Source organism: Cupressus sempervirens, chromosome 6 (assembly GCF_028749045.1).
Source record: "Cupressus sempervirens isolate cs-2001-9-10 chromosome 6, ASM2874904v1, whole genome shotgun sequence".
NCBI classification, from domain to species: Eukaryota; Viridiplantae; Streptophyta; class Pinopsida; order Cupressales; family Cupressaceae; genus Cupressus; species Cupressus sempervirens.
In genome coordinates this window covers 521,020,641-521,092,729 of record NC_143123.1, presented here as the reverse complement: position 1 = coordinate 521,092,729, position 72,089 = coordinate 521,020,641, and the positions used below count along the sequence as shown (strand labels likewise).

The 72,089-nt window shown below is 35.7% G+C and overlaps 1 protein-coding gene across 1 annotated transcript; it reads right to left on the bottom strand.

The window, feature by feature from the left end:
- Positions 1-21,414: 21,414 nt before the first annotated feature.
- On the bottom strand, positions 21,415-65,947 carry LOC149553313 (uncharacterized). The gene is made up of 13 exons (XM_089788776.1): positions 65,761-65,947; positions 37,587-37,648; positions 30,581-30,658; positions 29,850-29,925; positions 25,998-26,068; positions 25,524-25,625; positions 25,325-25,414; positions 25,106-25,180; positions 24,976-25,008; positions 23,449-23,529; positions 22,730-22,795; positions 22,120-22,280; positions 21,415-22,011 (listed from the first exon to the last, which is right to left on the bottom strand). Exons 1-13 carry the CDS (start codon positions 65,813-65,815, stop codon positions 21,996-21,998), a joined length of 966 nt encoding a protein of 321 aa, XP_089644902.1. The 5' UTR covers positions 65,816-65,947; the 3' UTR covers positions 21,415-21,995.
- Between the last annotated feature and the right edge of the window lie 6,142 nt (positions 65,948-72,089).

Here is a 72,089-nt window from a genome sequence, read left to right as displayed (position 1 = left end):
CCATTGTTACTACTACAAACATTTGTTGTATGACCTATCTTACCACAACTATGACAAGTAGGTTTGTAGTTCTTACCTTTGTTGCTTCTTTGTTCACCTCTTTTAGATGATTCTCCTTCTTCAGTGTTGGTGTAACCCAATCCAGTAGTTTAACTATTGGATCTAGGAGATCTCATCAATTGCTCAAAATACTTGATGACTTCACTAGGTTTTTTGAAACTTTCAGCAAATTCTTTTTCTCTTTTCAGGTCATTTCTCAGTTGTTCATTCTACAATTTCAGAGTTGTTATTTCAATATCCTTTCCAGTTAATTCATGATTGGCAATCATCATTTGATTCATTGTTCCCAATTGCATGTGAGCAATCCTATTCACCTCTGATGTCTTCTCTTCCAGTCCATTGGTTAGTATCCTTTTGTCATCTTCAATCATGACTTTTTCTTTTTATGCTCAATCACCTCATATAGAAATACCGATTGGACTTCTTGTTCTATCTTAAGATTTCTGACCTCTTCAATTAGGGCACCATTATTTTCCATCAGATCTGCAACTGCTACATCAAATTTACTTGTATTTCCATCTACAAATAATTTGGTAATGTCTTCCTCTTGGTATTGTGTGTCCTTCTCTTCAACACCATCTTTCTCCTTCTTTTTAATGAGCACTTCAACTCATCTCTTGCTTCATTCAGCTGATGTAGTGAAAGTTGGATTTCAATCTTCTGATTTTCAATAGTCTTTCCCAACTTGTAGACTTCCTTCTTCAAAATATTTCCTCAAAGCTGCAAACCTTTCCTTTCCAGAGAACAAGGCTTTGATACCAATTGTTGGAAATATAATAGGGAAAGCAAACTTTGAGAGGGGGGTGAATTAGTCCTTCAAAACCTTAACCATAAAATCATTCACCACACATCCATCACACAATTTGCATGTAAACTGAACTAGCTAGCTAAACATATTCATCCATAGCATGAAATCAAATGACATTCAACACATATATGACACAAGATATTTGATTAGCCAAAAACCCTCCAATGAGAAGGTAAAACTAGGGTGGGGATGACACCCACAAATCTTCACTACTACAATTGTAAAGTGTATCCAATGAAGGTTACAATGTTTGATCGTAAACTATGATCTACTCTGTGAAAGGTATGCCCTGTTAAAGGCTTACAAGATTGTTAGATCTTACCTTGTTAAAGGATTTTAACACCTTGTTAGAAGTGTGCATGATCAAAGGACTTAAACTTACAATGAAGTAAGCACCATGTTAAAGGATTTACAATAGCCTATTAGGACTACTTTATTAAGAGATTTATTCGATTCACCTATTAGAATGTCTCAGCAATGGTCCTGCGGTTAGCACTTTGCTACTAGATAACAAATCACCTCTTTGCATGTATCCTTTATCCTCTTTGATCAGATGCGTCACTTCTTTCCTCTGTTCTCCTTTAACTGATTCTACAATGTATCTCAATTCACAACTCCTTAGCTATTACAAACAACTATGTCCAAAATTGTTTTACTCAGCACTTGAAGTCTCTAATGCTCAGCATCCACTTATCTTCAATGTTGTAACTCGGCCTCTGAATGACTCGGCATCCATTGATCACTCGACATCTAAATCACTCAGTATCAACTGTCTGCTTGGTACTTGAAAATAATAGACACCTTAGTTGTCTATCACTAGATATTGGAGGACATATGCCCCCTAATTTCAATGTTTGGTGGATAAGACCTTGGAATCAATCGCAAGATGTGTTTTTTCTCACATGCACACTTTTCTAAGCAATTCTTACAAACCATATTTTTTTAAGGTTGCTTGCTTACTACCTATGGTTTATAATTGTGAGTGGCTCTTGTGACACCACTTGTTGTAGATTATATCATATTTCTTAATAATAATGTTGTTCCTATTGTTCCAAAAGCCTAGAAAGCCAAATTGATTGTAAGTTCATTTTGCAAGAGTTCATAATTTATTTCTATACATTCTATTAAGCATATATTTACCTATTGCATTGGATCTTATTATATATAATAACCCAAATCAAGGATGTCATAGTTTACCTAGCAAGACATGAGGTTGAATACCAGATAAATTCTCCAATATGAAAATGACCCAAGCATTGCTCACTTATTGATGGTTGTCACTCTTTGCAACCATGAGACCTTTTATAGTCTCAGGTGTGGCATCATTTTCAACTGGAGCTTCTCCACCATCTTAATGTATACTATGGTGTTCATGCTCTCACTATCTCTTACTCTCAAGTGTCACGTCATTTTCAACTAGACCTTATCCACCATCTTAGTGTATACCATGGTGTTCATACTCTCAATATCTCTTATTATCCACAAAAGTCTCTCAACATTACTCTTTGACTTGTATATAATATTGAAAAGGTTCTACCTATGAGAAAGTTCATCATCTTCTTCAATTTTAACAATACTCTTTATGATGAGTTGTCTAGGTGGTACTGCATATCCTTCACCAATTTGTGCAAGGTGGTTTCTCGTTTCATCCATTATTCCATGATTGTGTTGAGCTAGCAAGCACTAGAAACTTACATTATTGACTACTCCACGTCAATAGCAAGATAACCCTTATCTCTTTTTAGGTAACTTTCTCTTCCCTCAAGGAATTTCATCTTCTCTCACATCTTGATTATTATTTCCATTTCACGAAGTGCTAAACTCCCCCTCACCATTCCACTATCTATTATCTTCCCCACATCTCTCTCTTCCTCTAGTACTATTTGTTTCTTTCTAGTTAGCTTTTCATGTACTCTCAAGCCACATTAATAGGTTGTTTCTACAAGCATCCCTCATTATACTGAATTCATCTTGAATAGCTAGTTAAGTAGAGCCCATTGATATGCCTTGTAGCATTTTACCCATCCTCCTATACATGGCTAACTCTTATGTTGTGTTAGTAAAACTCTTCTATATAAGCTTTATTAACTCTCTTTACTTCACTTTTGCCAACTTCTTCAACAAAATGGTAATTTGTGGGTTAAAAAAATTGATTTCAAGTTGCAATTATTCAAACCCACATTAACCTTTGTTTTCCCCACATTTATCTCACAAAAAGGATGTGTGACCTCTCAACTCTTACTAGTGAGCTTCACCCTGCTTGAAACTTGTTACCCTATTTTTGAACACGAATAATTTTAAACTTTTCACATTAAAGTCATTCAAGTAGGAACATTACAAGTTGAAGATATTCTCCTTTATTTGAGAATATTAGGGTTCCACCAAATTTCACATTATGGTCATCCTTTCAAATTTGATGGAAAGGGGCATTATGGTTCAAATGTCATTGATGTTTTAGTACTCCAATTCCTATTAAGTTTGGTCATGTATGAATAAAAAAACTTGTCTTCTCTTCCCATGCTTGTCGATGCCAATAAGGCATGATAATGGTGTGGTGAGATTTGATTTCACTATATGCATATGAAAAGACAAGACATCAAAATTCATATTCAAGGAAAATATTGGCATACTTACAAAAGACACTAAAATGATGAGTTTATGTGTATCATTAGCAATGAATGAAGTGAATGACATTGGACTAATTGTCAACTTCAAAAGACTATTGGCATGCATGCCTTATGGATAGTTTTAGTATGCTTTGGGAGATAATTGAGTGCCTATGTGTTGCATTCATGACTTGGTTTGTCATTGATGTCAACATATCAGCTTCCTAGTTTTGGTAGAGTTATAGAGACAATTTTGTTCAGCAAGGTTTCTGGTTGATGAATTGTTTACAATGGGGTTAGTAGTATGTTTGAGGATGTTCATAGATGTTATGTCTATGGGCACGAAAATAATTATCAAGTTTTTCCTGAGTTATAAAAAAATTGTTGAAGATTGGTTGCAGGACAGTTTTCAAGAAACTATATGTCGTTCATGTTGTATCTTTTTAGTAAGATTGAAGCGTGTTTAGCAAGCTTGGACTTTGGTTAGAGACATGTTCGTGGTGCTATGTTTGAGGTGGAAGAATTTGGTTTTCATTTTGTGAATACTTCTCGAGGATAACATGTGTGTTATTATTCCTTGGAAGATGACTGTGATGTAGTATTGATGTAACTTGTATTGTAATGTGTGGAACCTAAATATAATATCTTATGATGGTCCTATATTACTCATTGTATATTGGGGAAGCCTCAAGGTTGACTCGATTATTTATTAGGACTTGGTATAAAGGAAATATGTTTTCTTGATTAGAAATCATCATATGTGGTCATATATTATTGATGTAATGTTATGCAAGTTTTGGATGAAAATGTGTGAAGGTCAGAGTAGTGTTTGATACCGAGGATAAGTTGTGGACTTCAAAAGAATTATATTGGCAAGATAAGTTGTTGTTTTAGTTAGTTTAGCTTTCTTGGATAGGTTATCCTAAATTATTTTGTGAGAATAGTTCTGAAACAATTTGGACAGTGGGTTTAGTTTTCTTCCTATCAACTCCTAACAAGGTTGGCACAGCTCCTAAAGGGTTGGAATCTTCTGACAAAGATTCAAAGTCCCCTAACAGTGACTCATATGTATTGATTGTATTTTTTGGACTCCTTAATAGGGTCACAGCCTTTCACAAGGAACATTTATATTTTTACATCACCTTGTGGGCAACCATTCCCACCAAAGTTTTCCCCCTTATCGAAGGTTTCCCTAGTTAACATATCATGTGTCACATCACATCGTTGTTATGTTATGGTTGCTATTTTTTTTATTACATGTTTGAGGTTTCTTAAAGTTGTTTATAACATATAATTGAATCTTAAGTTGAATCTAGGACTGTAGTTGAAGCTTGTAAAGATGAGTTTTGGATAAGGCTATGAAAAAGGAATAAGAACGAATTGAGATTTGGTTCCTATAACTAAAAATAAGAATGTTATTGGAACTAAGTGGATATTCAGAAACAAGATGAATGAGCAAGAAGTGGTAAGAAACAAAGCAAGGTTAGTATGCAAATGTTATTGACAACAAGGAGTTGACTTTGAGTAAAGTTTTGCCCATGTTGCTAGACTTGAAGCAGTAAGAATATTTTTGCAATATGCAGCTAACAAGAATTTTAAGATTTCTATCAGATAGATGTTAAGTCAAATTTTCTTAATGGTGAGCTTGAGGAAGAAGTTTACATTAAACAAACTAGTAGATTTTCCTTGACAAAAAACTGAGACATGGTTTGCAAATTGAAGAAAGCATTGTATGGATTGAAAGCAAGCACCTAGAGCTTGGTATGCAAGATTGGATAAGCATTTACAAAATGTGGGATTTAAGAAAGGTAATACAAGCAGTTACATGTATTTGAAAAAGAGATGGTTTATTAATTATCGTTGTATTTGTTGATGACATTATTTTTGGAAAAAATGATGAAGCTAACAAAAAAAAAAATCAGAAGAAATAAATAATGAATTTGAGATGAGTATGATTGGTGAGATGAAATATTTCTTGGGATTGCAAATAAATCAAAATGAGGATGGCATTTTCATATCACAAACTAAATATCTTAAAGATTTGTTGGCAAAGTATAGCTTGGAGAATTATAAACCATTTGGAACACCTATAGTTACAGGCTGCAAATAATCAGATTTTAAACAGATCCTAAAGAGACACATTTGGCAACAGTAAAAAGAATTTTCAAATACTTGGAAGGTACACCAGTTTATGGCTTATGGTATGAAAAATAACATGACTTTACCTTATGTGCATATATAGATGCAAATTAGGCAAGAAATATTGATGAAAAGAAAAGCACAAATGGTGGAACATTCTTTTTGGAAGGAAGATTGGTTTCATGGCCAAGTAAGAAACAAAATTGCATATCACAATCTACAGTAGAAGCAGAGTATGTAACAGCAACAAATAATTATAATCTGGTTATTTGGATTAAGCAGATGTTACAAGACATTGCTATTGAATTTTCAGAACCTATTATCATTCATTGTGATAAAACAAGCACAATTAATATCTCAATGAATCTAGTATTACATTCGACGAATAAGCACATTGCATTAAAGTATCATTTATTGAGAGAAAATGTAGCAGAGAAAGAGATCGAATTGGAATACGTTAGCACAAAAGAGTAGATAACAGACATTTTCACAAAACCTTTGGCTAAGGACACTTCTGAGTACTTGTGAAGTATGTTTGGGGTTTGTCTCAACCTTCTTCAGAGTAACCAATGTAAGATTGCATCAATCCAATATATTCAGCGCTTATTCTTACATTTGGATAGCATGTTGGTGATGCTTCCTAAGGGAAGTAGTCACTTTTGGGAAGAGTTACTAAGAATTCCTGTACAATGTTTAATAGTGTCTTTGGTGAGCTTTTTTAAATTGCATTGGAGATGATTGAACTTCTAGAGTTGGCATAATGGCACAATTTTCATTGATGTCAATGGGTAGAGATATAGATGAAAAATATTGTTTAATCAATGAGGGAGATTAGAGCATGAAAAACTCCTTACGTGTCTATATCTATGAGAGAGATTTTTGAGTGGAGAGATATACAATCATGGAGCATCATGAATGGGGGAGTAAAGGCAGATTTAGAAGAAATGTATTTTGGTATTTTTGGAACTTTTGATGTTTTCCATCAAATGTTGTCATCAATACCAAAAGCGATGATTGTTAGCATGAATAACTTATGATTGTCAATATGCTTTGGGAGATGATTGAGTGCCTATGTGTTGTGTTCATGACTTGGTTTTACATTGATGTCAACTTATCATCTTTTTATATAGTTTTGGCAAAGTTGTAGAGACGACTTTGTCCAGCAGGGTTTATGATTACTAAGTTACTTTCAGTGGGGTTACCAATATGTTTGAGAATGTTCACAGATGTTATGTCTATTATGTCTATGTGCACGGAAAGAATTATGAAGTTTTGTTGAAGACTAGTTACAAGACAGTTTGCAAGAAATTATGTTGTTGTTTGTTTTGTATCTTTTTGGTGAGGTTGAAGCTTGTTCATCGGGCTTGGATTTTGGTCATAGACATGATCATGATGCTATGTTTGAGGTGGTGGAATTTGGTTTTCATCCTTTGAAGACTTGTGAAGGATAACGTGCAAGGTATTCCTTGGAAGTCAGTTGTGTTGTATTATTGATGTAACTTGTATTATAAAGTGGAACCTAAATGTAATATCTTACGATGGCCCTACATTATTCATTGTACATTGGGTAAGCCTCAAGGATGACTCAATTAGTTATTAGAACTTTGGTATAAAAGAAAGATGTTTTCTTGGTTGAAAATCATCATATGTGGTCATATGTTATTGATGTAATGTTATGCGAGCTTTGGATGCAAATTTGTGAAGATCGGAATAGTGTTTGATGCTAAGAATCAGTTGTGGACTTTAAAGGAACTGTATTGGCAAGATAATATGTTTCAATCAGTTCATTTTCTTTGGATCGATTATCTTGAATTGTTTAGTGAGAACGTTTCTAAAACAATTTGGATAATGGGTTCAATTGTCTTTCTATCAACTCCTAACAGAGTTAAAATCTTCCTAAAGACTCAAAATCTCCTAGCAAGGATTCATATGTACTTATTGTATTTATTTGACTCCTAATAGGATTGCATCCTTTCACAAAGAACATTTATATTGGTACATCATCTTGTGGGCATCTTACCCATTGGAGTTTTCCCTCTAATCATGGGTTTCCTTGGTTAGCATATATTGTGTCACATTGCACGGTTGTTATCTTATGGTTGCTATATCTTTTGATTACATATTTTAGATTTGTTAAATCAATAAAAGATGTTTAAAGCATATAATTGATTCAATTATTGAGCCAACATTTTTCACTATGGACTTTGATCTTTTCAGAATAAATTTTTACAGCTGGCAATGCTTTTGAAGAGTTACGCACAAAATATAGATGGATTTTCAAGCCTGCAACCCATTCAACAAAGTATGAAATAATAGATATATCTCACAAAATGCAATGATAAAAATGCATGCAAATGAGGAAGCATAATCAAGACACGCTGGACAATTTGAAAGACCACTTCAGAGCATTATTATTCCATGGAAAATGTTAAACTGCAAGGTTTTTAAAACAAAAGTTTGCTCAAAGGCACCTTCGAACCTGTGGAGAAAGTGAGAATTGCTAGGACAAAGCCTAGATCCACACCAACGACAGTTATGCATGTATTATATGGACAATGTGATTTTCAAAAAAATGGGATCTTTGAGGATGTTTTTGGAAACCTCACGCAACGCAGTCAGCGAGTGTCAAACTAAACCACGCTTCCCTTCCAAGTCTCCTTGCCCGTGCCACAGAAAGAGACTTTGGCATCTCTCAGAGCATTAAAGAGAAGATTGTTATCGAGTTCTATAGACATGTATGTAAAATAAAAGCAGAGGCACAACCACTAATTATTCGTTGCAGTTCCTTATCCTATCAAATGCAATGATCATAAGATTCACATAAAGTTGGTGCGTCTACATGGCGAAAGAGCATGACTTAGGCCATTTTCATATAAGTTCAAATAAATATCACTCATGGAAGGAGACAGTTGCATGCAAAAATGGTATTCATGGGCTGTATACCAATTCAATGAAAGGTCACGAACATTGAAAAGGTAGTCAGATATTTTTTTTTTTTTTTAAATGATGACGGAATTGTTAAAAAGTCTTTAGAAATTCTAAAAAAGGAAAAATATGCAACCACCTGCCAATCTACTCTCTAGAAATAGTAGTATGTGATAATAATGGAAGCTTCAGCACAAGTCATGGACAAAGCATAATGAAAGAGGTATTTTATCGAACAAGACAATTAGAAATACTCTGGTAAGCATGCATCCAAATGTGAAGTCAGAAAGACGCGGGTTGTTTGAAAGAATACTTCTCAAGTTGTGTCAATCTCATGTCAAATCAAGATGGTAAAGATCTAATAAAATCCATTTGATGAATAGCTATAACTGACAAATACCAAACCAATTCTCTTCTGCACGAATTTATATGCAATCATATTATGTCTCAGTGCAAAGGCCATAAGTTTTCACTAAGCCGTCAGATGTGTCTAAATTTTGATAATGTTTTTGTAATTCTGGTTATCTAAATGCTCGCTGGAGGGATTTCTAAAAAAATTTGTGGTGTAGAAGTTATGAGACACACAATACAGAATTATCAAAAGGTGAGCAGACATATGTATGATTGTATGTCAACAACTTCAGCCTAAGTTATTAAGTGCAGAAATCAAATTTAAACTAGGAAAGATCTACTTTGCAAAAAAAAGTTTTAGAAGTAAACTTTCTATTCCAAAAATCAAAGTGAAGGACTACAAAGAAGGATATTACGAAGGGAGATTATCATATTTGTAAATGGTTCTATTCAGTATAAAAATTGGGTTTGATTGTGGAAATGGTAGCGAAAAGAGCTCGAAAAGAATTCAATAAAACAAGTCAATCATATGCAATTTCTTAAGAGGGTGAAATGTTATGTTCTTATTAGTATTCTAATATACACTTCTTCAAAGTAAACAAATCCGTGGAAGGACAAGGATGGATGAGATAAACTTTTGCAAACACTTTGGAAGGGAATGAAATCGTCAAAAGCAAATGCAGTTGGGATTATTTTCGTTGAAAGCTGAATTGATGAGGTGACAAGAAACAAAGAAGAAGCATATGGAGATGGTGACTACCTCAATAAGATCAAATAGTGCTTTCGTTCTTCAATTGTTCTTCAATGTTACAACTTGTAGAGTATCATTTCAAAAAGTGACTTGTATCACTTATTGCAACAAAATTTATCTTTGGATCTTAATTTTTGAATAAGTTAGGGAAATCCTAATCTAATTTCAAAAAGGCAGTTATTCTAAGTAGTAACCAGAATAGTTATTCTGAGTTGTCACCAATGACAACCAAGTAGTTACCCTAGGTAGTTATTACAAATAGTTGCAAAAAGGTAGTTAGGAAGTTATCCTAAGAGGTTATGGGTTAGTCATAAAGGTGAGCCTAGTCATTTCTAATATAGAAAGAGGGGGGAAGAACTTTTTGCAAAGGGGAAACCCTAGAGAAATTTTTACAGGAACTTTAAATGAATTCTAGTTTCATGTTATGTGTAAGGGTTTTTGAGTTTGTATATTCTCAAAAAGATAATGAAGAATGCATTTGACTTGGAGCAAAGAAACACATTCATTTCATGGTATCTTGATTTGGATGTACTCGTATAGCTTATCACTTTGTATGTCGGGATTTGTTATATTACTTTCACCATCATTACATCTATATTCTCAAAACTCCCTTGTAAATTGTTTCTTTTGTGAATCTCAATCAGCAGTCGTATGTCTACTATTGAGGTTTATATTCATATCTTATTTTAGTTTTGTTTTCCCCCTTTTTGTAAAGTGAAAAGTACACAAATACACCCATCATACGAGGGAGCTGCCCCTCTCAAATGCAGAGGAAGATTGTAATCTGATAGTGATCAGTTACAGCCTATCCATCTGTTGGCACAGTTGTCACCGCTCAAAGGGCGAACAGAGTCATTCTAAAGAAAACACTCACAATGACAAATCTATTTACCAACACTGGATTCAAATTTGAAATACTTCTCCATCTCTGCAATCCAATCTGCTGGTTTTTCAGCATTCAAACTCCCATTATAACATACTATCTCCATCTGTAGCTGATTCAGCCCTTAGGTCTACTTTTGCATCCTCACTTACAATTCTCAACACATACACCTTTCCTCTGTGTTGTTCCCAATGCTCTTAACTTGCCATTGCTCTCAACATCCCTGTTAATCCAACATTTTCATGAACCATGTCTTATCATTAGCCCTCAAAGATCCACACACCTGCATCAAGACTCTATAGGACTCTCAAAACCAATGACTTGAGCAATCCCAATGAGCGTGACCAGATCTGGTACACTACTTAATGCAGCTGAGTAGTGGGGCCCTAAAGTTAAGCAGCCAGCTCAAATAGCTTCACATACCTTTCTAATAATAGCAGCAGCCAACAAAGTGGTTCAAACTTCAGAGCATTAAAATCAGAACAGTATTTTAATGACTCCCAGACCAAACTTTGCATGGCCTAATATAGTTACTCAGCCCAAGAAAAAGAAAGTACAAAGCAAACAGAAATAATCACCTCAAAAAGATTTAACTACAACCCAATATGTAGCCTGGCAACACTAATTTGTAAGCATTTAGCAATCCAAAATACTCAAAAATTCAAAAATCAAAATATACCTGCAAGCCTCCAGCCTAAACATACTTTAACTCGGAAATTCATCCCACTGATGACCAGCATCAATAATTTACATGTATTGTCCATTTTTTGTTTTTATTCTACTCAAATATGCCAAGTACAGTACATTGCTGGAGGAATATGCAAGGTAATCACCGCAGTCCTGGTTGCAATAGGTGTGCCAATTTTAAACAAAAATGTGGAGCTTCTAAGTGTTCAAGCAGCCATAATATGTGGAAAAAGCAGCACAATATAGAACAGTTACACCTGAGGTGGTAACCACCCAGTACAAGTAAATAAATGTCTGACAAACAGTAGTAACCATTAATCAGAGATTATTATTTTGTAGCTGTCCAAGATCCCCAACAGGAGCAACGAGAAAAAGATTATGTTTAAAAACCAAAATCATCAAATCTTCTTTTGGGGGTACATAGAATTGTACAGCCCCCGGATGGTCCTGCTCTTGCATCATCATCTAAAGCCTCCAGCAGCTTCATGATGAATTATTGTTCTGCTTGCATTCTTGTGCTTCAGCTTTTGAAGTTCTTTTTTATGGTCACTTGCTTCTTTAATCTCAACCTTTCACTTCTTTGTCATGGCTCCTGCTAATTGGTGAAGCATTTACAAACCTTAGAAACTAAGTTGCCGGTACGGGTACGGGCACAGGTACGCATACGTGGGTACGTCTGGGTACGTCCATAAAAAAATATATAAAAATTATATAAATATATATATATAGCCTGAAAAGTAGAAACAAAACTAACTACCATAAATATTGCGCTGGAACATTTATAAATTATATTTTAAATATTAAATAATATATATTGAATATATATTAAGATTATAACGTTACAATTTATAATAAATGTTATTATATAAATATTAAAATATATTAAAATATTTTAGTCATTATAATATTACATAACACTATACTACCTGAATATTAAAAAAACTTACAATCTAAATTTAAATATTATATTTAATTTATTAAAAAAATTTAAAATTTACTATATTAATAATTATATACGATTCATATTATTATATATAATGTTTTGAAGTTTAAAACATCAAATAAATTTTAAAACTATATTAAGATTATAACATTACAATTTATAACAAATGTTATTATATAAATATTAAAACATATTATAATATTTTAGTCATTATAATATTACATAACACTATACTACCTGAATATTAAAAAAACTTATCTAAATTTAAATATTATATTTAATTTATTAAAAAAATTAAAAACTTACTATATTAATAATTATATACGATTCATATTATATATAATGTTTTGAAGTTTAAAACATCAAATAAATTTTAGAACAAAACATAAATCATTTTAATACACACCCCGATAACTAATGAAGTTAAACGTTGGCTGCAGAATGAACTTGGACGTGTCGCAGATTTTAAATGCGGATTTTCCACAGCCCGATACTTGTCTAAATTCTCGACTTGGACACAGATTAATGCAGGTTGTCGTCACAATTGCAGTGGATTCCCGTCCTCACGGCTGCTTCTACGGTCTGACGAAAGGGTTTTGTTTTGCAGCCGAAAGAATGACTGAGCAGCAAATGTAAAACGCTTTCCAGATTCGAATTTAGGGATTTTGCAAGTGGAAAGAAGGGTTAAAAACAAGCACATCATGTTCAGAATTACCTAGAATCGAACTCAAATCGTAGTCAAGTTGCCGTGTCATCACAAAAACGTTCAGATATGGGTTGTGTAATGTTCCCATTTTAGCAGTTGACCAAGTGTGTGCGCGTTAGCCTTGTTCTACATGGTCCCGAGGGCTAACGAAGGGTTTAATGGGATCTTGGAGTGTTTTGGCCTAGTCATTTCCAGTTTGGGCCAAAACGAAGTTGATTTACTTAGTTTCAGGCATACTTACTATTTTTAGTAAGTCGGCAGGACACAGTACAGGTCAATTTTGGTGATTGGACTCGATACTCCTCGGTGAGAGCTTTCCGATGAGCTATCACTCGCATTATTCGGAGTCCGATTGCTAATACATTTTAATGCCTGAAGTTTTATTAAAGTAACGTCTAATTTAATTGTAAAATATTAAAGTGTTACTTTAATATATATTTTATGGTGATGTGTACCCAAGGGAGACATAAGTGGTATTTTAATATATGTTTTATATTACACATCTTTTATCCCACATTGCCCATATGAGTTGAGGGGACCCGTGGGAATAGAATAAAAGGAAGCATTTGTGGCTTCATTAGACAGGTTGAATATGAGAAGAAATTGGTGTCTGAGTTGCAGCTTTGTTTTCGGCATTTGAGGACGTCTATCCTCTCTTGTAACATTCTAGACGTCATTCCCTTGGGGTTTGGCCTTTGGAATTCTTTCTTATTGGCTTCATTATCAGGCAGTTTAGTTGCATTTCCGGCTACAGGCAGATTTGATATTTTGCTCATATCTTCTTCACTACTTGTCCGACGCTTATGCCGCTTGGAGGGAATGGTATTATGAAGGTAGTGGACTGATTGGAGGACAAAGTATTGTAGCAGCAAGTTCGTAAGCATGGGCTGGAGTATTATGACAATATTGCTGAAGTAATTAGTGAGTTGATAAATTTGCTATGTATTTGATTTTATGAATTCTGAAAATAACATTTTATTAGCAGCAGTTCATTTCCACTTTGCATATCATTGTAGTTGCTTTCTTGTTTATGTTGTATGATACCAATTCCATGCATGAAACACAACAAACAATAAATGTTTGATTTCCGGAATTATAAGGGGTTTAAAACATTAAACGGAGAAATAAGAAGTTGAATGCAAACTGTTTGACATAATTCCTTTCAGCAATTTGGTTTAGTTTTTTCGGACATCCAGGGGTGCCCATTACAGTGGTATCAGAGCTATAAGTCCTACCATCCTGTGGAGGTCTTATAGGGAATTTGGAACAGCCGGATAGAGGGAAAAAGTAAGTAAAAAAAACACAGGCTAAGCATTTATGTTTGAGCATGCGACAGGGGTCTTATAATTTCCGCGATACCAGAGCAAGACAAAATAGGATTTCAGACTTACAAAGCAAACAGTCTAGTACATCCGTGCAGAGGGACATTGAATTCAACCATACAGACACAGAGGAGATATTCTGTGATCAGGAAAATAATATGGGTGATCGAGATGACAGGAATACAGGATTAGGCGGAGGCAGAAATGCTGGTCCAGATCAAGGGGAGGTACTGTTCCGACAATTACTGGATATATTAGAGCAGGGGCAGCGTATGCAGCAGGAGCAGAATAGGCGAATGGACATGATGTTGCAGCTCATGGCTAGACAGATGGGTGTCAATATTAATCCAGGTGATGCCAACAACAGAAACAATAACAACGAGGGAAACAATAACAACGGGGGAAACAATAACCATGAAGGCCAAGGCAACAAAAATGGTCCTGAGAATAACATTAATGGTAATAATGGACACGGCAACAATGTGAATGAGGCTGATAACTTTAGACACGTTGCACACCCAGCACGGACTGTGAGCTCGAGACCTCTTCTACCCACTTTTCCACCCAGAGATCCAGTTCATCCAGTAAACGAACTGCAGATTACCGTTTTACAGGATCAGTTCAGGAGGGACTGGGAGGCTAGTGGACCAGAGTTTCAAGCGGATATTTCTCTTAGAGATTATATGGACTTGAGAATGAGACACATGCCTAAAGCAGGAGGGAGGAATCAAAACTTTGAGCTGAGGAAGAAAGTTGGAAAACTTTCTTTACCTTATTATGATGCTTCAGGGAAGATGACTGCACGAGCTTGGGTGCAGAAAGTAGATACATACTTGCAGCTTAATCCTATGCCTGAGGAGGAGGCTATCAAGTATGCGGCTATGCACTTGGATGGCGTTGCACATGAATGGTGGCATCATGGCATGGTGACTTTGGGGCATAATCAGATTACATCTTATGAGGAATTCACCGAAACATTGATTGGGAGATTTGACACTAAGGATCCCGAGTTACATTTCAAGGAGCTAGCACAGTTAAAACAGTCAGGTTCTGTGGATGCTTACATTGCCGAGTTTCAGCGCTTGTCTGTACTTGTTACTGATATCTCTCCTAGGAGATTGGTGGTGTTATTTTGTGATGGTCTTGCTGATCCATTACGAGGTTGGGTGAAGGGACATGATCCACTCACGTTAGCTGAAGCAACTAAAAAGGCACGAGATTTAGCCCCTTCGGTATACAAAGGAAAAAACCATTCAACAGATTCTTCCTACCGCAAGGACAAAGACAAAAAATCATTTCAGAAAGAGTATAGCAAACCCAAAGAAGGATCAAAAGGACGAGACAATGAAACCTTGAATGAACTTCGAAAGAAGAAGCTGTGCTTCCATTGTAGAGAGCCTTGGGACTTATCTCATAAATGTTCTCTCAAGGCTAAGGCAAATCAAATGGAGTATTTTTCAGCAGAAGAGTCAGAGTCAGAAGGGGAGGATCAGCACTCCGATTCAGATGAGGGTAACACTATAGAGGAGAGCAACATTCCTAAGGATGATAGATCGTTGGCACGCTTGACAGGGGCCCAAAAGGCAATCACATTTAAGGTCAGGGGTACTATCCAGGGGCAGAAAGTGATATCTCTTATTGACACTGGGGCTACACATAACTTCATAGATGCACAGTTGGTAGCCAGGAGAGGGTTACAGACAGAGGAGCATGATGGGTTTAGAGTCATGGTGGCTAACGGTGATAAGTTATTATGCACTCGGAAGATATCTAATCTTCGCATCAGGTTTGGAGATGGCTACGAGTTGGAAGATGAGTTCTATGTTGTGGACATGGGAGATTATGATGTCATCCTCGACATGACATGGATGGCTTCACTAGTTGAGTTCACACTCAATCTAGCAAAATTGGAGATGAGATTCCAGCATGAGGGGAGAACTGTGGTACTTAGAGGGCTTTCAGATGGAGGTTGCAGAATAGTGTCCTTGAGGAGAATGCAGAGACTTTTTCATCATGATGACATAGAGTGGGCGGCAGAGTGCCACATTATGCCAACTTCACCAGAGCCACAAGAAAAGAGTCATCCACTAGATGTCCAGAAGATACTTGATAGACACGCTAAAGTATTTAGCGATATTCCTCATGGGGTTCCTCCTGACAGAGGGATGGAACATGTTATTGAGCTCGAGGAGGGAGCCAAACCAGTTATGATTACTCCCTATCGTCATCCTAAGAAACACAAGGATGAGATAGAGAAGGCGATTAAGGATTTGTTGGAGATGGGGCATATCAGGCCCAGTAAGAGCCCTTTTGCTTCAGCAGTAGTATTGGTAAAGAAGAAGGATGGGACAATGCGCATGTGCATCGATTACAGGGCACTAAATAAGAAAACAATTAAAAACAGGTATCCCATTCCTAGGATTGATGAGCTGATTGATGAGTTGCATGGGGCATGCTTCTTCACCAAAATTGATTTGCGATCCGGATACCATCAGATCAGGATGAGAGCAAAGGACATTGAGAAAACAGCCTTCCGATGTCACTATGGCCACTTTGAGTTCATGGTTATGCCATTTGGTCTAACCAATGCACCTGCTACATTTCAAAGTTGTATGAACCAGGTATTCAGGAAGCAGCTGAGGAGATTTGTCTTGATCTTCTTTGATGACATCTTGGTCTTCAGTAAGACCTGGGAGGAGCACTTACATCATCTGGAGGAGGTGTTATCTATTCTGGAGAGAGAGTCATTGTATGCCAAGGAATCTAAATGTGAGTTTGGCATGACTGAGCTCCTTTACCTGGGGCATATCATTAGTGCAGATGGCGTTCGGGTTGATCCCGAAAAGATTAGAGCTATTGTAGAGTGGCCTACTCCCACAAACCTTACACAGCTTAAGGGATTCTTTGGTTTATGTGGTTTTTATAGAAGGTTTGTTAAGGGATTCTCACAAATTGCTACACCCTTGACAGATCTTACCAGGAAAGGAGCCTTCGTGTGGACAGGGGCAGCACAGAGGTGTTTTGAGCATTTCAAGCAGGTAATGTCTTCATGTCCAGTTCTAGCTCTACCGGATTTCACAAAGCCTTTTGAGCTTCATTGTGATGCATCAGGTGATGGGATTGGAGCAGTATTGATGCAGGAGAAGCATCCCATTGCATTCGAGAGTAGGAAGCTCCGAGGAGTTGAGAAAAGTTATTCTGTCTATGACCGGGAGATGTTGGCCATAATGCATGCATTGGCCAAATTTCGATCATATTTGGTAGGTGGACGTTTTGTGATCAAGACTGATCACAACAGTATTAAATACTTCATGAGCCAGCGTGATCTTAATGACCGGCAACAAAAATGGGTGACTAAATTGCAGGCTTATGACTTTGACATAGAGTTTGTCAAAGGTAAGAAAAATGTGGTGGCTGATGCCTTATCTCGAAGACCTCACTTATGTGCTCTGGCAGAGATTTCAGGAGATTGGAGAGATCGGATTATAGCAGAGTATGTCAGAGATGCTTGGGCTTCTGGATTGATTTCAGGTACCATACAGGATGATCGCTATGAGGTGATAGATGGATTGATCAGAGTTCAGGACAGGGTTTATTTGATTCCGTCATCACATTTGAGAGAGGCGATATTGAAGGCATTTCATGATGCACCCACAGCAGGACATCCGGGGGTCTTCAAGACCTACAGGCAGATCCGAGAGCGGTTTTCATGGAAAGGGCTCAAGGATGATGTTCAGAGGTATGTCAGGGAGTGTATGGTTTGTCAACAGAATAAGGGAGAACACACATTTCTTGCAGGTTTATTACAGCCCTTGCCCATTCCTGATAGGAAATGGGAAAGTATTTCGATGGACTTCATCACTGGTTTACCACGAGTGCAGGGAAGGGATTGCATCTATGTGGTGGTGGACCGCTTGACGAAGTTTGCTCACTTCTTTGCTATTCCGTCCACTTACACAGCAGCACAGGTGGCAGATCTTTTCTTTAAAGAGATATTCAGGTTACATGGGCTGCCCAGATTCATTGTCAGCGACCGGGATAGTAAGTTTATGAGTGTTTTTTGGCAAGAGTTGTTTAGGTTGTGTGGTACAGATCTTACACCTAGCACTAGTTATCATCCGCAAACAGATGGGCAAACAGAGATTGTGAATAAATGGGCGGAAGGATATTTGAGGAACTATGTAACTAAACAACAAAAGGCTTGGATCAGATGGTTGCATATGGGAGAGTATTGTTATAACACCACTTATCATATGTCCATCAAGATGACTCCTTTCATGGCACTCTATGGTTATGAAGCACCTAGCTTCATGGATTTAGTTTTGGGGGACAGTAGAGTGCCCAAAGCCAAAAACTTATTGCAGGATAGTCAGGACATCCTGAAAGTGCTCAAAGAGAATATACAACAGGCCCAGAATCAACAGAAATTGTATGCTGATCAGCACCGAATAGAGCGTAGCTTCGAGGTAGGGGATATGGTTTACTTGAGGCTACAACCATATAGACAGTCATCGCTCAAGAAGAGCGGAGCTGAAAAGTTGAAACCTAGATTTTATGGTCCCTACAGGGTGATTCGCAAAGTGGGCAAAGTCGCCTATGAGCTTGAGCTTCCAGAGGGCAATCGAGTGCACAATGTGTTTCACGTGTCTAGGCTTAAGAAAGCCATTGGTCAGAGTGTAGTGCCTTCTGCAGATTTACCCCCTTTGGATAAGGAGGGGAAGCTTGTGTTAGTACCTGAGGCTATTGTGGATACCAGAGAGAGGAAGCTTAGAAACAGGATAGTGAAGGAGTATTTGGTCAAATGGAAAGACCTGCCGGAGGAAGATTCTACATGGGAGAGTGAGCAGGTTATTCAGCAGGCTGGACTGAGGTTGCTTGAGGACAAGCAATTTCAAGGGGGGCGGACTGTAATGTTCCCATTTTAGCAGTTGACCAAGTGTGTGCGCGTTAGCCTTGTTCTACATGGTCCCGAGGGCTAACGAAGGGTTTAATGGGATCTTGGAGTGTTTTGGCCTAGTCATTTCCAGTTTGGGCCAAAACGAAGTTGATTTACTTAGTTTCAGGCATACTTACTATTTTTAGTAAGTCGGCAGGACACAGTGCAGGTCAATTTTGGTGATTGGACTCGATACTCCTCGGTGAGAGCTTTCCGATGAGCTATCACTCGCATTATTCGAAGTCCGATTGCTAATACATTTTAATGCCTGAAGTTTTATTAAAGTAACGTCTAATTTAATTGTAAAATATTAAAGTGTTACTTTAATATATATTTTATGGTGATGTGTACCCAAAGGAGACATAAGGGGTATTTTAATATATGTTTTATATTACACATCTTTTATCCCACATTGCCCATATGAGTTGAGGGGACCCGTGGGAATAGAATAAAAGGAAGCATTTGTGGCTTCATTAGACAGGTTGAATATGAGAAGAAATTGGTGTGTGAGTTGCAGCTTTTTTTTCGGCATTTGAGGACGTCTATCCTCTCTTGTAACATTCTAGACGTCATTCCCTTGGGGTTTGGCCTTTGGAATTCTTTCTTATTGGCTTCATTATCAGGCAGTTTAGTTGCATTTCCGGCTACAGGCAGATTTGATATTTTGCTCATATCTTCTTCACTACTTGTCCGACGCTTATGCCGCTTGGAGGGAATGGTATTATGAAGGTAGTGGACTGATTGGAGGACAAAGTATTGTAGCAGCAAGTTCGTAAGCATGGGCTGGAGTATTATGACAATATTGCTGAAGTAATTAGTGAGTTGATAAATCTGCTATGTATTTGATTTTATGAATTCTGAAAATAACATTTTATTAGCAGCAGTTCATTTCCACTTTGCATATCATTGTAGTTGTTTTCTTGTTTATGTTGTATGATACCAATTCCATGCACGAAACACAACAAACAATAAATGTTTGATTTCCGGAATTATAAGGGGTTTAAAACATTAAACGGAGAAATAAGAAGTTGAATGCAAACTGTTTGACATAATTCCTTTCAGCAATTTGGTTTAGTTTTTTGGGACATCCAGGGGTGCCCATTACAGGTTGAAAATTGTAAACGTGTTTCAGCCTTCAAAAATCTGAATCCTGTTCGATTCCACTGGGTTTTTTGGACGTATCCGAATCTGATACGTATCGTAGCAGCATCTGAAGGCAAAAGAGGAAGTACCGGTAACTTAGCCTAGAAACCCTCAACCAGAAGATGCAGCGTTTACATTGATGATTTATACGATGAATTCGAACAAAAGATGAATCTTCACTATAGTTTTTCAAATTTTATATATAGTTTCGAAATACAGTATATTTTATTTGCGTCAACAACCCCTTGTTTATATAAATTAATACTACTGTCCTAAAACCCATCCTTAGATTCCATAACTACTCATACACCTATTAATTAATATAAACAAGGGTGGAGTCCTACTTAACACCATTTAGAGGGTGGGTTTGTATGTAATTAGATTTGTTTTATTAGTTTTAAGCATATATTTGTATGAAGGAATCTATCACTCTCAACACAAATTGAGGAGACAATTGCCTATAAATTAAGGAACTAAATATGTATTCTGAGATGATATTGTGATGATATAGAGGGGGAGATTGTTGTAAGATTGTTGGAAGCATGAATGCTGATGATATTCCTATGGGGGAGTATTGTAGATATGTTACTATGATGATATGTTACATTCATGACCGACTTTGTCATTGATGTCAACATAGCAGTTTTCTGTGGTATCTGATAGAAGAACAGTGGAAAGATCAAGTTGCTACAAATGACTAGTTGAGTATTCTAACTTATATTCATAGCATTCCATGCTGTAGGATTCATCTCAAATGTAGATTGCTTATAAGCTAATCCCTGCATCCCTCTGCAATATGCCAATAAGATATCCAATCACAAAAAGTAATATTTTAAGAGAATTCTTCTAACAGCCACAAAACAAGCCCGTGATTAATTGTTCAGGCTCCTTATTTCTCGGAGTTATAAAATGGCAAAGCAACTATCTATAAGCACAACGCTTTGAAACCATTGAACTAATAAAAATGTAGCTTTTTCCCCTCAGGTTTATTATCTCACATCAAGGTCCATAAAAGACAAACACAAAAAGTAATATTTTAACAGAATTCTTCAAACAGCCATGAAACAAGCCCGTGATTAATTGTTCAGGCTTCTCATTTCTCGGAGTTATAAAATGGCAAAGCAACTATCTATAAGCACAACACTTTGAAACCATTGAACTAATAAACATGTAGCTTTTTCCCTTCAGGTTTATCATCTCACATCAAGGTCCGTAAAAGATGGCAATTGTAATAGAGAACCTTCACAAAATAAAATAAAATTTTGACTACCACGAATGATGTTCAACTAAGCCCTTCGGCAGCTTTTACACCCATCTCTAGGCTGCCTAGAGAACTTCAGCCAAAGGCATGATTAATTTACATTAAATGACTCGAGATAAGTGGCAAACCAAGAGAGAGACTATGAAATGTAGACCTTATCAATTCATAGTTGAATTACAAAATATTGGTATATCAGCTCCCTCCACAAAGAAATCTTTTACCTAACGTCAATCTTGATTATCCTAGATTGTTGGCCCCTATGCCCAATTTTGCATTTACTCAATTTAGATTGTCTCACACTAAAAGTAAACCAGACTGGGAGATTAAAGCACACGTTATCAACTCAATTTTCGCTGTCAGCTCCACCATGCATTGCCGGAGTTTTCTTAGCTAAAAATTATATAATTTTCGGAATTGTGCCTAAACAGATGATCAACCAATCTGAGAGTGTTTAAAACTTTTAACTTAGCAGATTCATGTCGAAATAGTCCTGCAGATGGAGTGACGCAGTTAGATAAGGCTTAAGTTTGATTCACTTCTCACAGTTCACATAATTCAAATAAAGCAGAAATCATATGTTCAAGTCATTAATTCAAACCTGCCCAATGATGCACTATTTGTCTGTGACGTCTGTACTCTGCTTGCTCCTGTTGGAGGCGTCATGGTCCTGCGGTCATCAATTTCATTTGGTAGTGTTGCATTTGCATTTGTATTTCTGAATTCTCCTGACTGGATTGTGTCTGCAATGTATTGAAGACCCTGAAAGATTGCAACAAAAGAAAACAAATCAGCCTGTGAACAGCAGCAAAAGGAAAGTCATATATCCAACCAATAACCATACCAAACTGCATGTTGCCCATTATTGAGAAAGTAACCTCTAAGCTGTTTCCAATGATAGCCAAATAATTACTTGAATTGCATTTAGAAAAATCTCCAATTAATTATTATTTGAATTAAAACCTAAAATTAGATCTTCTATCTAATACAAACATATGGAAGGGAATAAAATCATTGAATCAATTTACATCCCTTCCATCAATTTTTTTGGAAAAATATTGGACACAGCCATCCTCAAAGAATAAAAATTGAAGTACCAATTAGTAACAGCAGCCACTGTAACCAAACAATGTATACATTCAACTAAAAAGGAGAAATTTTAACCAATATTACTTTTAGTTTTGATTGAACTGGGACATTTTACACTATACCTTTAAACTGTTTCCCTCTGCATATACAGGAGCAGGAAGCATTTTTGAAGCTTTTGCGGGCATTTTCTGTCAAACAAAATTTGATGTTGCATCATTAAATGCAATGAATATCAAATTCTAAAAATATTTTATAACATCTGCAAATCATGCTTCTATAACAGGGGTACATTAATCTAATTAATTATGTGATGATATGCAGGGATCAATGAAAAAAAATTGAACAGATATATAAACTGGAAGGTGTAAACAACATAAATAAAATGAATTCAAAAGAATGTCTTCCATATATACATTCTTACTTAAGAAAGCATCACACCTAATTCTGATTTGGCACATTATCTTAAAAAGATTTAAATAGCTATATAATTATTACATGAAATTTCATTTAGTCACGCCTCTGAGGTGATGCAGCTTGCATTTTCATTAACGATTCTTGAAGATCCACAAATCAGGATGAACAAGCCCACTAGAGCATCATGCAGTTGCCAGAGTAAACATCAAGCCCTCAAAATTGTGCAACCCTCTGCTACTTTAAATTCTCAAATGAAAAACAAGACAACTATTTTGCCAAAGACCTTCACACCAATATTGACTTGCTCTCCTGCTATTAATTTGTATCTTAATAGCTTAGGCAAACAAAAGTATAATTGAACTGCTAATTGATTGATCAATGCTTTATCAAGGAAGAAAACAAAGTACCCTTCAAATCCTGAACTAACCTCTAGAAATTTCGCCATGTTGCCATCTTTCTCTCCCCCAACAAATCTACATAGATATGCCACACCTACATTTGCAAAGTCCTGCAGTGACAATATTCAGTTAATATTGGCATTCACAGGTATATGCACTTGGCTGTGAATAGAACAAGTATTCATTAATTTCAAATAATGACCAAATATACTGTAAAATCTAAAAGCAGAGTTGTGGAAATGGATGCAGCATTGGATATGCATATGGCGTCAACTATGGCTATGCAAAATTTTCAAGATACTCTAAAGCAGATATGACAATTAAAGAATAATACATGTATTCAATTGATCATACACATCTAAGGGAAGATAACTTTCACAATGTTTACTTGTATATACTTTAGCTTGTCTTTAGTGATTTAAATGTGTGAGAGAACAAATTTTGTCTATGTCTTAATCTTTGTGCATTGTTTTTTAAATTTATTTTATAAACCAGATACAGCAGGGAATTGTGTGCTACTGTACCAAGAAGTTTTGCATTTGTATCATGTATCACATACGCAAATACATGTATCTAGACAGGGTAGGGAAAGAATCCTGTAACACTATCTAAACTCTATCTCATATAATTTGAGGACCTTAAATGAGTTTAAAAGTACACTTAGTAGCTCTCTATGAGTCTATCAGTTAAGAGTATCAATGTGTTGCAGGATGTGTGCCCTGTCCCTGCAAAATCCAGTCCTGGTGTGTACCAGTTTGGATGCGTCCAGGATGCACATCCTAGACTGTATATTTCTGTACTGTAATTCAAAAAAAAAATTATATATTTTGCATTTGGCATTGATAGACGATGGTGCATAATATTATCAAATGATTTAGCTTTGAAATCTGTATATTTCTTTTATTTTTTATTTATTTCTTGTATATAACGCTCACACGCACACATGTACCCAAATGCATCTAAACACCCCAAAAAAAATTACACGCATCCATGTTCTGGGTTCTTGTCCCCACATCTGATCCGGTAACTGACACAAAAATGGAATTGCAAGTGTGTCTAAGGTTGGTAGCAATATGTCATTATTTTGTTGTGTGTCAAAACCTGTCTTTGTAAACTAATCTGCCCAATGTGTGAGCTACAAGTGTCATTCATGACACTACCTAAGGATGTAGTGGCTTTGTGCACTCTACAAAAATTTGTAAGCCAGTGAACACGCTTGGCCAGATGGGCAGAAGTATCTTGATATAGAAATACATTAATTCTTGTTACAGAAAGAACATCAAAACATGTCCGTGAGCATAGATACACATGTACACCGACTAAACATAGCATATCCCTACTCAAAAACCACAAAAAAGGTTCTCCGGATTGAAAATATGCTTTTAACCTGATGGCTGAATGCAAGACAAATTAGATGGAGAAAAGCTATAAACAAAATTCTTCACTAATATAGATACAAATATTGATACAGGTTAAAAGGTATTGGGCAGCAAGTACAGGATGATCATAAACAAATGAGGGGATATGAAGAGTTAATAAGCTAAATCTTAAATTACCTGTTTACCATCGAGCATACCAATCTTCTTCTCCTGAACAGGTTAGTCGCAAAGCAATAAAATGGATTAGTATAAAACAGTGACCTTGAACTGAGGCACAAATTTGTTAGACAAGACTAAGGTGACTCACCAAACCACAAACCATTTTTTGAATTTCTTCTATGTCAAAACCAATTTGTGAAAGGTCTCCTCGAACATCAGTTACCTGATCATGGAAGTTTATAATTTATAAACAAATAGGCTTGTAGAGATCTATAATTATCTTGTAAACCTTTAGCAAAATGCCAAAAGACCACTAAAATTGAAACAAATGACCCAGAAAATCAAGAGTCAAATTTCAAGAGGAGACCTCATTCTTGATTGATTCAGACAGTTCCTTCTGTTCATCCATCTTCTCATCTATGTTTTCAATCCTCTGGGTCAGGTGTCTCTTTGTTGCCTGAACAAAGAAACCAGTAACTCCACTCTCCATTACATCAACACTAAAGCATACATTTGAAGAGCAACAATTATATTAAAGCAACGCCAAAAAATTACATTATTATTACCGCAAGAGCTTCTGAAACCTGGTCCAAATGTTTTGTCATGCTAGCAACAACATTTGCCACATTGCGTTTGGTTACATACATAAAATCAGATAAGGACAATCCCTGTCAATTCAACAATCATAAATTGTAAGGAAAGCAGATGATACCCATATTCTCACTCACCAAACAAACATACTTGAAGTACAAAATGTGTACAAAATTTATTCTTGAACGTGCACAACTCTAGTATCAAAATAAGATGCATACATTATTGCCACATGTAAAAAGGTACAGCAGTTAAATTATACTTCATAGAAAGTTCTCAAACAGATCTATAATACTTTTGCACATGTAGAAGATTATCCTGTACTCCAGTAGCATAGATCTAAGGCGCCATATTAAAGAAATTGGACAATCATAAAAATAAATATTACACTACTGTAACTAACATTTTGACAAAGACTTCTAATATTGCAAAGGTTATCAAAAACATACTTTCCACCACATGTAACCATAGCCCAATGCTCCTAGCATGGCAGCTGGCATTGCAAGAGATGCTAGATTGCCTGTAAAAGGAGACAGAAAATAAGCAATATTTACCAGTGCCAAGACAATAATCTTTGGAAAGTAACCCATTATCATTTTAATCAACAAAAAGCTCTTTTGTAAAGGTAAATTTTGCTTTTAGAACAAGTTTTGACAATATATAAATTTAAGGTAGAGAGAACATCAAAACAAGTAACTCTATCCTCCCATTTTCAGTCTTTCTTCACATCGTACCCTGGAATTTCCAATAAGATTGTTTTTTGCTGTCAAATAACATTTGTTAATGTCGCCAAATGCATTACTTAAAAAGAATATCTACTTGTTGGAAATGTCAACAGTTAATTACCACAACTTATTTGTTTATCTATCCATTAAAATGACCTACACACAAAACAGAGTTGCCACCATGCTTTGTTTCATTATTCATATCATACAATAACAGGAAAAATTCCACAAGATTGCCAATTGGGAAGAGATCTTTTCCTGATATATTATCTTTCTTCTTGCTTTCAAAATCTCAAAATTTGCAGGAAACTATTAGTGATGTTCTAAAATATGCAACTCGCAAATTGTCGATATTCATGGTTGACCTTTACTTATGTGGCGTGGTGACTTGACACAAGGAAATCGTTGTGGGTATGTGTTTCTTAATAGAATGAACTAGAAGAGCATTTTATATATTAATCCTTAGTTTTTCTTAATAGAATGAACTAGAAGAGCATTTTATATATTAATCCTTAGTTTTATACTTGCTTTTCATGCACATAGCATTCCCCATTATATTCCGTAGTACATATAATGATCCATGTCCAGAACAGTTTTATTAAATTTATTGTAAGTAGAAAATTTATGAGCTAAAATCATAAACAAATACAAACACATTAAGGTAAATAGAAATATTAAAAAAAGAGCAACATTGAGGTTTAGAGAAAAAAAAGAAACAAAAAAGCTAAACCTGAGAGCAACATTTACAGTTTCACCTAGCAGCCTTCATTTTTAGTAAATATAAATTAACTAAATGAATCAACTCTAAAATTAAAAAATGTTTGACATAGCAGGTGAAACCTTTAAACTTTCATTTAGTAAATACTTGCGACTATAAGTAACAAAGCTGGAAAAAAAAATTTTAAAATCTCAGATCTGACCCTAGATTAATAGACCAAATAATAGCTTATGATTATTCATTATAGACTCGGATTTAGCAAATCAACAACAATATTTAGTTAAAAATAAACAGAAAAGCATGAGCCTAACTTAAAAAAAAGTAGTGTTATGGTTAGGGTTAGGGTTTATGGCATTGCTAGAACTGAGGATTTAAATTGATGTTTGGTTTTTTCCAATGTTACGGTTTAGGTTTAAAAGATACTTCAACCCTAAACATCAACATCAAAAAACTTAAAAACCCTAACTCTTGGCCCCACAAAGTTAAACCATTAAACAGAAAACATAAAAAGCTTTTCGCTCTTTCACAGCTTGAACACAACTGTGTAAAATAACAATGTCAAATGCATGCCCTATTTTGTTGACAACTGGTCTCTTTGTATGTTGTGTGCCTTTGTACTGTGAATCTCAAATACTTTGTTTTTAGGTTGTGAAATGATAAAAAATGGGTATTTCAAGAGTCAAAGCAATGGCAAAGAACTGAAACTTGCCTAAATCACATATCTTTCCAACTTTGTGTAATGTTTTAGGCCTGTTTTGGCATCCATTTCGCTAGCATGTGTTAAGACTCATTTTAGCCTTGTCCCTTTTCCTTCACAAGTTGCCAAGTTTCTTTTATCACATTTCACTTATTCATACCAACCTGATACCAAATGTTAAACTTTGAGTGATTTCTCCACAATGCAAATGCAGATGCTAGCATCCCATTAAATTTCAAAAATTTACATGTTAGTATCCTACTGAGTAAGCCTTGTAACATACTGTGTTGCCTGTTTATCCAAACAACACCTAATACATATGAATATGACCCTTTAGCTTCTGATGAACCATTTTGGAAAAATAATCTTTGATTTTGCCACTTCTCCAACAACAATAAATACTTCTCTCTTGGCTATGCTTGACTGAACAAACCTCTATATTTGAAGATTGTTGAGGCTATATGTGGAATTTTCATGTACAGCTCCATGTGCTCACTTCTCTCTCCTACATCATGTTGGTGATATTGTTTCAATGGCAACATTCTTATTTGTATAACACCATAGCTCTTATTTATCATTTCCTTCAATATTTATATTGGTTAATCTCTCAATGACTATCACCACCCTTTATCTATATCTTATACATACTAATGTATCAATCGTTGTAGACATAAGATTTGATGTCCATAGTTTTGATTTACTGTTCGTAGTCCCAGATGCACTTAGGATAAGTGCACACTTGCATTTTCCTATTTTGAGTTTTCCTTGTTTGGTGAAAGGTTCAGTACCTTTCCTAAGAATTGAGTCATCACATTTCATTGTTGCCTTTGAGAATAATTTATTATTACCCAAGTTGATCTCCCTTGGATGTCCTCCTCAAATGAAACCTTATGCTCTTTATATCTTCCAATGTAGGGGAGAGTCACACCTCTTCATCATGTCTGCCCCTTGAAGGTCACAATTACCAGCCTTTGGAAGAGTCATGAACCTTCATTGTTTCTACCCTTTAAATGGGTCACAACCTTTCACAATTGTCACTCTTTAAAGCATCAAAACCCATTCATAATTCCTGCCCTTTAAGAGAATCAACCTTCCATAATTACCACCCTTTGGAAGAATCATAACCTTTCATAACTTTTGTCTTTTGAAAAAGTTACTTCCTTATTTTGTACTCCTCCCCTTTTCCTCTTCCAATAATCATTTCTTAACACCTTCCCTTTTCTCTTCCTTCCTCTCTCCCTTTCAAAAGATGTTCTCTTCTCCATTTTATATCTCATGTTTGAGGGAGTCACAACTTTTCATCTCATGCATTTTTGACCATTCATTAAACTTAACTAAATTTTAGTAATGATTATACTTAATTTTAATCTTTTATGTTTATGATTTTAATTTTGTTTTTTATTCTTTTACACTTTAATTGTATTATCATTGTTTATCATTAAATCCTATATCAAAAAGGGACATTAATTTCTATAATCTAGGTTCTTGGTCCCCTCACCCCCAAGATCTGTTCCCCATGTCACCCTGCCCCAAGACCATGGAAAATAGGTGAAAATAGAAACTCAGGTAATGTATTACAGCAGCAATCTAATTTTAATTGTTATGAGTAACATTTCAGATTATGCATGAATTGTTAACTTTTGCAGAATGGTTCATTGAATTTTCTCAAGAATTTTACCAACAATGCATGAGCCACATAAGTTGAATTTACAGGAGTCTACAAACATAATTATCAGAAGAACTTATAAATTCCTATGTCATTTACATTCAGGACTGTTGTTTTGAGTCTCCCCATTGAGAGAAAAGAACGTAACATCTTCCCATATCTTTCTGTTGCACAGCACATGTCCAAGATTTTGCATGAGATTGAATGTAAAATGTCTAAAGCACACAGTAATATTTATCACCTGCAATTTGATGTGCAGGACAGTGACAAAGAGATACGAGAGAATTTTACAACTCATGCAGGAACTATATAGTCATTCCCAAGATATGAAACCAAAATCACTTAGTCTCACACATTACCAGGCAAATAATTTAGACATACATCCTAAGAAATATCTCCCATCTATGGGAAACTAGTCTTCTGCATTGAACTAACAAAAGCAGATACAAGAGGACTTCAAGTTTCTTCCATGGAATTAAACAACTCTACACATACCACTTTGTCCAGAGTTCGGATTAACTATTATTGGTCCAGATGGTAAATGCCTTAACTCTTTTTGTATTCGTCCAACCTACATTGTAAAAAACAGTCACATATCAATGCATCGCAAATACATGTGTAATTGAAGTTTGCAGAAAGATATTTGGGATGATTTCATCCTCAAATAAATATATATATATATATATATATATATATATATATGAGATAGGAAAGAAAGAAAACCATCTGATCACAATTTGCTGATTGCATAAGTTAAGTGCCAGATAACTGATGTGAGGTGGATGATGATTATAGTTGTTCTTCCATCCCAAGGATTTATCCAAGTATGTAACCAAACTGGTTTCCATCCTCTATCATCCATATGAATGTAAAGAGAAATATCTAATTTTATGAATAATAACCAAATTAACATGTGTGACCATTTGAATTCATCTTTCTACTTCCAACCCCAAGTTATATTAACAATAACAGACAATACAAAATTTGAGCAATTCTTCATGTCAGGTAATAGGTGGATTCATTATAGAAATTAATCCACAAATCAACTGATTGTCTTAGACTTTAGGTTAAGTGATCCAAACTATAAATTTAAGTGTGCTGTTATACCAAATTCATTAAGCAAGACATTTAGGAACAACATATGTATTTATCCAAACTGGTATTATGGTTTCCATAATACACATGCAAAGATTAGTTTGCCAACTTGAATTGCTAATCCAATTTACCTGAGCTGCAAGAGCAGTGATATGATCAGAGGTCCCATGCGACGAATCTCCTCCTCTGTCCAATCGGCTTGTCAGTGACTGCAACCAAAAACAAGCAGACAACCAAGATTTTAAGAAAAAGGTGAATTTAAAATGCCTCCTTAGGTTCTATAAAAACTTGGCCAAGCGTATATTAACGTATTGAAACAAACAAATAATTAGAATTGTCTAACATCATTAAATGCGTCAAGAAAAACATACCATCTGGTAATTGGGAAAAAAAAATCCAAAGAGGCCATAAATAATGCTTTCTTTCAGCTGATATTGAAGATCAATCTTACCTTGAGTTGGGAAGGGGTATATTTTACTCAAGTTGATATGAAATGTCTTAAAATTTAAAGCAAATTATATGCAAGCTAATATGCAATCATGAACTGCACTTCACCATTTTCATGTGTAATTCCATTTTAATAATCTGGTGAACAAAGAAGAAATAAAAACGAAGCAATCCCAAATTTCAAAATATTAGACAAGCATGCCAGTAAGATTGTCAATTAGAATTTTACAATCTTGGAAGAAAAAAATTACAAGAACTTGTGATAAAAGAACACAAGGAAAGTAAACTTCAAAAACGGCAATCGCAGTTATGTAACTAAAAAACAAGTCTGCCCAAGATCTAAACACAAAACATAAACCTGTCTTCCTTTAGCATGTATTAGTAACAATTCTTTAGTGAATATCCCATAATAAGTTTATAAAGTGAGATAGAACTAAGCAAATATATAAAGAGACTGCCTAACTTGTAAAAACCACCCTTGCTTCTTGAAACAAGAATTTGCCTTGTATCATGTATTATATATTTCATTGTGTTTCAATTTGTTGTGGCCAATTCTTAGAATAGCTCCTTGAATACTTCCAATAGAAACTTTAACACTTTTTTTATTAGAATAGGTTCTAGGTTCTTGCTATTTAGTATTTTGGCTCGTTATTTAGAATCTCAGTTTAATGGTCATTTAGGTTATATTTTTCAGGTGTCTTAATTAGTTCATTTTACCTCGTCTATATTTAGACAACTTTGCCTTTTGCTTTTTTTAACTATTTTGCTAAAAGCCATTGTAAACTCTATATATTTGAGCATTTGGTTAATACAAACATTCAGTTTTTTAGAGTTTCATGGTATCAAAGTGTTAGAGTAAATAATTAATTATTTATTCTATCACTTAAGCTTACTTAGGTTAATGCATGTAGTTAATAGTTGTAGTGATGAGTTGTTGACAACACGGGAGTTTGTTCCCTTCTAGCATGCTCCACCTTTTTGTGGAAGTGTGCTTAGTTGTCAACCTTATCTTCTACCACCTTCTAGCTTGTTCTACAAGCTTCCTTGAGGCCTTTATATTCGGTCTCTCTCTCATTGTAAAATCATTCATTCACATAGCAATTTTATTTTCCTATTGTGAAATATTTTCTCTTGCATTGTTTGCTTCAAGCTCTTGCTCCTTTGGTTTCTCTTCGGCAAGCTATTTGCATGCAGGTGATTTTAGCGCACTATGGAGTTAGATTTTATCAACTCCTACATGTTATCAAAGCCTCCCTGCTGCTTCTTGTTCTAAAGATTTTTTTAAGCAGCAATTCGGAGACACAAACCCTAGTTTGTTTGTGATTTTTTCTTCAATCAAGAGGAAGAGCATTTTTTCAATATTTGGAGAAAAAGGAAAAAGAGGGTTTGACATAACAGATCTGATATTTTTTGGGCTTTTTTCTTTATTTTTTGGAGGTGCGATGGCAGCGATTCAGAAAAAATAACTACAGAGGTGATTTTCAAACAGCAATATCTCCCTCATACGTACTCGTTTTTTCGAGCAATTTTTTTTGTTTTGGGGTAGGATTTTGTGATCTACACATTGGTGCAGGTGGTTTGAGATTTCTATTCCTGAATTTTTCTGCAACTCGCAAATCTCAATTTTTGCCACTTTAAATGCTTTGTACGGGCTCATCTGGACACGTAATCAGGTTTCATTTTTTTTAAGTGCATTTTTTTTGTCTACTTTCTAGATCTGTAATTAGATTATAGGTTCTGTGGACAGAAATACTACTTTCAGAAATAGACCCTAAATTAGGTATTGTAATCGCACTAAGTATAGAGTGCCCAAATCATATATTAGGGGGGTTAATTGATCTCTTTTGCATTTTGGGGGGAGCATTTTCCTTTCTATAATTTACTTCAGAATAAGACCCTTCTACTTCCGTCTTCTTCTCTCAATGGCGGATCCATCTATGACCCATCTCACACCACACAACTATCATACCTAGAAGGCACAAATGACTAGGCTTCTCATGTCAAGGGGCTTATGGTCATGTCTAGATGAGAATCAACCTATTCTCACAAGCCCTTTTGAGGTTCTTCAGCATAGGAATAAAATGGATGGGGCCATGGGATTAATTGCACTGAACATTTCAAACAGTCTACTATTTCACTTGGATGGTTTGACTACTCCACGAGCTTATTGACTCAAATTTCAGACTTTGTTTGGCACAGTGAATGAGTTTCAGGCACTTCAGCTTGATGCAGAGTTGACTTCTTTGACACCTAATAGCTTTCCCACCATTGAGGACTTCCTTGACACCTAATAGCTTTCCCACCATTGATTCAAATCTTTGCGTACACTTTTGCAAGGATGTGGGAAAACCAAGACAGATGATGAGTGTATCTTTTTGATACTCTCAAAGTTGAGAGGACAGTATCAAATCTTCTCTTCCACTTTCTACTCCACTATGGATGCCTTGGGTGACAGACATAGGATGCCTTCATTTGAGATATTTTGTGATCGATTACCTCGTGAACAGTCCAAGATCAATCAGATGGATTCACTTTCAGGTTCACAGTCCCAGGCATTGCTTGTCAAGGATACACAGGAGAAAAAGTTGAAAGAGATATCAAATCCCTCTTCTACCAGTTCATCATCTTCTAAGAAGAAGGAGAAAAAGAAGACCGAGACTCCTACCTGTTCCTATTGTTGGAAAGGATCTCATGATGAAGCACATTGTTTTCATAAGAGATTTGATGGCTATGAGAAACAAATTGCAAATTTGCAAGCTCTTCTTCAAAAGAACACTATTTCTTCTTCATCCTCTTCTACCTCACAGGGGTCTGCCTTTCAGTCTTCTTCCACATCTTTGTCATCTACATCAGATCTTGGAAAGGGTCATGCATTACAGGCCTCCATTGCATCTCCTTCACAAGTTCCTTGGATACTGGATTCAAGTGCTTCTCACCATATGACATTTTCTCACGGTGTCTTCTCTACTCTTGAGGCTTCTCCCATTCCTCATATTTGCATGGGGAATAACACTACCCTACCAGTTTGTGGGAAAGGTTCAGTTAGCATTCAGGATGGCACCTTCAATGATGTATCTTGCGTTCCATCTCTGTTTGCAAACCTTCTCTCAACTTCTCAGATTACACGCAGTAGATCAGGGAAGACAGTTGAGTTCACAACAGATTCAGTCTTCATTCGGGATTGTGCAATAGGAGGTCTTATTGCTACAGGGGCAGTTGATCCTTCCACCCATCTCTATACCTTCTCACACTTTGGTCCACCATCTCCATTGTTGGAGCACACTTCTTCTCTTTCGCAGGAGCATCATGTGGTGCAGTCAGGATACTTGAACCTTTGTATTGTTCCTGAGATCCGTATTTTGACTAACACACCACATCCAGTTGAGGACTTTTCTCTTCAACAGGATTCTTCTTCTTCTGCTCTGCCTAATCCTCCAGCTACATTCATCAAGCCTCCAGGTGCACCTGTTGTGGATTCTGCAGTGGACATTCATGACAGTATCATCACACCTGCCTTGGGGATTCCCTTTCAGGATCCTCATATTTTCTCCTTTGAGCATCAGCTAGGCCTTCCAATTTTCCCTCTCATTCAGGGGTTCCCTTGTTTTGTTCCCTTGTTTACTCTACATTGGAGTTTCATTGGTTTGATTCTTTCTCCAAGGGCTCGACTATTCTAGGGGGGCTTTGGCATCTTTTCTATCTCTCATGGGGGAGCTGGTTGTGCTTACGGTTTTGAGAGAGTCTATTGAAACATTTCTGGTGGAAGTTGTCCTTGGGGGGTCTTGTTGAGGCCTTCCTTCCTTCATTTTTTCAGCATGTTTGTACTTACCTCTTTTTGGGGGAGGGTTTTTCCCATGAGGTTTTCCCTCTTTCCCCATTTTCAGAAATTCTATTTCTTTGCTTTGTACATAGGTACCTGACATGGCCTTGTTGTCGGGACCCATTCTGCATTTTCTCTTAGTTTTGTGAGCTTAAAGCATTCCCCTAAGTTGCACTTAAGGGGGGGTGTTAGAGTAAATAATTAATTATTTATTCTATTACTTAAGCTTACTTAGGTTAATGCATATAGTTAATAGTTGTAGTGATGAGTTGTTGACAACACGGGAGTTTGTTCCCCTCTAGCATGTTCCACCTTTTTGTGGAAGTGTGCTTAGTTGTCAACCTTATCTTCTACCACCTTCCAGCTTGTTCTACAAGCTTCCTTGAGGCTTTTATATTCGGTCTCTCTCTCATTGTAAAATCATTCATTCACATAGCAATTTCATTTTCCTATTGTGAAATATTTTCTTTTGCATTGTTTGCTTCAAGCTCTTGCTCCTTTGGTTTCTCTTCGGCAAGCTATTTGCATGCAGGTGATTTTGGCGCACTATGGAGTTGGATTTTATCAACTCCTACACAATGCAGACTCCTATCATAGAACGTACTGAAGAGGAGTCGGCCTGCTATGTTGTTTCATAAGCAAATTTTGTTATGCTAGTAAGGTAGTTGATAGAATGACCATTAAGGGAGGGTATTGGAATATTTTTTGTATAATAAGTTATCACAATTTTTTAGCTTGATATTTAGAATCTCGGTTTGATGGTTATTTAGTTTCTATTTTCCAATTGTCTTAATTGGTTTTCTTTTAATCGTCTATACTTAGACGACTTTGTCTTTTGTTTTTTTCTTTTTTGTTAAAAGCATATATTTGGTTATTTGGTTAATACAACCATTCAGTTTTTTAGAGTTTCATTTTGAAAAGCAGTTTGTGCACAGTAAAGAATAGCTTTTTCGTAAGGAAACCAAAATTCAAATCACTTTTAGCGGAATACACGGGCACAGGGACAATGATGTCATCTATGGTAAAAAAGATTACAGAGCAAATCTGTGCTTTCTAGGATTTTTTGACAATGCAAATGATGTACTTGGTCTGAGTCATTGGTGTTTTATGATAATAGGCATCCCAAACTGTTGTCGTCCCTCACTGTAATCTTTTTAAAATCTTGCTCCCCATTCCTGGTCTGCTGATGCATTATACATGGCTTTCACTCCAAAATGGTAGAAATTAGTGGGGGGCAGGATGGTTCGGGTTTGGAGTATGCAAACTATTATTTTGGAAATCTGAAACTATGAAATAGCTAGATGGTATAAGTTTTTGACAGTCCATAAGTTGTAGGTGAAAACTTTTGCATTTAAACTGTGTATCGTTTTGCATTTGAATATTTGAATCACTGTTAGTGGTTCATCAACGGAAAGAAGCAACTGTAACTATTTCAAAAAATGAAATTGTTGAAAAAAAGATTAATATTATGCAACTGATATATCTATATCCTCTTTAATAAACAAATACTTGAAAAAGCAACTACCTTCTTCAACTCTTGAAACTGCAGCACTTGCCTATTGACAATGGTAAAATGATGGAAGAATCGTCAAAGTCTACTTACAATTGATATATTTTCCTCTATAAATACTTTTCAATTCTTCTTGTACTGCATTCAAAACTCTCAAACCCATTCTGTTAACAAAAGCACTTTCAAATATGTCTATGGCAACTTCTCCCTTAAACATTTTACAAGGGATTTTTCCTTCTATCCCTTTTGAGGAAGGACATGATCAATCTAGAGTTATGATTGGTGTAGGTTCCACTATGCCTCTCAATTCAAACTTTCTGTAACGTAGATTATTGCAAGCAAAGGAAGTGTTTTCAGCCTTAACATCCCACAATTATAAGTAGGCCATAATGCCATAGATGTTTAGACTTAAGACAGAAAGTGGTGATCCCTCTGTTATTCAAAATAAATATAAATAGCATGCTTAGACCTAGTTCCACTTCTAGATGTAGATCTCAATACATTTCTATTGCTTTCCACAATTCCTTCTTTTGGATTGAGTTTTAAGCAATACAAGAATTTGATCTTTAAAGAAGAAAAATTAAACTGCGACATGTACTTTCCATTTTGGAATGAAGACTTTAGAGAAATCCTCATAACAGCTAGACATCTAAATTAGCATTTAGCACTGCCTACTTCCCAGTTTTTATATTATCCTAACTTCTCTGCAGATCTTCCATCTCATGCACTTCTATTGCCGTTTCCTAATGCAGAACCTCATCTGGTTTCGAATGAAACAGCTTCCATTTCAGCATCATTTTTGAGCTCAAGTGCACACCCAAACAACAAGATAGAATAAGCATTTGGAGCATTTGGGGCATTTGGGGAATCATAATGCCCCACAGAACCTTATCTACATATGCATAACTTTCTTAACCACATAGAGCATCACCCTTATCGAGTTTAACTTATTCTCTTTTTGTGGACCAATGTCAGAAAGTTTTTCTTGCAAGATTATTGCCTGTTTCTGCTCACTATTCCTTCCCATAACACTGTGTGTAGCTTGGAAGAAAATAAAAACCATGAGAAGCATGCATTGGAAACAAACATGCTATTTTCTGCTGCTGATATTTATTCTACAGAAGATTACAAGTCCATCAGAAAATTTCCCTTCTAACAACTAATCCAGCACGAATTATCAGTTACCAGTTAGTAAGTTACCAATAGTAAAGAAAATGCAGCAATCAAAATTGGATGCAGGACATAAGACTGTAAAGGTACAATGCCTTTCACCCTCATAAGAGTTTTTATCTACCATTGCGTTCACCCACAATTTTAATAAACCATACAAATACAGACTGCAGCTAAATGAACTCAATACCTGAATTTCTGAAAGGATATCAGATAAGCGAGTATTCTTCAGTAGAACAGACCCTGTCAGACCTGAATTACAAGAAAAAGTGGCAAATAAATACCAAAAGCATTCTCATTTTGTATGTAAGTTTGAAATCAAAAGCATTCCAAAATAAAGATCAACAGGTAAATGTTCCAAATCATGACACCAAATTTAAATTGATTTTCTTCTATTGAAAATTATATATACATATGTGTGTGTGTGTGTGTGTGTGTGTGTGTGTGTGTGTGTGTGTGTGTGTGTGTGTGTGTGTGTGTATCTATCTATCTATCTATCTATCTATCTATCTATAACAATGGGATTCCTAATCCCATTGATGGGTTAATTTACAAGGAAAAGAATTTTGAACAAGAAAAATGGAAGGCTCTGAGAGCAGGGGCCTAGATGAATTTGATAATGCAGCAAAGGAAATCTTAGTGAACCAGGAACAGAATTTGTCATTAGGAATTACCCAGAGAGATTATGCTGGGGGATTCATTGCATCTTTATTCTAAACCAAACAATGAGATAGAGTGGGAGGCCTTGTAAGCTGATCTCAAAGCAGCTTATGTGGATAGGAATATGCCACTAGTAGAAGAAAATTCTGAATAAGTTATAGATACTCATAAAATTGAAAAACAATCATATCGAAATTTTGTGTAAATGTGTTTGGTGCAAGAGGGAGTATTATCTTGAATTACAAATTTTGATCAGATTTCCTTTTCTCATTGTTACAGAGCATAAAACGGTGCCAATTATCTTTGCTAATATACAGGTTATCCAAGTCAAATTCTCCTCCCTTAAAACCAAGGATATGAAGGATTGTAAAGGCCTAGAGCAATATGTTTTACTTGGATACCCTAAAGTGATAGTGGCAGGCTACATGTAAGGATGCATCATAAATAATAGGATGTCTTAGAAGGTGGATTTGTCATTTAAAAGCTCAAATGTTTACCCTTTGAAAAAGACATTATTGCTTAAGACAGCGTAGAGGCTTCAAGTAGCCTTAGATTTTTCAATGGCAAAGGTTCGTTTGCAAGCACAACATTTGGTGGTTCAGTGTAGCATCTCGTTGGTGTGTTTACTATTAGCAGTGTGCTTTGACATGAGGGTCATGGCGCAAATGGGGACTGGCAAAGATCAACATCATCATGGCAGTCAGTTGGACTTTAGGCTCAACAGAATTTTCAACTGCTCATTTAAGGGGATCCTCAGGTTGCTGAAAGCTATGCTCACGTCAGATGGTCTGTATGATAATGGCCAGTTGAGGCCATTGGGTACCATCATGGATGACTGTTTAGCAAAACTGCAATATGTGGTGGTGGATGTGAAGAGTTGTGAAAGTCTGGCTGTGCCTTTCCTCAATCTAGAACCAACTTTGGAAGATGAGTTGGAAGAAAGGTAAACTTCCTCTGCTGAAGTGCATTACAACTGTAACCTACCAAACATAATTTGGCACTAAAATGTAATGACAGCCAGATCCACACTTTACTCACAAACATATGGCAGTTGGCTGGCACACTACCCCAAATCCGTACGGAAAGGAACACTTAGCACCCGGCAATGTACCCATACAGTAAATCACACTCGACACTCTGCACTCAACCTTCAGTGGCACCCAACACTTAGCCTTCGGCACTCTACGGCACCCTTCAACACTCAACCCCCTTCAGCACCCTTCGGACCCTTCACACTGAACCTTGCCTTCGGCACTCTATGGCACCCTTCAACACTCAACCCCCTTCAGCACCCTTCGGACCACACTGAACCTTTGGCACTCAGCACCCTTTGCCAATGCTGTCATAGTATTCCAATTTGATTAGTGATATTATGCGATAGATTCACTACCGACAATAAAAAAACGTACACACATTTGACAAAAAATAATATTATAGATTTTATCTTAGTTACCACGATTCATCACTTTGCCCTCCGAACCAAGTCTAGATTCGAACTAGTACCTAGCTCAGGTCCAATATGCCAAAACTATGGGCAGGGTTTAATTTCTAGGAACATGGTTTGAATCCAAGCAAATGTGTCCCAAGCAAAAACAAACCCAGGGGAATTTGTCATAAACAGGTCAAATTTGCAGCGAACCCCGTCGAATTGGGCCCTACAGATGGTGTTTATGCCATTTTTTGGAACTTATTTTATAATTTTTTGAGTTTCAAAACCCTAAACAATGAATGTAAAAGAATTATGTTGGCTTCTAACAGTCATTTGTGGTGTGTAAATAGGTTATTTTGTTATGAGCAAGAGCAAATAGGTTGTTGAGCAAGAGTTTGTTTGTGCAAGAAGTCAAAAGATTGGTTTGTAAGCTATCTTGAAGTGCTTGTGCTTCATTCTTACACCTTTGCAAGCTTACAATGGCAGCAAGAGATAAGTTCTTGTTCCATTTTCCTTTTGTTTTTTTAGCTTTTTGTTTTCTCCAATTATCTTTCATTGCCAATAAGATCTAGCCATTGTTTTCCCTAATAATTTATTCTCAATATGTATACAATTTCTTGCCATAGGAAAAGGAACTTCGATGGGATCTACCTCTTCCTCAATAGGAGATGCCAATACCCCACAAAGAATAGAACCCAAATCTGATTCTCCTTTGTGGAAGTATATGGATATTGTACGTTTGCTTCCAAGAGGTAGCGGTTTTCGTTGGAAATGTCAAGGTTGTAATGTAGAAAGAAATAGTTCATATTATCATTGTGGTGGGCCATTTGTGTGGATACCTTGGAGAGTGGCAAAAAAAATGCAGATGTCCCAAATTCATTCGTATTAAAATATATTCAAGAGAATTAGGAAGCAGAAGACAAAGATGAACTTAGGCAAAATACCATTAATGGCAATAAAACTAAAAAAAGAGCAAAGGAAATGAAATCCACCCTAGATGTTGTGATAGAAGATCACCCCTTCTATACTTCCTTAGTTGCCCTTGATTCTCAAAATGAAGCACCCATTCCACACAAAAGAAAGGGACCACTAGAAACTGCATTTCAAAACCATAGTAGGGAAATTGTCGGCATTAATGTGGCAAGATGCTTGTATGCAAATGGGTTGTCTTTTAATCTTGTTCGCTCTCCATATTTCAAGAGGATGTTGAGAAGTGCTAATGAATTGGAGGGTACTTAGGTCCCGAAGAGAGTACGAAACACCTTGTTGGATTGAGAGGTCAAGTTTGTTGATGAGCAATTGAAGCCCATCAAGGATTCATGGATTAAGACACAGGTAACAATTGTTTCAAATAGGTGGAAAGATGGTAGAAATCGTCCATCGATCAATGTTTTGGTGGTGTCCCTAAAGGGCCAATGTTTTTGAAAGTAGTGGATTGTGAGGGGAAAGTAAAAAGATCGACAATTTATTGATAATATTATCGTCTCTGCCATTGAAGAAGTGGATGCTAGAAACATTGTCCAAGTTGTAACGAACAATGCAAAGAATTGTAGAATTGTTGCTTTGTTGGTTGAAGAGAGATACCAACATAGTTTTTGGACACCTTGTGCGGTTCATTCACTCATACTTATGCTACAAAAGATTGGGAAGAGTAATGAGTAGATCAAGGAGGTGTATGCAAAAGTTGAGGACATCTAGATGTTCATCACAAACCACCACATGACTCAAGGGATATTTAGAATGTTCTCACATTTGGAGTTGATGAAGGTAAGTGAACTTAAACTCAATTTAGTTATTTAAGCCTTTTTTTTAAAGTCTTACAAAGTCTGATTTTCTGATTGTGTAATGTGTATTCATTTTTATGTATCTAATAGTTGTACTTGTTTTGCTCTATTTTATGTTGCATGTTGGTGCGACATGTTTTGCATCAAATGTAATTGTCTTGAGATGATTTATGGACGTGAAAGAGGCACTTTCCAATATGGTAATCAACAACAATTGGGCTATATGGAGACAAAGCTACAGTGAGAGGGCATCCAAAGTAAAGCTTAGGATATTGGATGACTTGTGATGGGAACATGTGGAATATCTCAATAAGCTCACCAAGCCCATTATGATCATGCTTAGGTACACAGACATGGATAGGCCTTGCCTTGGAGAGATCTATGATGTAATAGACTCAATGCTTGAGAAGATCAAGCAAATTGTAAATGAAAAAGAGCAAGATCCTCAAGAGACCTTCAAAAAAGATGGAACAAAATGACCACTCCTCTACATTTGCTTGCCTATGCATTGACGCCCAAATACTTTAGCACCCAATATACTGAATTACCAGGAAGGCCACCACCCTATTGAGATTAAAAGTTGATGGATACAAGGCAGCATTTGAAACTCTTTGCTGATGATGATATGCGAGATTTGATATGGATGAGTTCATACAGCTTGTGGATGCAAAAACTAAGTAACGATGCTCTCGTCATCAGTTTAGGAATGATGCTCATAGTTGGTGGTAACTCCATGGCCAAAGATTCCACACATTGCAGCCCCTTGTAATCAAAGTGATATCACAATGAAGTTTAATTTTTTAAAAATTAGTTTAGTTACTGGTTTGAGTTCGATTCAGAGTTCAAATTCGAAGAACCGGTTCGCTGGTACGGCAAAATTTTGGAAAGGGTTTTGGATTTGTTTGAGTTCGTTCATACAAAAACATGTAAAAATTATAAAAATTTATATACATGCAATATTTATGAAGCCTAGAAGCATAAGTTAAAATTAGAATGTCACATAGTATCATAAAATCATATGATTTAATCATTTAAACAACAAAAACACCATAGGCATAAACATTAAACTTGTAATCACAGCATCATGAATCGCGATCATACCATCATGTATTTCAAGTTCAACATCAAAGATTCAAAACATTAAAATTAAATCAACAAGTAGTTCAAGTATCATTGTTTCAAGTTCAAGTTTCAACTAATGCATTGAAAATGAATTAATATTCGTCTTCTTCATCTTTGTCTTCATCATCTCCTCCTCCTCCTAGTTCTTCGGTATTAGTTGACTCAGCAACAAAACTAGGCCAATGCGATCAGCAGCAGCAATAATAGTATGGTCATCAAAATCTTCAATTCTAAGCCGAGAAGCAAAAGCATCTAAGCTCGCCAACTCTACATTTACACCCCACCTCTTTGCCTCCCCTTCTTTGCAGTTTTTAGTCTTGTGTAAGAGGAGACGCAGTTGTAATGCACAAATATAAAGTTCTACATTGTTTTTTATTGCAATTTATTGTGCTTCACTTAGTGGATGAAAGAATATGTGCTCCAGTTTCATTCTAAAGCAGGCTGATGCAGGAGCATCTTGGGCACTTTAGCAATCTTGCATCAACCAAAAAAATATCCTTTCAGTTGTTCTCGTCTTCTACTCGAGGAATGGCCCTTGTTGTTTGCGTTTTCTCTTTCCGCACAATTGACTCCTTAATGTGGACCTATCGTGGATCCTTGTCCTATGTTCGCGGAAACTAATTTGGTCATATGCGGGAACTATCCTTTCCCTTTGCTCATGGCGTGTTTTTCTTGGCAGCTTGAGTGACGTACGGGTTTGGCTTCAGCGAGGTTATGTGCGATAACAAGGCTTTCCATGGCCTTGGGAATCTCTTCTTGGATCACATGTGGACCTATCTTTGTCCCTACGGATGTTTTTATTAATTGTAAGGTCACTAAATTCTCCTTTGGGGCAACACCTATATTCTGTAATAATTTGCTTGACAGACCAACTTGCGGTCTTGTTGGCTATATATTTTGAGATCCAGGATTAGGAAAGCAATCAATGAAGTTAAATAGAAGGAAAACAATAAGATTTGCTTCTGTAAACCTAAGCTTCTAAGCTCGCACATTGTATTTTGGATGTTTATGGCTGCAATCAGGTAGGCCTTATGCCTGGCATGTTAATGAAAGATTGTCTCATCATATTTGCATTAAATTCTATATAATTTCTTAAATTTAAATAAAATAAAATTATGTATCTTAAATGTTAGAATTTCTAGCAATCTACAGAGACAAAGTAAACTAATAGTAATAGGCCAAAATTAAAGTACACAATTTGTTATTCACTCAATTCTTTGGGCGAATTCCAACAGAGGTAGCAAACAACTAAATGTTCTTGAAGTACCTCCATTTTCAGAAAATTTGTTGACGAATGAGTTACTTGAAAAATTAGGGAATTGCAATCAATTGAGGTCTCTTTTATTATTCTCAAATATTCTAAAGGGAAGCATTCCAACAGATATTGGTAGGCTTCCTGTGCTTCAACTATTGGATGTTTCAAGAAACAACATCAGTGGGATGATTGTCTTTAAATAGGAGAGCGAGAGACCTACCACTCCTGTTATCCTTAAGTTGAGACATCTCTTGAAAAGGAAGAGTCTACACAGATTATAATCAGTTTCTTTAGAGATGAGAAATCAAAATTCAAAGAGAGTCTGACAATCCATTAGAGGCAACATTAGACAAAGAGATCAGGAGGTTGATGTAAGAACTTGAGCTTCAGAGGGAGCAGCTAAAGGATCTACTTCAGTAGATATCTGAGGATCTTTGTCATATTGGTTCAGAGAGAGTGGATCATGTTGAGATGGTTTATCTAGTGAACAATAATCAAAGGACTATGATTCATGGGATGGAGCTCCAAGTGTGTATACTAGAAGGGCCTTTACACTAACACAAAGGTCAAAATATTCTTGGATAAGTACTTGGTAAGCTTGAGTGATGCAAACTCCAACCTTGTATTTCATGACAAATCAAAGAATGCGAAAATCATATATCACTATATTAGAGATATGGTGCAAAGGAATGCTATTCGGTTGAAGTACATCAGCATTGATGGTCGAAGAGCTGATATTCTCACCTAGTCCCTTCCTAGAGTGAAGTTTGTGTATTTTTGAAGACAAGCTTGGAGTTGAGGAGAATGAAGCCCTTGTTGAGAGGGAGTCTCAGCATCAGTGATTCCTTGAGATGTACTCTAATGCATTCTTCTCTATTAGAGAAGTTTGAGGTGCAAGCCATTATAGCATTTTTCTTTGAGATGGAGAAATTTGAGATGTCAGCCCTTCTTTCTGCATTCTTCTCCATATGAGAGAAGTTTGAGATGGAAGTCCTTGTTCCACCCTCTGGGAGTAGCTATGGTGGAACCACCCTTTGGATGTAGCCATGGTAGATGTCATGTGAGATAATCCATGGCTTAGCAATTGTGCTTATTCACCCTCTAGGAGTAGCTATGGTGAATGTCATGATGAGATGACAACATCACGTTGAGTTTTGTGATGGGCACTTGTAATCATTTATATTTTCATCCATGGGAGTAGCCATGATGGATCCACCCTCTAGGAGTAGCCATGGTGGAGGTCATGTGAGTGACTCCATGACTAAACACTTGATTCACCCTCCAGGAGTAGCTATGGTGATTGTGGACATCATGTGATTGATTTCGAGATGAACATTGTGTTTGTTTGCATTTCTATTCATGGGAGAAGCCATAATGGAACCACCTTTTGGGAGTACCCATGGTGGACATTATAAATTAGATATTTGAGTAGATCCTCCCTAGCTAGACACAAGAGGGAGTATTGAAGATAGCATCGAGAGGACGAACTAGAAGTTATCAAGGATTCCTTCCTAGGTAACAAGGAGTGTTAATGTTATTGTAGCTATGGTCGGATTCCTTCAAACTGACATAGATAACATAAAGCTTGTGATAATAAAATATAATTATTAAGAAATAATAATCATATTGATAAAATCATTGCGATTGATAAAATAATAATTATATTGTTATTGTGAGATAATATATCTATTATAATTATTATATTATTATTGTGAGATAGTATAATATATTATTATCTGATAATATAATTATATTGTAATTATTATATTATGTTACTGATATAATAATTGGAGCCAACTGGAAGAGTGGCATCCCTTGGTGAAGGAGAACCACAAAAGGTATAAAGGAAGATTAACTTTCCTCTTGAAATACAATATACATCACACATTGTCTGCTTTATGGAGAATAAGCAGTGCTCAGGGGAGACAATCATGGATTGTCCTGGGAGGGCAAATCAGTGGTTGTGGTTAAACGAGCACAGAAAAACAACAATTCAGTGTTAATTTATAACATATCACAAGAATGCCACACAATGTAATATTCTATATATTCTTGCTGAATGCCAAACATATATACTAATCTGTATCTTTTTCTTCCATATTATTCCTAATATTAATATAAGCAAATACATACATACATAGATACATACATACATATATATATAATTCTGAGTTTGCTAATATTAACATATATTAGTGGTGTATATAAACTTCATTATCATATATATATATATATATATATATATATATATATATATATATATATATATATATATATATATATATATATATATATATATATATATATATATATATATATATATATATATATATATATATATATATATATATATATATATGTATCTAGATTTTTTATATTAAGAGAGTTTAAAGCTGGAACAAAAAGATTCATCTTCTTCGAAAAGTTCTGACTGTAATAATCCCTATCAGACTATTGAACTTTTTACAACACTTATCTATATTACTAATTTCACTATTATTAATATGTATAAAAGATATACATTTATATAAGTTTTCTGATTTCATTGTTATAACTGAAACTAATATTATGTATGTGTCTACTTGAGACCCCATTTATATTGATCAATAATTTCCATTGATCTGTATATCTTAAATGCTCCATGATTCACTCACATTCATATATTCTTGTGTGATTGTTCTTCTAACTATAAGTGGGTTACTCTTACTCCAATCTACATGATTTATTTATAATCCCCCCACACACACACACAAATTGTATTGACTCTCACCCTATATCTTATAAGATTGATTCATTGAATGGTAACATCTGTGACATTTAAGATACATCTCTCTTCATCACTTCTGTCACAGATTCTGCCTATGGAATTAGTTAATGTGTCTGGTAATGGTGTGCACTCCAGGCCCTGTACAAGTAAAACCTCCCCTTTATGGCCCCAGCATGTTAAGAGCAAATGCACCAAACTTCACTAAGGCAGATGCTTTGCCTGGTTTCATGATATAGAATCACAAATGCTTTAGTTTTATTAGAAAGCCTTCTCTGATGTGTCAACTTGGACTTTTGGTCTGTCTGAGCTCTTACTTGAAATTTCATTTGTTTAACTTGACAAAATACTTGTTGGACAACCAAGGATTCTGTTTTTTTCTGCTACCTGGTTATAGGTATTCATGTAATTTGTTCAGTACATGTTTACAATTTAGCAAATTTTGAGACCCCTTAACAGAACCCCAATATAATAATCAAAAAATCAATAAGATTGTTTGGTTGTGGGCCCAAAGCACTCTCATTATATAAATAGGCACAATCATTTTGGTTTACTCATAATGGGCTGACCTACCTTTCTAAGCATTTGGTTCGCCATCCAACCACCCATCAACCTGCATTTAAGTTGTTGGGTCCACTGACTCACCACTAGCCAATTTGTCCAAATCCAATGTATCTAGATTGTTTGGGAAGGCTTGGCAAGTGTTTAATAAAAAAATATCACATAGAAGAAATCTCAGATTTAGTTTATTTAACAATACCAATCTTTGGTGCCCCCCCACCCACAAAAAAAACACCACGCCCCTATGTGCGGACATTTTCAAGACTTGGGGACCTGGGGAAAATTTCCCCCCCCCCCCCCACAGCAGCAACCATTTCCTGCAACCTCCGCTGGGATGCTGCAAGGTTGCTTGTCATGTGGCACATGCCATTACATACTGATCACAACATGTGAAATAGTGAAAACTAGTTTTCCTCTCATGGGGTCACTCATAGAGATGTTATACTAGCACTTGCACCTGAAAGAGGTCCAAGGGATAAGCTGATAGAGTATTTTATGAATACTATCATTGTCTAAAATTACATAGATCAGTAAAGGGTTCAACATATTTTTCTTATGATTTATGGGATTTTTGGTCATGAAATTTTTGGTCATGAAACAATAATGGCCAGGGTAGTCTAAAAGTGCTTCACAACAAAGGTATTTTTCAACTCCTCAAGTTATCTCTACCTATGAGATTTTCACAACACTTATATTTTCAACTTCCCAAGTTATCATTTTCACAAACTGTGTATTGTTGATTTGATTAACTTTTGCATTTCAAGTGATTTTTTGACATGTTTTGGAAGTGGTGTAAAGCCCATTATAATTTTCTTGATTAAGTTATGGATGTGATTGTGTAAAATGAATTTATTAGCAATATTTTCCATTTTAATAATATTGAATAACTTATGGCTATGAAAACTTTCAAAGTTTAGGGTTACTTTTTTAACTTTTTCATCTTATGATGAATTACCACGTGTGATTCCAAACCATAGATTATAATAAAAACAACAAAAGATAAACAAGTAAATAGTGTGCTAATGACTTGCATAATGTTTGTCTCTATGGCCTCAAAGGCCTTCAATTAAGCTTGTTGGCATGTTGAGATAGGCTCATGATGGGGCAATACCAAAAACCCTACAAGGGATGCTACCTTACCCTCCACTAAGTAGAAAGTTAGAGCCACCATTGTGTTTGGTAAATCTTGTAACTATATTGTTGAATATTTTTCCAATAGAACATGTTTTAAAGGATACATATATATTTATTTGATCATTATGAATGAAATTATATTGTTTTCAATTCCTTTTATATTTTTAGCTTTATAAATTTTTAAGTTAAAATTAATTTTCCAATTCTCAAAAATATTTTTCTTATACAATATTTATTCTTTCTTATAAAGTATTAAGAGTGAAATTTTATGTTGGTTAATAGTATTTATTATGAACTTTTACAATAAATTTGTTTTGTATTTGTCCAAACATAGACTTAAGCAAGGAAATATTTCAAATGCTTTTCTAAATAAGTCACCTTAAATCGTTAATATATTAAGTTAATTTAAAATTTGTATTTAAAACTTCAGTTGAGATTGTTATTAATTTCAGTAAACTAATTATTTTATAAGTTAAAATAATATATATTATTATTCATTTTTAAAATTTAAAATTTATTTTTAAATGCTTGAGACTAATTCTATTGAAAATCATATAATGAAGTTTAATTTTTTGGTTAAAAGTTTTCAAGTGTGTGTGTGTGTGTGTGTGTGTGTGTGTGTGTCAAAGTTGCATGGGTACTGGTACCCACACCCCTGGTACTCGTACCCACATACCTAAGTATCGGATACTCAGTGGAGAGCATCACAGCTAAGGACCTTGATTAAGATTTCTGAATTTTTTTCGGTTTTTAGTTTGTGTATCAGCTTGTTCTTTATTAAGCTGAATTCAATACCTAATCAGTTTGAAACTTTGATACAATATTGATTAACAATAAACTTTATCACTGTTCAAGACGGAATTTTATCATTTGCAATATGTCATTGTCATATGACTAATGATCTTCTTGTTCATGTTTGAAGTCTGCCTTCTCTGTTATGCATCTAAATATTTATCATATATTATTATGACATACATATAGCAAATCTGAAACTGAAAACAATACATTACATTTGCAAACTTTATCACTGTTCTTGTTTTGAAAAACTATTTTCATGACTCAGAATTTCAGGTTTAACTAGATAGTTGGGATCCAACTACACTGGCGGAGCTATATCCAAATTTAATGGATATCATTAACAATGAAACAAGTTTGTCATGATTTATCATTTGGCACTCTCCATGTTGTCATCCAGTACCTTGTGCTACAAAGTACTATTGCACTGTGAATGATGTTCCTGGCCATCGTGATTTCATTAAGAATATGATTACTGGAATTATATGTACAGGGCAAAGAGATCAATGGTGCAGGAATAAACTCTAGTTTTGCTGTTCATCAGGATGTTTATGGGAGAGCAACTGATGTTGCTTTAGGTTGGTCAGTATTCTCAGGCAAATCAGTCTTCCCAAATACAGTGTTCATAGCTTACCTTTTGTAAACAGCTTCACACTCATTAAGCTCACCTCAGGGCCTTTGCAGTTGACAGGGCAGTCTTCTGGTGTTAGGGGGACTTCTGCAGATGATGGCAGAGAGGAAAGTGTAGGCATTGGAAAATCGGAGAGTTCCAGTTGGAAAGGCAAAGAAAATGCTCAAAATGGCAAGGTGACTAATATGGGTACTTCATTGTCACTAAGGAAACCTCTACAGTCTGTAGATGGAGATGGAGAAGATAGCAGAGGCAGTGAAACTGCTCTTAAGTTTTAGTTGATTGTGCAGGTTTTTGGCTGGCCGAGTGATTCAGGAGTCTCAACGGAGTAGTATCTTTTGTATAAAGTTGGATAGCATCATCAACTTGACTGGTCACATGGCTAACAGAATCTGGCAGTGTCTCGAAAAACTAGCAGCACAACAAAGGATTTGTTGCGGCGAAGAGTCATCCAAAAAATTCAGAGTGGCAGTAGACACAGCAGTTCAATCTACTAATGACTCAGTTTAGACCAGCAAAGCATGTTGAGACTCTGACTGTGTGTGCAGAATAACTGACAAATATGATTCATATTCATATTTTTCAATCGGTAGATGTATCTTTTATACAATTTTGTCAACATTGATGATGGCACAAAGTGAGATCCTGAAGAAGAAAGGTCATTCATACTCTGAGATTGTTAATGAAAGTGTTATTGAGGCTGTGGACTCCTTAAATCCTTTCATGCATGCTCGTGGTGTCTCTTTTATGGTTGACAATTGCTCAACAACAGCAAGGCTTGGGGCAAGATAGTGGGCGCCTCGATTTATATTCTAACTCAGCAGGCCTTCTGTAGCTGTTGATGGAGGCTTGCCCATTAACAAAAATCTCATCAGCAACTTCCTCTCAGGTCCTGTGCACAATGCTATAGAAGGTTGTGCAAAATTACGGCCAACTTTGGAAATAGCTGTTACAGTTGATGCAGACTATGTTAGGCCAGAATTACGGCGATGAACCCTACAAAAAATATAGGCTAGCTACTGGGGCCATACTTGGTTGAGAGAAATTTGTGCTTCAAGATCCAATACAAGAATGTTAGGGGTTGTTATGGGTGAGGTCTTATGATGAGTTTGACTAAAGTGCCATATGCAATTTTTGAGAAAGATCTAAGCTGGTGTGGAGATTTTAAAACATTGCTGTTAAGTTCTCTGAGGCTATGACCTTCTTGACATTTTGTATGGAATCTCCCGGCATCTTTGTATTGGGTGACGATTTTGGGTTTTCTTTCAGGTTCTTTCCCGAATGAACCCTTGAACCTGTTTTTATTTTAAATAATATATATAGTTTTTATTTTAAATAATATATATAGTGGCTCCATCCATTTTATTTTATTTTTATTTTTAAAAGTACAATTAAAAATAAAGTTTGACATACCCAAGTACCCCCGTCCCTATGCAACCTTGGTGTGTATATATATATATAATTTGAAATATTTTAATTTTTATAAAAAATATTTTGATTCAATTAAATTTTGAATGAACATATTTATTCTAGATTATTGATGAAGTTGATTGAAATTAAAAATATATATTTAGTATGATAATTTTATAAATTGTAAAAATATCAGTTCAAATCTAATAATATTAAGTAGGTTGGAAATAAGATATTTTTGTTTGAAATAAATTTTAAATAATGAATATATTAAGTTATGTAAATATTATTTAAATTTTTATTAGAATAATAGTAATTCTCTAGTTTAAATTAAATTATTGAAAATATTTGAATTGCTCATATAAATAATTAAATTAGATTATAAAATTAATTTTTTTTTTAAATTAGAAAATGTTGAACATTTTTCTTGACTAATAGTCGTTATTTTTAATATATTTTTATTTTTATATTTAAAAGTGAAGATTTTCTAATTTTTTAAATTAATTTAATCAATCATCATAAACCATCTTGACGGTTTTGTCAAACAAACCACGTGAGATTAAAAAATACCACCAGTTTGGACGTGAGACATGGTTTAAGCATGAAACACTAAATTGCATTTATGGTAGGAGGTTCCCTCCAAAGGAGAAGCCTATCAGCTTAATTACAGATTTTACCTTGAAGATTGTAACTCACCTGATTCTTCTTCATTCTTTTCTTTTTTAATTATTACAAAGGACTTCTACAGGAGCCCTTCAAAAACATGAGAACAATACAAGCAACTAACAGAAAGAACACGAACCCTGTCCAGCATATAAAACAGAGCCTGAAGTAAGGCCAAACAGTGAAACCCATTCTACGGATGCCTGTCCCACCCAGCCCATTAATCCATGACAGCAGTGAGCCAAAAATAAATGAAAAAGGTCATGAGGCCTACAAGCTGCTAAAACTGGGAAATGAAGGACAGGTAGGATAAATACAGGATGTGAGGTTGCTAAGAGACAAGCTACCAAAAGGAAGAGTCAGTTGCTTAAAATGGTGACCCCTGCCACTTCACTCCTACCATCAAATCCAACCACATACCAAATGATGCTTTAAGCCACCCTCCACAAAATAAATGCCAAAATGATGATCAACCATGGAAAGCCATCTTAGGATAATGCAGATGAGCATTAAAAAAATTTATCAAAAATGTTAGCCTAGAGGTCCACCCAAAAAACAAAACCAAAATCTGACTAGGATGCTCACAGACGACAACCTATCTGAAGAAGATATCCCAAACCATCTTAACCATCCAGATGGTCTGCCACCAGGCAGCAGAAAGGAAAGAGGCCGATGCCTACATTAGCCAACAAATTTGTCACCTTATTACAATCTCTAATGCAGTGAGAAAAATAATCATCAAATAATGTGCAAATAGCTAGAGCTTTATCCAAAATGGCTTTACCTTACAATTTGGTTATTTCATTTTACGACAAACCATAAATGACTTCTGAAAAATCACATTCCAACATCAATATATTGCAACCCAAATATTTAGTCAAATAAAGACCTTCCACCCACAGCCGGCCCCCCTTCTGTCTCATTACTGCTAGAAGCACCCAGAAAGAAGGAACCATTTTTAAGTTTTTAACAAACCCCCAGGGTCATTCCCAAAATAATACTCAAACCTGCTGTACCTAAATCCTCTTTGAAAGCCCCAATAAAATTAAGCTGGAGGAAACTAACATGATCATCCCCAAAATAATCCCCAAACCTGCTGTACCTAAATCCTCATTGAAGGCCCCGATAAAATTAAGCTGGAGGAAACTAATATTAAGTTTACTCAATGAGCTAACTTTCTAACAAACAGTTATTTGCCCTTAATAAAAAATAATCTGCAAATTGTACAGGAGTGACTAAGTTTCAAATTATCCTGGACACTTACAACCTGAAAGGCATGTTACAATTAAAATATATTTTGCAAAGGTTATAAAGTATTCAAAGTTGGATGAACTAAATTGTAGAGACTAAAAAAAGTTACATTTGAAAACTTTGAATCAGGGTTTAACCCCATCACCATTAAGGGAGCTACGGTTTAGTTGCTGAATTGCAACCCTAAGATCAAAGAACTTAGAAAACATGTACCACCTAAGACAAATGTTTATACACTAAAATTAATAGCAATAGGATAAGTGTAGTGACGAATACTAGAGGTGCTTGTGTGCTAAGCGTATCCCCATGCCTCCTAATATTCACCGAAATACATGAGGAAAGATGTAGTTAAAGTAAGCGACTGCTGATGGAGGACATTTGGTGATTGCTTTAAATAGTGGGTCAGCTTCCTCAAAAATTAAAAATTCTAATTTACAGACTATTAAATTCCAAGAAAATATAGACTTCTTAAAAAAGGATGGGGTAAATGTGTGCTGGTAAACAGATTTCTCACTATAAAAATGGCCCAACGGAGTGTATGTGGCAAACCGTTCACAACAGTTGGATAGGCCATTGGTATGCAGCCTTCCCCTCCGTTTAGAGGGGCAGCTCCCTCGTATGACATAATTTTGAAGTTTTCAAATAAAAATGAAATCAAACTTTAAAAGATGAGAAAGCTCATGATGACAAATGCACCACAAGACTTCACAGCTTTCTTGAATTAACATAAACTGGCTAATTACAACAATCAAGATCTACGCTTGAAGGTTACTATTAGCACAATGCTGATTCGATAATTCATGAACATTCGCACAATACCGTGAAAACACCCATTACAAAGAAAGCATCAACATTTCAACTTTCAGATATGTAGAAAGAGAACTCAAAATGTGTTTCCTTTTTATTTCCTTGCACCAAGAACATAAAAGAAATTTCTGATCACAAGAACAAGATCTATTCACACTTCCCAAAAATTTCCCTGCTACCAAAACTTTAACATAGTGTCCCCTTATTTCCAAATCCAAAAAGTCCCCTACAAAGTCAAAAATGACTCCTTATATAGACACAGAGGTTAAGAACTACCTCTTCGTGGTTAATAACTACCTCCAAAATACATAATTTTGGAGAGGTTAATTAACCTCACTAAAATTAACCTATACAAAGAAAACTCCAAAAACAAAACTTTAGCTAGAATTACTAAGAATGCCTACATATCCAATCAATGGTCTTCCAGTTATGAACTCTATCTCTCTGGACATGATTGACTTATCCTGGAAAGCCCTATAAGCATCGAGGATGGTCACCATTGAATCATGATTGGGAATGAACACATTCTCCATCCTGAGTTTGGCTGTAAAGTATTTATCCTGGATCTCTTTTGACTCTTGTTGATAGGCTGAAATGTTGCAATCTTCCAAAGTGACTGCAACTAGACTGAGTTTCATCATAGTTTCGGCATCGGATACTCAATTCTCCATTTCTGAATGAATTTGGATACTGAAGGAATCCAGAAGAAAATGGCAATCAATATGTCGAAGATCATTTACTGCCGCCCCACCTATGATAGTACAGACTAGTTCATCTGCAACTTTCGTTTTCAACTGTTTCCATGAAGCTATTAGTTTTTCAAACTCAATGATCCCTTTGCTAATATTTATCATCTTCCAATTAATACTTTTACTCCAGATACATGTCTAATTCTCACTTGGATCAGCAATAATTTTCTTGAGAACCAGGGTGTTTGTATCTAACTTGGACATTTCTTGTAATTCATCAGCTACTTTTTGCCAATGACTTTCTGCTCTTTGCTGCTTTCTAGCTCTTTAGACATTTCTTGTATCTGTTCGATGGCTTTTCCATATATTTCCTTCACTCCAGTTATGAGTTTTGAAGCATCTTCTATCATTCTCTTTATCCAAGCTTTGATCATCATACTATGTGACTTGTATTTGTTTACTCTTTCAACAATAGCATGATCAAGAATACCATCAGGTCCCAGTAAGGCTGGTGAAGTAACTATTGCCTTCGTATTAGAAGAATTGCTAACCGAATTGATGTAAGATACCAGCATTTGAACTTGCTCTTTGAGTTGCTCCTTGGATCTCTTCTCTTTCTTCGCTCTTTGTAACATTTGGGCAGTAGTCACTTCAAAATTCTGAAAATCTCTTTTTGCAATGGATGGACCAAGATCAACCTTATCCAGAATGAAATCCGACTCGAATGCTTCATCAACATTATTTTCAATTATGAGCTTGGCTATTTCTACGCATAAATTGCCTGAAATCTTATCAATGGCCAACCTGGACATCACTTTAGTCTTTTTCACTTTAGGAGGCTTCTGAAGGAAACTAGAGATTACATCAAATGGAGGCGGGATGATCTGAACAACTTTCTTCTTCTTTTGGAGACTGGTTTGGAGCCATGAATGCGCAGTAGTTGGTGTAAAGTTTCTGCTAAATCCTTGTCTCTTAATCAGACTTTTAATCCAATCTTATATGCTGAGAATGATCTTCTAAGTAGTATGAATATTGATGAAATTTGTGCTTATTATAATGCAGATAAAATACTGAATATTTAACCTTTTATTGTGATAGAGAATCTCGGATATAAATTGCAGGATATAAAATGCTTATAGGAGCACACTGTTGTAACTTTGTGTCCTATAATCTGCATTTACAACCTACTTATATATCCTTTCTAAAGGGTATGTCCCTCAAGGGACATAACCCTTACTAACTTGGCACCTATAGGAGAGATATATATATATCATTAAATGCCAACATTAGAGATATATTACTATTAAGAGGAAGTACGGTGTGTACTGTCAAACCTGTAGGTTTATCTTGGTTAATATTCTTAACACTCCCTCTTAACCTGATAATCCTATAGAGAGATATTATATCTAGCAACACCAATACAGATGAATAAGCAAGAATTAGTACTCTATATATGTCTGTCTCTTCTTAGTATGTGGTATCATAGAACACATGATACAAAGTCATATTACTAAACCTATGATATGACAAATCACTGCCACTAGTGATATTATACAGGATAAATCTGAAGAGTAATCTCTTCATTTATCCAAGTTTTGATTTCATAGAAACTAGTATTTCCATATCACAACATGATCTCGAGTTTTAGGATCTACGAGAATATAGGATAAACCCGAAGAATACTAAGATTCTTCCTTTATCCGATTTGTGACCCATGAACATAGCAATGTCAACATCACAATATGATTTTGAACTCATCTAGATCTTATAGTAGAACTCTACTGTTTAGCACATCATCTAAGAGATCGTCACCTCTCATAATGTTTTATACAAGTGTTCATTATTTTCAGAGATCGTCACCTCTTAAAATAATGAATACAAATGAATACAAATGGTGGAGCCCATAACAGTCAATAGCCTGACAAAATAAAATTATTTTATTAATAATCAAGAGAGTGCAAATGGAATACAACTCAACCATACCAAGTCTCCTCCTAAAGTGTTCTATCTTCACTCTAGATAAAGGTTTGGTGAATATGTCTACTGTCTGATCTGCAATGCAAATGTTTTCCAATTTTACAGAGTTCCTGTCTACCATATCTCTTACATAATGGTAAGGAATTTCAATATGCTTGGACCTATCATGGAACACTGGATTCACTGAGAGCTTGATTGAACTCTGATTATCACAATGAATAATCATGGGATTCATAGCTTGCCCAAAAAATCCCACAAGTAACTTCCTCAACCATACTGCTTCTCGGGAAGCCATCGTTGTTGCCATGTATTCAGCTTCTGTGGAACTTTGTGCTACTGAAGACTGCTTTCTACATATCCAAGATATCATTGCTGATCCCAAACTGGAACAGCATCCTGAAGTACTCTTCTTGTCTTTAACACTTACAACCCAATCTGAATCAGTGAATCCTTGTAAGTCTAAAACAACTTTCTCATATTTGAGTCTAAGATTAAGAGTGCCTTGTAAGTATCTCATAATGTGTTTAACTGCGACTAGGTGAATCTCCTTTGATTCACACATAAACTAACTTAAGGCATTAACTGCATAGCAAATATCTGGTCTTGTATTTACTAAGTACATAAGAGACCCAATCATCTGTCTGTAGAAAGTAGAGTCTATGGATGGTGATTCTGCAGTTGCTTCCTTAAGTTTATGTAGATTAGTCTCCATTGGAGAAGACATAGGTTTGCAATTCTACATTCCAAATTTCTTTAAAATATCTGATGTATACTTCCCTTGATTTAGTATGATACTGTCAGAATTTTGCTGTACTTCTAGTCCTAGGAAGTAATGAAGGAGTCTCAAATCTTTCATCTCAAATTCTCTAGTTAGATCTTTCTTGCACTGATCTACGAGATGATCATCACCTGTTATTAGTAGATCATCAACATACAGTATTAGAATTACCATATCATTTTTATTTTTTTTATAATATAAATTTGGATTAGCTTCATTCTTGGAGAATCCTAAGCTGGTGAGATACTTATCAACTCTTTCGTACCAAGCCCTAGGAGCCTGTTTAAGCCCATAGAGAGCTTTCTTGAGCCTGCAAACAAAAGTGTTAGGATCATGAGTTTCAAATCCTTCAGGTTGCTCCAAATATACTTCTTCTGAAATCTTTCCATTTAGGAATGTTGTTTTCATATCCATCTAATGTACCTTCCATCCCTTTGATGCGGCAATTGCTAAGACTACTTTTAAGGAAGTATATCTCGCAACAGGAGCAAAGGTTTCTTCATAATCAATCCCTTCTTTCTGAGAAAATCCTCTAGCTACAAATCTAGCTTTATACTTCTCAATACTACCGTCAACAACATGCTTTATTTTAAATATCCACTTGGAAGAAACAACAGATTTTCCTTTAGGTCTTGGAACAATTTTACAAACATCATTTTTCATGATAGATTGGTATTCTTTCTGTCATAGCTTCTTTCCAAGCTATATGTTTAATAGCATTAGAGGGATTGGTTGGCTTTGTTTTGGATAAATCACTTATGTTAGCTGTATAAACAGAGAATCTTTTAGGTCTTTTGCTTTCTCTGACTGTTCCGAAAGGTGTAGCAAAGTCTTAAGCTGCTTCAACTGTTTTAATGGCCCAAAGTGGTCTCTTCTTTGAATTTTCTTCAAGGTTCATCTTTTGAATTTCATCTTTGATTTCTTCTAAGTTCTCCCTCTGGGACCCAGATTCACTATTTCTTTCAGAACTAGATAAAGGAGAAGGTTCAGAACTAGATAAAGGAGAAGGTTCATCAGAACTTATGGCTCTTTTGAATGCAAGATCTTCTTCAAAGATTACATCTCTGCTAAGTTCAATAGTTTTTTGTCCAGGTATGAAAATCCTATATGCTTTAGAAGTTTCACTATACCCTACAAAAATACCTTTCCTCCCAGAGGGTTCTAACTTGGTTCTCTTTTTTTTTGGAACATGGATATATACAAGACATCAAAAATTCTAAGATGACTTATATTGGGTTTTACTTTAGTAAATACTTCTTCAAGTGTTTTATCTTTAAAATAGGAGTGAGGACTTCTGTTTTGAATATATACAGCAGTACATGAGGCTTCTGCCCAAAGATAATATTCTAAGTTTTGGTCAAAAATCATAGCCTTAGCAACTTCTATAATTGTCCTATTCTTTCTTTCTGCTACCCCGTTTTGCGCTAGGTTATAAGGAACAGTGTACTCCCTCTTAATCCCTGATTCTTTACAAAACCTTTTAAACAAGTCTGAGGTATATTCTCCTCCATTACCAGTTCTAAGGGCTTTAATTTTATGTCCTGAAAATTTTTCAATTAATGCTTTGAATTCTTCAAATCTTTGTAGGATTTCTTCTAATTCCTTGCATTTTAAAAAGTAAATCCATGTTTTCCTAGAGAAGTCATCTATGAACAAGATATAATACCAAAATCCTCTAAGAGAAGGAACAGACATAGGTCCACATAAATCTGAATTAATTAATTCTAGTACATTATTTGTTTTCCTAGTACTATCATGAAAGGGACTTCTTGTGCTTTTACCCAGAGCACACCCTTTGCAAATACTAGTACATTATTTATTTAATTTGGGTAATCTAGTAACCATCTTTTCCATAGTTGTTAAAGTTTTAAAATTTAGATGCCCTAATCTTCTGTACCATATTTCATTTGAATCTTCAGCTTCGTGGACTAGGGCTTGAATGGATTGACTAGATTCTATATTCAATTCATACAAATATCCCTTTCTTTGACCAATTAACTTTGCTTTCTTGATGGAAGAGTTCTTAGCCCAAGTTAATACTTTGCCATCCACGAATGCAACATTGTCTCCATCATCTTCAAGTGTTGTAATTGAGATTAGGTTTCTTTTAATCCCTGGTACATAGAGTACACCTTTAAGAAGAAGAGTATTGTAATATTGCTATCAGGATTTAACTGTGTGATTTTGAGTCAAACTCATTGACCCATGTTTCATGAGTAGTGATTCAGCATGAATCCATCTCTCATGAGAATAAATGGAACACTTAGCACTCATTGGATTTAGGTGATGCTCACAGGGGTGAAGCACCGGGACTTCTTGGGAGGTCACCCATCCAAGAAGGGTATTTCCTGATTTTAGTTTCAAAGTACAATTTCCAATTCCTTCAACGGAGTGTGCTGAGTTATCACCAATGGTAACTTCACCGTTAACCTTCTCTGATAAAGAATCTAGAGTTTTTTTGTATCTCGTTATATGTCTAGAAGATCCACTATCAATTACCCATGCTTTATTTGAAATTTCATTTGATAGAGAGGAATACAATACACAGTTCTCAAGATCATAAGTATCTTCTTCTCTAATGACATTTGTACAATTTGCCTGTTGTTTGGAATTTTCAGGACAATTAGATCTATAGTGTCCAAATTTTTCACATTTGAAACACTTTATTTTAGATAGATCTTTCTTGGACTTTCCATTCTTTTGATTTCATTTTTTCTTCTTGAAATGCTTCTTCTTGCCTTTATAGGAATTTGTATTAAGAATGTGAAGTTCTTCATCTTCTACTTTTGGTTTCCCTCCTCCTTTAGTTTTCTAGATTCCTCTTGAAGACAATAATTCTTAAGTATGTTAAAGTCTGGGAACTGATCTCTGGCACTTATTCCTTGTGTGAATGTCTCCCATGAATTTGGCAATCTATCTATAGCCATAAGTGTTAATTCTATGTCACTAATGATGGTTCTTATGCTTAATAGTTCATCTCTAATGCCGGCAACTCTTAAGAAGTAAGAACTTATCGATTCTCCTTTATTTATCTGAATGTGATTCAGTTGCCTTTTTTAGTGCAAGAACCCTGGTTGCATTGTTTATTTCATAGGCATTTCGTAATGCATTCATCATATCAAAGGCAGTTTGATGTTTTGTAAGCACAGGTACGATATCATTTTTAACTCCATCCAAGATGATTTGAATAGCTTTTCTATTTCCTCTGCTCCAAATAGATTTGTGAGGTTCAACTGAGGGTTGTTTGGATGCTCCATCAATGAATTGTTTTACATTGTTCTCTTCAAGAATTATCATGATTTTGAACTTCCAGGCTTCAAAGTGCTCTTTCCCATCAAACCTATTTTCGAGTCTGATTGTGTAAGTCATGGAACATAGAAGATTGTTGCTTGATGTGTACAAAGTTTGATTACTAAAATTTAGCAGAGCCTAGGTTCGATTACCAGAGCTCTGATACCATGTAAAGTTTCTGCTAAATCCTTATCTCTTAATCAGACTTTTAATCCAGTCTTGTATGCTGAGAATGATCTTCTAAGTAGTATGAATATTGATGAAATTAGTGCTTATTATAATGCAGATATAATACTGAATATTTAACCTTTTATTGTGATAGAGAATCTCAGATATAAATTGCAAGATATAAAATGCTTATAGGAGCAGACTGCTATAACTTTGTGTCCTATAATCTGCATTTACAACCTACTTATATATCCTTTCTAAAGGGTATGTCCCTCAAGGGACATAACCCTTCCTAACTTGGCACCTATAGGAGAGATTTATATATCATTAAATGCCAACATTAGAGATATATTACTATTAAGAGGAAGTATGGTCTGTACTATCAAACTTGTAGGTTTATCTTGGTTAATATTCTTAACAGCTGAAAGCGAAATTTGCATGTCACCTGTTATATTTTCAGCAATCATCATTAAATCTTCTGAATTAGATAATTGATTATCTAACTGCGTGATGTCTATTAATGATATCTCAAGAGGGGAAAGGCTTGAAGGAGGAATTACTACGTCATGAGAGGATGTAACTAGGATGTGTTGTTCAACGATTTGAGGAGTTCTTTGATCCTTCTCATTAGGTTCATTTCCTTCCTGATTCACTCTAGTAGATTTACCTTTCATTTTTGTCCTTCTTTTGATTGTAAACTTAGCCGGCTGATTTGGATCTTCATCTTGATCTAGAGCACTCGTATCCAAATGATGTATTTCCTCACCGGAAGTTGCCTCCAATGCCATTCGAGATGATTCTCCTTGATTACCTCTCTTCTCTTTACTTTGAAATTCACCAGTCACTTTTTTTGCTTTGATTCTACTGGCCCAATCCCTTGTTCTTTTAAGGACATAGGCAGTCCTTTCCTTCAGGCTTTTCAACTCCTGAACTGACCAATCAATAGGAGGAAGATCTAGTAATTCAATTTTCTCATAGTAGAAGGGATCGACCAAGGAAACTTCATCATCATTTATACCTGTCACATCGATATCCACCTTGAAGTCTATCACCTGCTTGTAGTAAACCGCATCCAATCTCTCTTCCTAACTTTGAAATCATTTTCGCAATCTTTCCAAAGGTCCTCTAGAGCCGGAAAGTGACCAAGGTTGGGGGTTAGCTTTCACTCATTAACTGCATAGCCTCTACTATCATAAGGGAAACGCATAGTATAAGGATGCAAATTAATTGTGGCGATGGATCTCTCTATGTTCTTTGCATTTGATGCAGTATCGCAACTTAATGTCCAATGCTGATAGGGAAAGGTATTTCATCTATCCTCCTGTTCTTGCAAAGCTTATTAATTTGACTAATTTGTCTGCACATTTCAATCAAGACCAATTTATCATTGACAAATCTAGGTAGCATAAAGGGATACCCATCATAGGTGGCTAACCTGATATAAGTGAACTTCGGGAACTTTATGAAAACACTTCCATACTTTTGCACTTTTATCGCTGCTTCTGGTGAAATTTTGAGTCCCATGTTTCCTTGAATTTCTCTTACAGTCAACATCGTGAATGCATCATTCACTCTTCTAAAATGGTGCAAGCTATTGTCGTACTGTATCTGAGGAAGACGATTGTAAATAATTGCCGTATCATCATATATACTTGCCGATTAAGCCCTGGCCAACTTTTAGTGCTCGCAATAGCGTAGAAAAGATAAGAAGTCATGTAGAAACAATCATTTGCTTGAAGTTCTATGTGTTGCCTATGCAGTGAGTCACTAATAATTTCAGCCCAATCAATGTGTTGCTTCCCTTCACAGACCATGTTAATAAATAGGAACATCCAACCTTCGAACTCATGCGAATCCCAAAGTCCTATTATTCTGCTCAATAGAGTTACCATATTTGCTATATCTTCTTTCAACGATGATCTGTGGATGGACTTGGCTAATTGAGATTTCCCTTTCCTTGGTTGCGAGAGCCACGATCTAGCAACGATGTGTAAACACTGAGTTTGATTTGCCATATAGTACTCCTTGGCAGTTCTTAAATTGATGTTGGCATATTGCACTCTAGTAGGTAATTGAAAAGCAATAGCGATAGAAATAGGATCCAGTCGGACGATCACTTTATTAGTTGATGAAATGACTTCCCTGGCATTCAGATGATAGGTTTCCATGCACTCCAACACTAGATCAGGGCACTGTGCTGAGATTGGGTGCCCTCTTGCTCGAACCAAGCCACCTTCCAATATCTTTCCGGCTAAAGGTGTCCTGTCTTCGCTCTCAAGAGACGACCAAAAGTCTTGAAAGCAAACACTCCTTAAAATGGTGTCACCAATATCGGAAAGTGTACTTTTTAAAATGGGAGCATAATCTGGCCTTTGGTATTTGTATTTTATGGTTCGACTATTGACCCTTCCTGTTCATTACTTTAAATGCTTTCAATTTCCTCAATGTACTTTACAAATCAGAGACTTCACAATTCAGTTTGAAAATCATTCAAAGACAAACAATTACTCCATTTGAAAACTTATTCATCAATTCTCATATTTTAACTGCGCGAAGTGCCCAAGCTAGCTTTAATATTCAATTTCAAGATCATTGCTCTACCAGCCACATCTTATAAGTGTATCATACAAAGCAACATATATATGGAACTCGGTTTGGTCCCGCCGTAGCCATAGAATTTTGAGGGGAGGGGCATGTCGGGGAGTTTCTTTCAATTGACTTCAATATTCCAGTCATGGTGCTACACCCGGTACTAGAACTATGCTTGAACCATACTTCTACAGTTTCCTTAACCTCAGAGAGAGAGCGGAGGAATGATCTTCAACATTTTCTACGTATACCCAATCATTTCTCATCCATCCGCATATGCTTAGGATTTCTTCATATTTTGGCGCTGTTGAAAAGCATGGTGTGGTTGCAAAGAAGTTGCATTCATAAAGGAATTATGTCAAATAATTCACATGCCTGTCTAGGGGGCCTTTCTAATTGCCAAGTTAATGCGTAAAGCTGCAAGTCGAGAGTAGAGATCTTCCTCCAAATTGTTCACGTGCTTTGTCATGGCCCGGTGGGGGATGAAAAAGTCAGCACATGGCTCTCGTGCCTTACCACTCACGCACTCGAAGGCTAGGGAACTCTATCAAACAATTAGCATGCTTCGTCCATGGTCACCATCAATGTAAATACGTTGGCAATCATGAAATGCTTGTCTGGAATTCGATGCAGAGTTATCACGGGCTAAGAATATAAGTATTCTGCAATACAATCTTCATGTCAGCAACTCCTTTCATCTCAAACGAATCGCATACCTCTGTTTGAGATAATCGTTAGCACAACATCATGACTTCCTCCATTTGCTACGCAGGAAGAAAGGAAATCACGGGTGGATATCTATTCGCATGTGGTATTTCACAAGATTATTATTACATAAAGGGATCACATCTACCTTTGGGTGACATTAAATCTCCTCCTTGTGAGGTTCATTGCAAACCACGGTATGGATTATAGAATTGAAAACCGCAATACAATCTTCATTAACTTACTCCTCTTTGTACGTAAGCTCAAAGTTGAGGGAAGTCGGTCAAACCTTGCGTGAGCACCTTATAATCCTATCCCCAATGATATCTGCAAATAACCAATCTTTTGAAGTCGCCTAATGCTGCGACTTGGGGGTGCGGATAAACCAGCAAAACAAATCATGTATTTGCCATATAGTTTCCTCCTTTCCTATACGTGTGTACTAGGGCAGTTGTGATTAAAACATCAGACAAATATCTCAATCCTTTATGCTTTGACGGATATCCATACCCTGTTCTATAGCTCCAATTTGGCACAAACAGCAAGGATATCAATGTAAATTGTCACACTGTTCATGCACACCGTCTTAGTCCCCATATGTGCATGGATGAATATTTACATCTTATCCCTATAGAACGTCTTCCCCCAAAAATTTGACTCGTATATAGGCACATTGAAAAGAGTGTAAGGTAAAGTATAAAACTTATTTGCAAATGTTCTGCCACAACTTTATTCTCTTAAATGCACTAGCAATGAACATATAGTTGGGTTTGTGGTTCTATGATTTCACATTCCTTCAAGCTTTATTTCTCAAGACTTTCCAGTAGATGTCACCATAATTTTGCCATGTTTTCACACGAATATGATTCATCTTTCAATCTCCAACCTTTATCAACTTGGTCAGAGAGGTTAATAACCGAACACAAAATACGTACTTTAGAGCTCGACCTTAAAACCTTCGAGGCAAGAAGTTAAGGTTAATGTTGGGGAAAAAAATACGTGTTTTGGAAATTTATTTTAACCCCTTTTTGATGGAGAGGTTAAGATTTCAAAGTGAAACACGCATTTTGAACCCCGAACCTTAACCTTTTTAAAGGTTAAGAAGTTAAGGTTAATGGTTTGGATACATGTTTTGGAGTTTTATCTTAACCTCTTTAAAGGTTAATGGTTAAGATTTTGATTGAAAATACGTATTTTGGTCCCTTCCATTAACCTACGACAACTTTTGACTCGGAAGCTGGATTTTGAAAATTTGAAGTGTTGGATGGAGCTGGGAAGAGCCGAAGATATTTGAAGACCGAAATTCCTCAAAAACTCTTAGAGTAAGTGACCATTTTAATGCTTAAAATGAAGTATATTTCGAGAATATCTGTAGCTCATAAAGGTAGGAATTGAGGCAATTTTGATATTCGGGGCAACAATGCGAAGTTCTAAAATATTGTGGCTTTGACAACAAATCCCTGGGTGACGTAAACAAGCATTGAAACTGCCTCAAATACAACATCCTGGTGCAGTCAAAGACGGCAAGTTTGATAGAAGAGATACACATTGATCCTCGCTACTACCAAAAAAATATATCAGTGACCGACGCTGAAAGAAAGTCCCGGGTGAATTCAACAAAAATACGCTATTGCTACTAGCAAGCAGAAGGTCATGGCCCAAGCAAAATCATCTATTTTGATAAGATAATCAAACGAAAATGATCAGTTTCTTGACGTCGACTGCACCAAGTTCAATTTTCAATGAATAAATGGGAAATTTTCACTAATTTAGGGCATGAGACTGCCAATCCCCGACTCGCCATAAGAACAGAATCGTGAATGCTCAAATGTCGAAAATTAGCCCTAATTTGCTTAACATGTTTATAATCCGTTAACTTGGAGAAAGAGCATAGGACCTACCTGCACCTACGAGAAGCACAAATTTTGAAAACCCGATACCAGCTTGCACCGCCATCTTTTACAAGGAAATCGGCCGAAATTCACTCCAAATTTGACTGGGCTCTGCAGAATTTAACAGTGATCGCTATTGCAATTGAACGTCGCAATATCGCTACAAGGCAGAGCCAAGGCTTAGATTGCCCTCATCAAATTCGTATTGTACGGAAAAATGCATATAAACTGGCGGGCACTTATTTTGGCTTACATGTTTGACAGCTAATCAATGAAATTGTAATTTATTTGCCAATCTTCGATCGTGTGGACTCTTAGATTGATACTTCCGGATTTTTTTATTTATTATTTATTATTAGCAGACCCTGTCATACTATTTCCAATATTCTCTTAAATTGCATGCTTTTGTGCATGTAATAAAATGTTGCACATCAAGGGATCAGTGGTTGTAAGTTTATGGATTATAGCGGTTGATATGATAAAGTAGTCGTAGTTTAATTGGTTCAATACAATTAGTGAAGTCAATAATGATATTTGTTATTGTTATTGTTATTGTTATTGTTATTGTTGTTGATTATACTTTCTACTAGATATTAAGTCAATTGTTTACAGAAGTGATTAATAATATTGTAAATAGAATTTCTTTTTAAATGAATTAAATAAATATATTATTAAAATTAATTAAGTAATTAAATTTATTTATAGATACTTATAAATTTTATTAAAGTCTAAAAATACATAAATAAGAGCAAAAGAGAGTGTAAGAGGGAAAAATAAATAAACTTTATAATGATATATTAAAATTAATATAAACTATTGATCAAAAAAATATTATTTAAAATATAATAAAAATTAGATTATTGATAATTTATAATTTAAATAACATAATATTTATAATTATCTTTTAAATAGATTAATAAATATTATTTACTTAAATTCAATTTATCAAATATTTAAAAAAATCATTTCTATAAATTCTATGAAAAAATATATTATGAAAAATTAATAAGAGATAGAGATAAGATTTAATTAAGATTTCATTTAAAAGTATATCAAAATTAGTTTTAGCTCTGCTCTGCCTACGAATATGCTGAACACGAAATTTTCAGTCACTTATTCAGGCCTGAATCGAGGGTAGAGGGAAAGAAGGAGACAACCTAGGAATTCTCACATTGTCGAAGCAACAAGACAAGGAAGTTCTCCTACGAACCGAAGCAAAATGCATAACATAAAATATGGAAATAAAGATGCTAGGTTCGATATCCCCACAGCCAACAGATTCACGGTACTGAATAAACTAGCAGTGAAACCTATCAGCCTTCGGCAGGAAGGAGGGCTTCAAATAGTCAAAAACAAAGTGGAAGCTCCCGCTGGTCGCAAAGACCACTATGGAAATCGCCCCCAATTGCCAATCTTTATAGTAGATCAACTGGATAAACAGATCAAGGTATTCAATATGACTAAGTATGTGCTTCCAAAGACATTCATAGCCGAGCCCTCCCCGAGGAACGCCTCTCATCCTCTTAGCCTTCCAAATATCGAATCTGATTTAAATCAAGCTTCTCCCCCATCATACATACCTCCGCACAGACGGCATATCCATAACGCCCACTCCCCAATCCCTAATTATTCTCCAGCATCGCCACGGTCAAAACCCTTTGATAAACCTATTCATAGCACCTTTGATGATGTCAAAAATTCTTGGTTTGAATGTCAATCGAAAAGGGGTATTTGCAATCTAGACTGGCCCTTCTAAAGATATCCATCCCCTAATGGAATGGCTATCAGGTAATTGCCAGGACCAGGTAAGTATTTTCCACCACTATGAAAACACATTGTTTTGAAAATGTGAAGAAGAATCGGTCAAAAATGAATTTCTTGTTGTTTCTGAATGTTTCTTTAAAGGTTATTGTGTCAAATTTGTTGATTGTTTTCCTAATTTCCAAATAGATAGGGTGGATTGTATGATCTCGTTATGGTTTTCCATGTTATCTCTTCCTCCAGAGCTATGTGATGTTGATATCATTTATGAGATAGGCTCTGCAATAGGAAAAGTTATTGCTATTGATGCTTCTTTTTTTAGCTACAACAGTGTAAAAATTCTCATTAATCTAAATATTAATCACCCTTCAGAGTTCCAGAAGAAAATTATTACCAAGAAAGCTTCTTATGTTATAAGCTTTCAAGCTTACAAAGGGAATATCATTGATATATTAAAATCTGATATTATACATAATAACAAACCTGAGGTCCTTCCCCTCAACTCGGACTTCAGGAAAAAATTTCCAAAGCTGAGCTCTAAGTTAATCAACAGGAAAAAAAAATCTAGGAAAACAGAGCCTTCATCCAGATAGGTCAAGTGTCTCAGACAAAACAGAGGGCTTCATTGAAAATCATTATTGCACACAAGACAGAAGGCACACCAATAGCCTCAAAAGCGGACTTAATAAAGGACTCAAGACTAATGAAGACGGGTGTTTCCCCTAAAAATGATAAGAAATTTAAGGAAACAGGAACTCGCAAGTATAAACAGAAGACAAAAAAAAGTGGATTTGAGGGTATAAAGACACAGAATACAAATGTCGGAAGGAATTGTAACAGAGTGATGAAAAAGCCAATCAGTAATCAGCATAAGGAATCAAAGGGAACATTATCTCAAGAAAACAAAGATAGTCAACTAAGTGAGATCCCTGATTCTATAGATTATCCAGAAGAGATCCAAGTAGATCAAATAGAAGAGCTAGAAAACAACATGTTATTCAATTCATGCAGGGATAGCAGTATACAAGAACTTCAAAAGAATGAAAGCTCACCGAAACCTATTCAGGTTAGGCTAGAGGATAGCTTGCCAGAGAAGTCCAAGGTAAATAGCAAGTTTTGGCAAACTCTAGCAGCTACCTGCAGCTCTCCTTTTACTCCTAACAACAGTCTTCAGAATCAAGCTAAAGGCAGTGACAAAGCAGCTATGTTAATAGTCATTGAGTTTTAGGAATTTTTGAACAAGGAAAACTTCTCAAACACATCATACACTGTATTTGACATGTCAGAGGCAGAAGAGGATAAGATTAATCAGCTTACTGATGAATTAGTCCAAGGTTTCTGCCCTGAAGAGTGTGAGAATACTTCAACAGCTCAGAAGGAAGAGCTTATCCAGAGAGTTATCCAGTTAGGGGGTGAGAACTACACCAGTGAAGATCTTAGAAGAGACATAATTAACATTCAAATGGAAGAGTTGGCAACAGAGTTCACCAGTCAATCGGATCTAGCTAAATAGATACTATTAGAAGTTGAGCCAAAGGAACAGGATCAGCCCAATACAGATACAAAGAACATAGTACAGAAAGCGAAAGTAAACCTGGATCAGCTAGGTATCTACATGTCCCAAGAAGGACCTAAATCACCAAATTGCGGCAGAGTAAAGGGTAAAAGAGGCAGGAAATCTCTAAAGATACTTCGAGAAGTAGAGGGCCTGAGCAAGGAACAACAAAAGATTGACCAGATTTTCCATAATGGGAAGGGGAAGTACCTTCCCGATCAGGTATGAAGATCACTACCTGGAATGCTAAGGGTCTCAATGACCCTAGCAAAAAAAGGTTATTAAAAAATAACCTAAAAATCTTTAACTCTGATATTGTTCTTATTCAAGAATCTAAATTAAACTCTGTAGAAATAGATAAGTTAAGTAGGATGCTCGGAGTTTGGCGATCCATGTTTCAAGAATCCTTAGGGGCATCAGGGGGTTTAGGAATCCTCTAGGACCCATGGAAGGTTAGTTTTAATATCCTTAATAGTTCTAATAATTGGATTAGCGGTAAGGTCCAAAGCTTAAAATCAAACCTTAATTTCATTATCATCAATGTGTATGGTCCGGTTAGTAATTCTGATAAAATACTAGTATGGGAAGAAATTGGTCATTTCTTGAATTGTCAAAACAAGGAATTTGTTCTATTAGGAGGAGACTTTAATACCATCCTAGACCTAAACGAAAAGGCTGGTGATATTCAAGTACTATCGCAAGCATCTAAACTATTTAAGGAATGGTGTGCTAACCATAATCTTATTGACACTCCTACCAATAATGGCATTTATACATGGAACAATAGAAGAAAGGACTTTTCTTACATTGCAAAGAAATTCGATAGATTTATGATACAAGGGGAATTAGATTCCTACAACCTTAACTTCCAATCTTCTATTTTACCCATTGTGGGATCAAATCATTTTTCGGTTAGATTTTAATTCATAGAGCCCCTTAAACCGGCCAGAAACCCATTTAAATGTGAGAAAATGTGGTTCCTAGACCCTAAATTTCTCAGTAATATTAAAGCTTGGTGGGACCAAGAGAGCTTCATAGGGGCTAAAATGTTTGTCTTCGTCAACAAATTAAAAATGCTTAAGGAACATATCCTTAGATGGAATAAAGACCAGTTTAACAACATTTTCAGCGAGAAATTGGATATAGAAAATTAGCTTAAAGAACTTAATTCGGAAGTGATTAGGATAGGTATGGATAATAAGAGTTATCTCCTCGAAAAAGAACTGTTAGCCAAACAAGAAAATATTCTAACCAAAGAAGAGATATTCTGGAGGCAGAAATCGAGAGAAAGATGGTTAGCAGAAGGTGACCGTAATACAAAATTCTTTCATAACTCAACCATCTACGATAGAGCAAAGAACAGAATCACAAGTGTAAAAAATCAACTAGGTATTACAACAGAAAAACCAAGAGAAATTGCGGACACCTTTGTTAATTATTTCAAAAACTTACTAAATAACCATAATGGTTCAAATTACACTGCTCAAACTAGTCTTCTGAAAGTTATTTCGAAAGTTGTTGATCGGCAGGATAATATTAATCTGTTTAAATCCATCACCTTAGAAGAAGTCAAGAATGTGGTTTTCAACATGAATCCGGATAAATCTCCAGGACTAGATGGATTCCAGGCATTCTTTTTCCAAAAGTGTTGGGATATCATAGGTGTTGACCTATGGAGAGCAATCGAAGCATCCATAAATGGAGGCTCTCTTCTTGCTGAAATTAATTTCTCTTTCATTACATTGATCCCCAAGAAGTCTGATCCGAAATCCCGAGGAGATTATAGACCAATAGCTTTATGCAACACAGTCTATAAAATCTTCTCCAAGATTATAGAAAACAGACTCAATAAGATCCTCCCCAAGATTATTTCAAAGGAACAAACGGGGTTCATGCCAGGTAGATCCATTCTAGATGGTATCATCACCATTCAAGAAATGATTCACTCTGCAAGACTCAATAAGGAAGCTTGTATGCTCATGAAACTAGACATTCAGAAAGCATATGATATGGTGGACTGGAGATTCCTATGTAAAACGTTAGAAGCGTTTGGGTTCTCACATCAGTGGATCAATCTAATCTTCAAATTTATTTCTACCCCTAAAATTTCGGTTATCATCAACAGAACTCCAGAAGGTTTTTTTTGATATATCTAGAGGTATTAGACAAGGGGACCCTCTATCCCCCTCACTATTCATTATCATGGCGGAAGCCTTTGGAAGAGCTATTCAGGATGCATATAACAGACAACAGATCTCAGGTATCATAGTCTCCAAAGATTTACCTAATATAACTCATCAAAAGTTTGTTGATGACACTATTCTGCCCGAGAAAAGCACGATTACAGAAGCTTGATCTCTTAAAAGCATTATTAACCTGTACATGGAAGCTTCGGGACAGAAGGTCAACGATCATAAATCTAAAATTTTCTTTTTAAACACTAAGATAGAAATTGAGGAGCAAATTTGTAGGATCATGGGTTACAAGAAAGGAACCTTCCCCTACAAATATCTTGGCATAGCCTTAGAGAAAGGAACTAAATCGGGTAAGGTTTGGGATGATACCCTAAAGAAATTAGACTCCAAGTTAGGTTTGTGGAAGGACAGATGGTTAACTAAGGTAGGCAAATGCACCAAGATTAGTGCAGTACTATCAGCCATTCCTACTTATCCGCTATCTTGCCTCCCTCTTTCCAAGCAGAATCTCAAGAAATTTGAATCCAAGATGAGGAACTTCCTTTGGAACGATAGGGATGGAGATAGTAAGTGGGCTCTAATCAAGTGGGAGCATATTTGCAAACCCAAAGAGCGTGGGGGTTTAGGGGTAAAAAACCTTCAATGGAAAAATGAAGCTTTAGGAGCAAAACTTATTTGGCACCTCTACAATGAATATAATCGAAAATGGGCTAAGATAATCTATAATAAATATCTAATCGCAGAGGATCCGCTATCAATTTTCAGAATCATTTCCCCTACCAAAGGATCAGAATGTTGGAACTTCATACTAAGATGTCGTAGTCTAG

Excerpts from the sequence above, each read along its gene's own strand:
- LOC149553313 (XM_089788776.1), bottom strand. The coding sequence starts at position 65,815 with ATGGCGGTGCAAGCTGGTATCGGGTTTTCAAAATTTGTGCTTCTCGTA. Across the intron at positions 25,626-25,997 it reads ATGGTTACATGTGGTGGAAA|GGATTGTCCTTATCTGATTT; the intron begins GTATGTTTTTGA and ends TTGAATTGACAG. Across the intron at positions 22,281-22,729 it reads CAGAGGGAAACAGTTTAAAG|GGTCTTCAATACATTGCAGA; the intron begins GTATAGTGTAAA and ends GCAATCTTTCAG.